At 37.7% G+C, this 72,089-nt stretch overlaps 2 protein-coding genes across 2 annotated transcripts in view; one reads left to right on the forward strand and one right to left on the reverse strand.

Moving 5' to 3' along the window:
• Positions 1–2,092, forward strand: part of LOC127621711 (B2 bradykinin receptor-like) — a 3,425-nt gene extending 1,333 nt beyond the window's left edge. Inside the window, exon 2 of the mRNA XM_052095430.1 lies at positions 967–2,092. Coding sequence (XP_051951390.1) covers positions 974–2,092 — 1,119 coding nt within the window. The 5' untranslated portion in view covers positions 967–973. The remainder of the gene's footprint in view (positions 1–966) is intronic.
• Positions 2,093–25,920: 23,828 nt separating this feature from the next.
• On the reverse strand, positions 25,921–54,602 carry kcnk10a (potassium channel, subfamily K, member 10a). Its single transcript, XM_052096242.1, has 7 exons — positions 54,317–54,602; positions 51,469–51,851; positions 39,071–39,188; positions 33,811–33,971; positions 32,862–33,054; positions 29,608–29,750; positions 25,921–29,349 (listed from the first exon to the last, which is right to left on the reverse strand). The coding sequence occupies exons 1-7, from the start codon at positions 54,369–54,371 to the stop codon at positions 28,690–28,692; spliced, it is 1,713 nt and encodes a 570-aa protein (XP_051952202.1). The 5' UTR covers positions 54,372–54,602; the 3' UTR covers positions 25,921–28,689.
• Positions 54,603–72,089: the final 17,487 nt, after the last annotated feature.

Consider the following 72,089-nt stretch of genomic DNA (forward strand, 5'->3'; position numbering starts at 1 on the left):
CAGATCACTATAATCAATAATAGAGAGAAATGTGGCATCGACTATCCTTTTTCGGGCAGAAAAAGTAAAACAAGATTTGTTCCTAAAGAAAATACCTAGCTTTAATTTCAACTTTTTTACTAGATTCTGTATATGAATCCTCATTTTGATAATAATTAACAAAAATTGAATAGGTTATTTAATTTAATTCTGTGGATTTTCACACATTATCACTCAAAATAGAGAAGTTTTGAATGATAATATAAAGAAAGCCATTTTACAGTAATATGAGCCATTTTAATGTATGGTTGTAACATACATTATCTTAAAGGGATTAGTTGACGCAAAAATAAATATTCAGTCATTGTTTACTCTATATACTATATTTAACTATATACTGTACGTCTTTCTTGTATAAACGTTTGTGCTCAGTGATGTCAAACAATGGCAGTTTATGGTGAAAAGGGTAATTCAGAATTGTAATATATTATTTCAAGAGACTCAGGATTGTTATGAAAGCATACAATAAGGTTTGGTGAGACATAAACCAAAATGTAATATATAATTTTTTGAAACTGTTGATTGACCGTTGATCTCCTATGACTGTTGATCTCATCCTCATGTTAGGGCAAAAGAGCGTCTTGGTTACATGGAACGCAACTCTGGTTCCCTTAGTGAGAACGACATGCTGCGTATTCGCAATGGGACACCGTCTGAGTGTCACCTGGTCTAAAGCCCTTATATTTACTGGCTGATGTTGCTTAAGCGATGCCCCTGGGGAGCTATGCCACAGGGGCATCACTGGGCAGAGAGTGAGACATAGAGTGTCAAATGAAAAGACCACTTAATATGAACATTACATTTAAAAAGTAGATGGCTGTGTCATTTTTTTACCCAAGTATGCATTTTAGAGTTAAAATATGTCTCAAATCTTGTATTTCATGCTAATATTGATTTACCACAAACATATATTTTAACATTTGACAGTGTGCCAATGGAACTAAATTCATCAGACTCCCTATGCAACGAAACAATTGCCTGGATATGGCTATCCTCTCTACAGCCACCGTTTCTAGCTCTTGTCAGCATCCTGGGACTGGTGGGCAACAGTCTGGTCCTCTGTGTGTTCTGCCTCCAGCGGAAGCCTTGCAGTGTAGCTGATGTGTATTTGGGTAACCTGGCGGCTGCAGACCTAATCATGGTACTTTGTCTGCCCTTCTGGACGGTCACTATCGCCCAAGGCTATCAATGGAACTTCGGTCAACTCCTCTGCAAGGTGGTGAACACAGCCATTTCTATGAACTACTACTGCAGTATTCTCTTCCTGGTGTTGGTCAGTGTGGACCGCTACCTTGCCCTGGCCAAACCCATGAAGCCCAGCAAACTGAGACGCCCTGAATGGGCGAAGCGTGTCTGCTTGGTGATTTGGGCAGTGGGCTTTCTGCTTAGTATCCCTACCCTGCTGTTCCGAAAAGTCACATTTTTGTCATATTTCGAGGTGGATGCCTGCTACCTAGATTACCCTCATCCAGCCTGGGTGCTCCAATGGAATATTACAACAAACGTGATTGGCCTCCTTGTTCCTCTGCCCATCATTACATTTTGCACCTACCACATGGTCAGGGCACTTAAAAATGGTGGCGTAGGGATCCAACCAAAAGTGCAAACAGAGAGGAAAGCCACCCAGCTGGTTCTGACAGTTCTTGCTGTGTTTCTCATCTGTTGGATGCCCTTTCAGCTGGTGCGTTTCCTAAGCACACTAGACTACTTTCAGCTCTTACCTGGGTGCCTGTGGGAACACATCTTGGAGATCAGTGTCCAACTGGCTTCTTACTTGGGGTACAGCAATAGCTCAATAAACCCTTTCTTGTACGTTATAGTAGGGAATCACTTCAGGAAGAGAGCCAGAGGGGTTTGTAGGAATCTACTGTGTCCTAGATTGAAGGACAAGACATTTGCACTCACAAATGTTACTGTTATTAGCAAGTGCAGTGACAGTCTCAAAGGATCACAAGACAGAATAACAACACTGGACCTGAGATCTGTATGTGTGAACATCCCACATGTTTCTTCTGGGGTGTCACTACGCAACAATGAAAATACACATTTTTAGTTCAATATATATATATATATCATGAATGCACAGTATGTCACTTTGGATAAATGTTAATTTAAGTATGAAAGGTTTCATATAGCACCGTCTGCAGATATTTCTCTAAGCGGTCACTGATTACTTCTTCTGAACTCTGTGTTTTGTATGACTGTGGTTATCTCAAAATTCATAATTTACTTGTGTATTTAATTTGAATACAGTATACTGTAAATTTGAGGAAAAAATATGTTCATAGGTGTGATTTAAATTCTATAGTGTGTTTAGTATGAAGTATTTTAAATGGCCTTTTTGATTTGGCTGTTGTTGGCTAATATGTCTTAAGCAAACTGAAATGTATCCCGTAAAGATTACAAATGATTTGAATAAAATTATAATCAGTAATGTAATTTTATAGATCACATTTTGAGGTAATCAAATTACTTTTAGATTAATTTGGGATTACTCATTGCATGTCTTGATAAATCTAATTATTCATTTTGAATGAAGTACCAAATGTAATAAAGCTGAAGTGAGTAATTTCTCCGTCACTAGCGTCCCCAAACGGAATTGCAAACAACTTTATCAAACACTCCCCCTGTCTGCCAATGATCAAACTAACAGATAATCCTGCCCCCAACTCATGCCATTGGTCGAGCCGATGCTATGTGGGGCAGGAGAGGCCGCTCAAAACAAACAGGTACATTTTTATAGCACCACAGAGACACAGCGGAGAATTCAAAAAAAATTTTGCTCCCGGTTAAAGCACCAGCTATTTGCATGCGTGGTCAGTGCTGAATCAGTGGCCAATTCACTAAAGGAATTAAGCAGATCAGGCATCGCTACAAACGTAGCCACATAATCTATGCTAAAAAATATTTGCATGCATAATTCTGCTTTTATGGATACAACAGACCACCATTATCTGACACACTTTGGCAGGACTGAACAGCATCACTGACTACTATGATCTAGACACCTGAATCATTTCTTTAACATGCCGAAAGTACGCCGAAAGTGGATATATGCCAGGCTATAACGCTCGTCTTCATCGTATGATCATTATTTAAAGAATTACTGCTAATATGATCGATTGAAAATGTACACAGTCATCTATTTTATATATATATATATATATCTTTCATTAGGAAATCGCATTCATAAAATATGGCCATCATATGCAACTAGCCAATGGCTTAAGCAACCACGTCATTTTGTGGCCCTTCTACGACAATTTGGCTCAATTGTCATGCTTTTCTGGACTCGTACTCTGATCTTCCACATTCAAAGTCCATCATTTGGACCAAGTTGGAATAAGCTTGTAAATGTTGTGGTGTAAAATGTATTGTGGTTTAAATTATGCATTATGATAAAAGTGTTTGGATGCCATTAGATAGCATTGTGTGAGGTATAGAGTGAAAAAAAAAGTGTTTTACTCCTGATTTGTGTGAAAGAAAATCATTGTTGTAGCACCTCTAGTGTTTATTTGATCAGAAAACTGCTGTGATATGTAGAACAAGGCACATAAAACTCTTTTTACCTCTATTTAACCTAAAATTGAATGTGGAGTGTTCTCATGTATGTAGTGCTTTCTGGTTAGGCCTATTGCACATAATTTAGACTGTGGCTCAGACAACTCTTTGAAACTTTAGGAGCATAATCAGTAAATAACGCACAAGTTATTGCCCCTGGCAGTTTTCTAATGTAATTAAAAATGTAATCATGTAATACAGAAAAAGTGTAATCTGATTTAAAAATGGTATCTAATTTAATTACAAGTACATAATTGTCTGACATCTGATTATGAAATGCAGATTATTTGTAATCTGTAACTACCCCGGCCAGCACTATAAGCAAACAGTCACATTAAAAAAAATAAATTAACCCATTAAAATAAAAAACGTATGTTTAAAGTCTTAAAAAGGATAGTTATCTCAAATGATCTCATCATACACTCACACTCATGCCATCCCAGATGTGTATGACATTATGTCATCTGCAGAACACAAACAAAGATTTTTAGAAGAATATCTCGGCTCTGTAGCCCACAACAATTGAATGGTGTCCAAAATTTGAAGCTTCAAAAAATACATAAAGGCAGCATAAAGGTAATCCATAAGACGCCAGTGGGTTATTCCATGACTTCTGAGGTGAACTAATCAATATTTGGTGGAACAGACCAAAATATAACACTTATATACATCTTGCCATTGCAGTCTCTAGTCACGATCATGATCAAACTCGAAAACCTAGTGCTTGTCACTTGCACAAAATGCTAGATGATGCTAGGAAGTGTAATCGAGCTTGAAATTATGTTTGCCAAGGAGACTGCTGATGTCAAGATTTATTGTGAAAAAGAAGTTATATTGTTGTCTGTTCTCATCCATAACCGATTGGATCGCTTCAGAAGAATGGATTAAGTCACTGGAGTCTTATGGATTACTCTTATTCTGCCGTTATGTGCTTATTGGAGCTTCAAAGTTGAGATATTGCTCAAAAAATCTTTGTTTGTATTCGGCAGATAAAGTAAAGTCATACACATCTGGGATGGCATCAGGATGAGTAAATAGCTAAACTATTCCTTAAAATGTTTAAGTATAACCCAAATGGTGCCAATGTGACAACGTGGAGTGACACTCTGAAAACTGAAAATAATGGCAGAAATGATTGTGATAAATGATATAGATGAAAACAAAGTTATAAAAGTTATAAATATAACTTAATATAACATAATGATGAAAATATAATTGACAAGGTATCACATTATATTTATATGAGCATAAAAATGACCAGAAATACTGTTTTGTAAAACTACTTTAAGTATTCTCCCACTTTCTCTTTGAGAGTATGATCTTGTGCCCTCGGGAAGAAGGTACAAGCTACAGAATAGTTTCTTATCAGGTTAATGAACAACATTTGCCAAGTACATGTAATCTGGTTAAAGCATTCACTTAAATGGTCTTTTAAATTATAGGTAATTTAAATGACCTCATTGTGTAACCTCATTGACAAAGGTAAACTTCTCTGTGGAGACCAATACAGTTTTACACCTTTAAACCAGTAGGTTGCTTGACATGCTCATCCTTGAAAAGCATAAACAAAACTTTGTGAGGTAAAAGAAAATACAGCTACACTGTACAAATACAGACTAAATTAAAGCTACACTATGTAACGTTTGACCCTCTACCGGTTGAAGCATAAAACTGCAAGTTGGAGATGTTGACATTGTTTTGGTTATTACGTGAGTTTAGCTTCTTTTGCACGGATATATATGATGGTTTGAGGCGTACCGGTGTACCCTTTCTGATAACTACAAAAAACATAAATAAAACATTCGCTACAAAGTGAAACAAAATACCTAGCTCAAGAGATATCTTTTTTAACTGGAAATGGTCGATAGTTGGCTAATTAGATAGATGAAGTAGTAGCTAGTTTGCCAACCCATAAAGTCTACATTTTCCACCGTTCTTCCTTGAAAATGAAATCAAGAACTGCAGTACCACAACCCTTAATAAAATGCCCCATTAGAGTGGATAATGCTATCAAACAAACTACTGCACTAATATTAGAGAGTTACCTGGCTAACTACTGGTCCAATACAATTTTGTATCCTGTCGAGGAAGAAAAAAGTCATCTCTGGGTGAAATACTTTCAGATTTTGAAGTTGTCGCCACCTCTAAAAAGCCAAGCCGATGTTGATTTGTGTTCTATTATGGGCTCTGCCTCTTTTCCTATTTGCTTACAGACTCTTTTCGGTTTGAGGATTCTTTATTTTTACAATGGGTGATTCCCCAGATGGCTGTCTTTTTGAACGATCCATGGTCAATGTTGCTCATTTGTTGTGGCTACAAGTTTTCAGCTTCAAGCTACTACCGCACCATATACGAGATATGTAGACAGACTTTTTGTTTTTTATTTATGGACAAGATCTTACATAGTGTAGCTTTAAATACCAAATTGCATTTACAGTCTTATGCAGCCAAACAGAGAGGTGATCCTATTTTATTGAAGTTTGTCAAGTATTTTAAGTAACTTACATAAATGGAGGCACAATGTGTCCTTTGAACTGTATTTATCTGACTCAGTCAACATCCCCCATCCATGTAAACCTCTCATCCAAAAATGAGCCAAGTCTTAACCGTATTAGGCATGAAAGTTACAGTTTCCAACCTGAGTGCTAGCCACCGGGGAGTCTGGAGCATTGTCAAGTTGTGTTTGTACTGTGAGAGTTGTTCATTGATTACAGTAGTCAATGTGATGAAAGCTTTCTAGCCCCCAGTATGAAAAAGGTCACAGAGCAATTATAGAGGTCCTTTTCCTCTGGTTTTTAAACTGAAAGGGCATCATGGTGTCCCTGCTCTACCCACCTCAGATAGAGAGTCACATCATTATTCCAATAGCATAAAGCCACCGAGCCTACTATTGTATATCACTTATTGACTTTGTCTGGAAAGTTGCAAATAATCACTTTTAAAATACTTTCAACAGGTGGTGAATTACTCTGTTGTATTAGTCATGATTTAAACACACACACACCAACACATTTTCTGTAAAGCTGTAAAGCTTTGAAACGATGTGCATTGTGAAAAGCACTAAACATATAAAATTGACTTGACATCTTATTAATGTTTTTTGTGGGTAACAGACCTACAGACCGAAATTGCACATGTTGTCAGCCACTGACTGTGTCTTGCGAGACACAAGGTTTTATTTCTGCAGGGAGGGCTTGATGCTCTTCAAAAAACAAATAATCCATGCATACACATTGAAATGTCAGAACTTTTACATCCGTCGCATTAAAAAGTGCATGCTGCTTTCGCGTATTAAGCAGCTTTCTGGTGTATTTGTATATAAGCTATTATAATTTAATATCAGCAGAAATTATTACTCAACCCCCCTACGTAGCCTCATTAATGACAGCTCAACCAATGTGGTTCGAATGATGGATGTGCAATACAGTTACTACAATTTCGGGAAACAATAGTGACTAGCTAGTTAATTTCTACTATGATGCATCTTACTATGGTGGTTAAGCAGTGAGCTACGTCGTTGTATAGGAAACGCACTCCAGCGCTGAGAAAAGTAACATGTACCATGTGACACCACCGTATACGCTAGAGGGGGGAATGCGTGACACTAGTTGTTATGCTGAAAAGCCAAAATGTTTGTTCGTCACTGAAAAGAGCTGTAGTCTCACGTCGACTGGTTAGCTGGCCCCTGCTTCCTCCTTCGCAACCAAGCAAGAGATTTCTCAAAAACACATTCAGCCTTTTCCTCTCTGAAATCCCTTAAGGGACAGCAGTTACCTGGTCAGTTGTCCAGATAATGCATTTTCAACTATGTTACACCCTATTTGAAGGAGTAAATGGCATCTGGATGTTTCAATAATCAGATTTAGCCCCTGCTGTAATGTTTTTTTTATTATTATTATTATGCTAATTGCATTTAAAGATTACCTTTAAAAGTCCCGTTCTCCCAGCAGCATAATTTACCACACTGATACCAGTGTGAAATCAAATAACTTACCATGTCTGTTGATATTAATGGATGAAAACAAGAAAGAGAGGTGAATGTAGTTAACCACCAGAGGTCAGTGCATAACAGCACATACTGTGTGGATTCTCTACACCTGCAAAATAAGCTGTAAAACGTGATCTTTTTATATTTATAAATTTACATTATATTTGTATGTTATCATGCATGTCTCAACAGACTATTATAATTTTCAGCCAATGTATATGATTCAAAATTAAATATGTAAATGGTCATACAGTGATTACAATGTTATGTTTGCATTCAAAAACAGTTAATTATGATGCAAACAGTTAGGAAACCACATTCTTATTGGAGCGATATAATAACCTCTAAAGGTTTCTATTCTTGTCATAACATTTAGACCAGGAACATTTAGTCAAAAGTCTTGATTCAAATCCATACCATATAGATGAGGCTAGACCAGGACTAGCTGTCACATGAGAAAGTTGTCACAAGGGTCACAAAGTTGTTATCTTAGTAAATATAAGGTTTTGATTCAAAAATACACGTACTTATTTTCTCTAGCATTAGTGTTGTATGTAAGTTTCAAATACCTAGTTCAAAACCATCTTAGATTAGAGTATTTCTGGTAATTCTACCCTCCAAATTCAAACTTGTAATTACAATGTCATCATATTTTTGTAATAGCTCTTGGGTAAACAAATGTACAAATATAAACAAATACATATGCTGTATGTAAACACATATAGTAAAACCACCCTGACATACCACTGTAAAACCTATTGCTTTGAGTAGGGGAACATGAAATCATTCAAATTAGTTCAAATAAATGAACCTTAATGAGTATTTGGAACTTTCACATTCTTCTGAGTTCACGAAATGAACACTAGCATTCAGCATGCTAGCATTCACTATAGCAAGTTCTGGCTAGCACTAGCTATGTTTCCTCTTATTTAAGTATTTAAGTTAAGGTTTCTTGTTAATTTTAAGTTCAGCTGAAGAGTTATAATTTAAGTGCTTTCAAAATGTATGAGTTTCTTAATCAATATTTCAAGTTTAGAGCAATTAGCATGCATGTGTAGGATAACATTTAAATCTGCAGGTTCTATTAACTTAAACTTGGGAGTTTATTAACTTATGTTATGTTAACTGATTGGATAATTTTTTCTTTTTAGTTTTGCTAACTTATTAGTGTTTACAGTGAGTACATTGTGGTAAGGGTGTTTTATATAATGAAATTGTATATCATTTATTATTTACAATTTAGAGTATGTAGGCCAAAACAATGGTTTGATTGGTATTTGTAAGGGGGTTAGATGAGCATGGAGGAGGTGAGAACGGGCTTAACAATATAAATATATAATTAAATGAAAAGACACACAAAAAAATACAGGGGAGCTGCTCATAATTCCCTCTCTCGAACTGTTGTCACCGCCCGCCTTTATCCCTCGCGTGCCCCATCAGGCTGATTGGGGACAGGGCGTGCGTCATTCCAGCCCGGCCCCACCCCCCCTCTGCTCTACAGTGTTGTTGTATGTTTAAATTTAGCTGAAAAGCCTAAAATACTACAACTGTTTAATGGCAGGTTCTATTCTGACAACTTGGCTCATAAGTTAAAAATTGCCAATTTTCTTTTGGCAATAATGTTGGAAATATTCAATAGCTTTATGTAGCCTAATCTTTAAGTGACTTTAAGACTATATGTGCCTAGAGTATACAGAAAAACAAACCTACCTACCCACCTAAGTAATTTTAGCAATATTAATACATAACATTTAAAATATGAGTGTAATAAACCCATATTACAAAAATTCAGATCATAATAGACAGCAACAAAAATTATGCAAGACACTAATATATTCTCATCTTTCACTAATTATATAACACATCAGGAATATGAGCCTGAAATTACATCACAAACCTAAAATCAACAAATTGTTACAAAAGAACTCTAAAGGGTAATTTCCTATTTCACCTAGGAACAGGGAAGACAGAATGGCATCAAAACATCTGTAATGGCTCTTTCAAGTCACTAAATACATTGATTATTTTCCAGTCAGGGCGGATAAAGCTCAGGCTGAGGAATCATTAGTTGAATTTACACAACAGTACTTTTGTCATCCGGTCACTGGAGAAACTGAGTGAGTCATTAATGTGTGTGGCCACTGTTTTTGTAAGAGGAAAAGCACACCGCATAGTAATGCATCAGGAGTCTAATCAATTGTAACCCACTTTGGAAGTGTCTCCCCATAAAAAGAACAGCAGTTGGCCAATAGAAAGCAGCAGACCACATCCATCGTCTTGAGTCATCCAAGTGGTGTGAGCTAATCTGTCAGACTCCAGTGGAGCCATTGACGTCATTGCTTTTTTCCTAGCTTACCTTCCTCTGTCTCTCCATCCTCATATTAGATTATAGCCTGTATGGTGCCATCTAGTGCTCAAAACGATTGGTTGAGATGTGGTTTTGCCATGGTATTCCATCACACTTGTTTACAGCTACACGAGTTATGAAGTTGAACTAGTAATTCATTTGGAGAGGTTTGAAGATTGGGTAACATTTTACAATAAGGTTCTATTGGTTAACAAGTAAATGCAGTAGATATCATGAACTAACAATCAAGGTTAACAATAAAACCTTGAAGTATTAACATGTACATTTGTGTTTCAGTACAGTAGATACTTTCTAAGAAATACATTATTCTAAACCTAAAGTTATTCTGGTATCACTTTATATAAGGTTCCGTTTGTTAACACCTGTTCACATGAACAAACAATGAATGATACTTTTATAGCACTTATTAAGCTTTTATGATGTTATTTTCAACAGATAGTAATATATTTTTTAAAATGATGACAAAAATGTTAAATGTATGAACTAACAATGAACAATTGTATTTTCATTAACTGCCATTAACAAAGATTAATAAAAGCAGTATAAAATATATTGTTCATTGTTAGTTAATAATGCCTAATGCATTAACTAATGTTAACAAATGGAACTTTAGTGTAAATTGTTACCATAATTCTGTAAGACTGATTTACTAGTATTTTATTACACAGTAATAACACAAGTATATTAATTTGTAAGTCCAGATGATCCCAGAAGTTTCCCCAAACTTAGTTTATTTAACCCTCCTATGTTGTTCAATAATGGTTGACACCTTTGCTGTTCCCGGTCATTTTTGACCAGATTTGACAGTTACCCTTAGGTGTACCCTTTTCTTTTTATATACAGTATTGTGCTAAAGTTGTAGGCACTTGCGAAAAATGTGGCATAGTGAGGATGTCTTTAAAAATAATGCCATAAATAGTTTTCATTTATCAATTAATGTCATACAAAGTCCAGAAAACATAAAAAAGCTAAATCAATGTTTGATGTGACAACCTTTGCCTTTGAAACAGCACCAATTCTCCTAGATACACCTGGACACAGTTTTTCTTGGTTGTTGGCAGATTCTTAGAGAATTTGCCACAGTTCTTCAATCTATTTAGTCTCAGTTGCTTCTGTCTCTTTATGTATCTCAGACTGACACGATGTTCAGTGAGGGGCTTTGTGGGAGACATGACATCTGTTGCAGGGCTCCCTGTTCTTCTATTCTAATCTTTTCTATTTGCAAATGTAATGTTTGGGAGTCTAACATTTATATTTCTTATTGACACCCTAAAGCTGAAGATATAAATAACCATCTCAAGTCAAATGCTTTTGTGAAACATCATATGTTCCTAATAATTTTGCACAGTACTGTATATATAAAAAATTGTTTAACTTCCCTCAAGTAATTATGCCCTTCTTTTAGTATTTTATGTTATTTAGATCTTATTTAGCTGTAAATTTATCAATTTCACCATAATGTGTATATGCAAATAAACAAATTAATGTAACTTCACTACAGTAAAAAATTACACTTATAAACATACAGAAAACATGTGAATGTGTCATGTATTTGGGCAGATTTTCTGCCCTCTGGTGAAAATAAAAATAACATGACTTGAAAATTCATAATGGCCATTAGATGGCTGCAGTGTTTCATGCATCCTCCTGCTGTGTAGTAATTAAAGTTTTGCATTTGGATCATGGTGTTACAAAGGAAACACATAGAATAAGCATGTTGTTACCAATAATTTATTGAAAATACCAAGATACACTAACTCAAAGTAAATCAATAATAATGTTAAGAACATGAACAGCAATAAACAGAAATGAACATTTGAACAGAATGATCAGTTTATGAACAGAATTCTGCAGTCATAGTCTCGCCCATTAATACTACTCTCTCTCTCTCTCTCTCTCTCTCTCTCTCTCTCTCTCTCTCTGTGTGTGTGTATGAGAATTGTGGCTGTGTCACAGTCTCACCCATTCATTTCTCTCTCTCTGTATGCCTTTGTAAGTGTGTGTGTATGTGTGTATGTTTTATAGTCTCACCCCTTAATTTATATGTCGGTAAAACATTACCAAACATTTTGGGGACCTGGGTAGCTCAGCGAGTAAATATGCTGACTACCACACCTGGAATCGCAAGTTCGAATCCAGGGCATGCTGAGTGACCTCAGCCATGTCTCCTAAGCAACCAAATTGGAGTAACCTCCTCGTGGTTGCTATAATGTGGTTCTCGCTCTCGATGGGGCATGAGGTGAGTTGTGCATGGATGCTGCGGAGAATAGCAAGAGCCTCCACACGCACTATTTTCAAAAATAAAAATTACCGAACAGCTCAGGAGGTTTATAAAGAGCTTATCTTACAAAATATGCAATGGGAACAATAGTTTCTGACAAAATATGAGTTACAATTGGTGTTACTTAAGTAAAATTGAAGTACACTACAAGTATTACAGTACTTTCGTAATATTATTAAATCTTAAATAATATTATTGACTTGAATAAAATTAATTTTAAATGAGGTTCCTTTTGTTAAGATTTAGTTAACAATAATAAGCTAACATGAACTAACAATGAACAATACTTTTACAGCATTTGTTAATTAAGCAATATGTGATAATGTGATATTGCTTATATACAACAGTTCAATGAACAAGAACATTAAAAAAAATTAGGAAACTCCGAGTACGGTCATAAAAACAAATTTGTGCATGGAACTACTTTCTTACGCGACGAATCAGAATCTGCCGTTGCTGGTAAATGATGCGTCCATGCCTCTGTTAGTAATTAAAAAGTTCACTTCAGAAATAGTATCATGGCTTGTGCTTTTTATACAAGTTATTGGATAAACAAGGATAGATGGCGGGATGTGTGTGTGTGTGTGTGAGAGAGAGAGAGAGAGAGAGACAGACAGAGAGAGAGAGAGAGAGAGAGAGAGAGAGAGAGAGAGATAGAGCGTGTGTAATCACAGGTTGCCACACCAATACGAGATGCTGTCAGCTTTTTCAGTGGAAAATAGACATCCAAGCGGGAGGTATTCCTCTCTATTTCGCGGTAGCCAATCCGCAAGAGTCATTCACTATAGAAACAGCGATGTCCTCCACCATTTTAAACAGTATGTATCCAATGTGGTAACTCTGATAAAAGGTAAGCACTTGAGTTCTGTAATAAATCAGTCTGTTGTGTCTCTCAGCTGTGATGACCCTTAATGCTGAAGTTGTTTGTTTAAAGCCGTTTAAAGCTATTTCCTAGTTTTGGTAATGTATTAGTAATACGAGCGATCACAGAGCGCAGTTCTGTGTAAACAATGACTAACGGATTCACTTTAGGTCACCAACTGGCTCATATTACACACAAAAAATATCTTTTGCCACCACCTGCTGGCGAACATATGTAATAAAAAATAAAAAACAGTAACTCCTAACAGATACACTTTAGTTTAGAACAGCATGAATGCAGAGTGATACACACACACAGTGAAGCGTTGGAGTGCTGATGCTGTCACACCATCAGTGCTCATGGAACATCTCTTGTCCAATCAGATTCGAGGACCGGAACTAACTGTGGTATATTCTTGGTTAATGTTAGTTTCAACAAATGCTAATACATTTTTAAAATCACAAGTTTTGAAGTTAACATAGGTTAATGCACTATGAACTAACCTGAACTAACAACATTAACTAACATTTACAAAAGATTAATAAATGCTGTAAAAATACATTGTTCATTGTTTGTTCATGATACCTAATTGTAGGATGTACAATGTAAATTAACTGAACCTTATTGTAAAGTGTTACCAAATGTTTACATAATCATTTTTTATTATGGTTATTATCGGACCTTTGTTTTCTGGCAGAAACTGCACTAAGTGGCACTCTAGTGACCATTTTGATGGAAACTATTATAATAGGACATTGCTATAAAATTAATAAGGCACAAGTGGCATCAAGAATATTAAGCCTTAGGAAAGACGTTTTATTCTCTGAATAATAGCATTTTTAGACCAAATAAAAATTGCTGTGGAGTTTGACTGATGTGTCTTTTTTTATATTTTACCTTTAGTGCATCTGCCAAGATTCCATAACCCCTCCGGACATGAGCACAGGTTTCCATGGTAACTATACACAGACATTTGGTGGACCAAATGCTTTTAAACAGCATAATTAGCTCTTATGGCAAAAATGAGGGGCTCTAATGTAAGTCTGGTATCTCTCTATATAATCCCCACTCTTTTATCCCTTAATTTTTTATGCTGCCATGAAATAACTGAAGAAAAAATTGAAACAGAGATGTACAGTGTGCATGGTCTCCCAGTACACAAACCCAAATGTGTTCACCGCAGTTCTTCACCCTCTACTTGACTTGATGTAGATTTTTCCTGAACTCTGATTCTTCCCTCAGGTACTGCACATCTAGATTCATGTAAGGTTAATAATACATATCCAATCATCTCCCACTCCTGTGTTTTGTTTGTCTGACTGTCACTGACAGTGAGCTTAAGTCACTTTGAGAAACTCATTGAACCCGCAAGCGACAGAGGCAGCTGGGAACGTAAGCCTCTGCATGCAGCACAGGAAGGGAACAAACATACTGGATGAGAATAGATGGTTCTCAGAGAAATAGCAACTCATAACCTCATAGCAGTGATGGGGACAATGCCCCTTAGTCTTCCTGTAATAGGAATCATGCATCAAAACCAGGTTGACAACAACAGCACTAATGAAACATCCTGTTTTCCCAAAACCTAATGAACACCGTGGCTGTTTCTCTGCAGAGGCAGTGCGGAACGCACAAACTGTCACATGTAACACGTTGAAAGGAAAATGTGGAAAATGTTTTTCTAGATCCAAAGTTCTTGGATCTTTATGGGGGTGTACTGTATAGTTCCACGAGAACATTTTAACATCCATAGAACCTTCCATTCCACAAAAGGCTAAATGTTTTCAAAATGTTATCATGTTATAAACGTTATTCATACATGGTAAGGGAAACATTCTTTATATGCTATTACATAATAAGAATTATTTCCATGATTTGCTATCACAACTTTTTTTAATCAAATAAACATTATAATTTATGTTTCTTGTGAAACTAATTACACAGTTTCAATGCACTGAGATAAAGTAGCCCACTTATATTTTTAGTTGGTTAGACTTTTTTTTCCTGATTGACCTAATTAAATAAATAAATAATAAAACATTCATTTAGGATATTGAGCAAGTAATACAAGTTATAATTACTATAATTGTAAATATACATAATATAAATACTATATAAATATATCATTATAAATACGTGGTTTCACTTAAAAGAGAACAGCATGTAGAGCTGAATTGAATTCAAATGATAAATAAGGAAATAAAGATATTAAAAAAAACCAAGTAAAAACTATACATTAATTATCATTTCATAATATAAAAAGTCTATAAGGCTATAACAACAAAAATATACACTAATTTTCATTTTTAATTTACATTTTCATAATCAATATAATGTAATAAAGTGTAATTTTGTATTGATAGTCAATGTCCATTTTCCTTTTTGTTTGTGGATATGGTTAGTTACTGGACTTTTGCGTTGTCATGATCACATTCATGCGCACACACATTCAGGCGCCATTTCCTGAAGAAAACTTTTATTATATGGTGAACAGATTGCAAGTCATTAGTGATTGTTTTAGTATCAGAATGATATAGTTTAGCTTGAAAGGTGAATACAAAACAGAAAATAGCTCCAAAATCAGCCTGTATTCTTTTTTTCTGTTGGATTCAGTGCTTAAATCACATGCTTATGTTCATTTAAATTCAAATGACTTCAAATGAATATCGAACGCATTCATTGTGGCTGGATAAACAAAAGTGTTGTAAATGAACAGCATTGTATATTGTAGCAATTCTGACTGTAGTCAACTGTAGTAGCTCATAGAAAAGTTGACTGAGCGGATTTCATATCGTGACGATAGGTGAAAAACTGTAGTGTAAAAAGTCTTTATCACTGCGAAACACCCTTTTGGTTCTTCTTGGCACTTTTATTTTTTAAATATTTGCATTATGATGTAAATCACAAAAAGCAAGAAAGTCGGTTTGGAAAAATATCGGTGTGAAAACTTTTGATTGAATTTAAATTTTGGGTGAACTATTCCTTTAAGCCTGTGCCTGGTTTTTGAGTACTTTTTTGAGTTTTTTGGAGTTGCCCCCAATTGCTAAACATAGCTCACTAAAACATGCATTATGTTTAAAGTCCACCTCTGCAGACAATGTTGACACTATTTACAGCAAGTGCACCAAAAAACAGAGCTTCATTCTACAGTTTTGCTTTTATCATATGTCGTTTTCTGTTTTTCTACATCTAGCTCCATCATATTAATCATATGATCTACTTAATCATACATAATACACATAATAAAGTCAAGAACATGTTGGCAGAATAGTACTGCACCTCTCTCCATCAATTACCTTCTCATCTAGACTATTTATATTCTATAGAATCAGTTGTGCTTTCTGCTGGCTCTACATCCCTCTCTGCTCTGTCATGTTTCCCGTTGCGTTCTGGCGTTTGGCTCATTGGCAACATCCTCACCCTCCGTCTGTTCATTCTGCTGACGAAAGCACTCTCCCCTTTAAAGATTTCTTCACTTTTTATCTTGTCCTTTCCCTTGTCTATTCATGTCACACTCCCTCTCTTCTGCTTTAGCGCTTGGCTAAATAATATGTAAAATGCCCTTTATTTGTTTAACCTTTGGCACATATGATAAAACTAGGGTGATCAGACTATGCTGGTCTCAGACGTGTACGTTCAAACTGGTGTGATCTACATTCATGATGCTCTTTACCATCAAAAGAGGGCCTGAAGTGGTCGGTTTCATAATGAACCAGCTGCTCAAATAGTCTTTTCAACATCACATTATCTTTATTTTTATATGTTTCAAACATTCAAACAATCATTAAATTAAAGTTTAAAGCTTTTACCGTCTGAGCACTCTGTTTTGGCGCAGTGCTGTGGCCATGTTTTCTGATGTCAAACAAAGCATAACTAGTCAGTGCACTCGAGCCGACACTGAATGCTTCAGCAGCCTAATTTACACTTAGAAAACTCCTGATGTTGCTATAACAATGCAACAAACACTTACCAATTTACTTGAAGTGAAAATCAGCCCTCCTTTCCTGTTTAATAAATGAAGCAATTACACAGTCATGCAGAACATCTCATGTTTTAAATCCATAAGGATCTCTTTCTCAATGGCGATATCAGCAGTGATGACAGCCGACTCGTCAGACAGATCTTAAGCTTTTTACTCTTGAATTACGTACATCACTTAAAGCATGATTGCGTTACTCGAGGCCAGCTAGATGGCCTCAACCAGGACATATCCTAAAGATCACACCCACCAAAAACAAATAAATCAATTTGATGAAACTGACAATATGACTTTAATTGCCCATTCATTTGGACTGTTGAGGGATTCTGAAGAGATTTTGAATGTCTGAGGGGGTGGAGCTCAAACTCACGCACTGCTTCAGGCATGCGATTTGTGAAACAGTTGTCACAATTTGCTTGTAAGCATCAAGGAATAAATTATTTTCGGTTTTCTCTATTTGTTTGTAGATTAATTAAGATTGGAAAGCGATTAAAAATATATAGGCAAAAAGGTGATTGAGAATGAAAGAATGAAAAATATTTAGTTATTTGGCATGTTAGGCCAGCAGAGAAGGCTTTGCTGACCCTGAGAATTCTCCACTGACCCATAATGCCCTGCGCTTGAATTATTCAATAATGTTTCTTTGGTCGAAGGGAACATATTGGGACATTTAAATAGTTGTTATTAAGAATTTATAGAGGTTTTAGCACCATTGTAGTATTGTTGCATATAGTTGTATCGTGTTATGTCACCATTATGTTGATGTGTCCTCTTTGGTCAAGCTGAACCCTGTCAACACTATCTCAGTACAGATGTCTGAAGTACAGATGTCTATGCATTTCGGTGGAGAAATAAATGGTAAAGGTAAATGGTCTGTGCTTATTTAGCGCTTTTTTTTTTTAAAGTGATTGGGACACTGTGCTTTACACAGTGTCCCAATCACCCATTCACACACACATATTCACACTCACACTCATACACCAATATGGCAGAGCTGCCATGCAAGGTGCAATCGTGCCATTGGGAGCAACTTGGGGTTCAGTATCTTGGACTGGACACTTTGGCTTGTGGAGTCGTGTGGCCCAGGAATTGAACCACCAACCCTGCGATTGGCAGCCGACCCGCTCTACCATCTGAGCCACAGCCGCCCCTATAAGTATATTTAATGACTGACCTAGAATAAGCTATGATCTTGTTTATTGAAGCTGTGCAATTTAATGACCTACGGTATATTGGAGTCCATGCAATTATAATTAACGTAGAAACAACAACATTTAAATAGCAAGTCTACTTAAATTAAGTCTATTTTCATCTAGTTACATTTACTTAAATAGGTCAATAATTTCATAATGATTTATTCATAAAGTTAATTCTTTATGATCGCCAAGATAACTTACATACACAAGTTTTGGCACCTTCACTCAATTCAACTGAGCAGGGGCGGACTGGACATAGGGAGATCTATGACTTTTCCCGGTGGACCGGCCGCAAAATGGGGCCAAATAGGCTGCAATAAGCAGAAACGGGCCGCCACGTTATGCCGACCGGATAGCGACTGGCTGAAGAGGGCTGCAAAATGGCGCTGTGATATGCCAAAGGGGGCCACGATGTGCTGAAAAGGACAGTGACAAGTCAGTGACAATTCAACAGTGTACATCATTCCAAAGGAAAAATAAATATTTATCATAATCATTCATTACAATTTTAACATAACTTGCTCCACCTCTGAAATGACTTTTCTGATAATGTCACCTAGGCCACACAGGTTATTGGTTAAAATGAATTACTTTTTCCTCACAGTCACCATATTCCATATTTGTGACCATCAGCGGAGAATGGGAAAATACCCGTGAAACACTATCAATAAAAACATTTTTAAAAACTGTATTCATGCTAAGTGTTACAATCCCCTGTTGTCTGCCCCGTGTTTCTCTTTTTTTTGAGCCAGTGCCTGTAGCCTCGTACGTCAGTACGCCACCGCCTCCCTCGGCTCTGGAGGCGGAGTCGAGGGAGGCGGTGACGTCAGTACGCCACCGCCTCCCTCGGCTCCGCCTCCAGAGCCTTCCACGGCTCCACCCCCTGAGCCTTCCACGGCTCCGCCGAACACGGCTCCGCCTCCTGAGCCTCCCACGGCTCCGCCTACCATGGCTCCGTCTCCAGAGCCCTCTACGGTTCTGCCTCCTGAGCCACCCATGGCTCCGCCACCAGAAACTTCCATGAAAACATTCAAAGGGTGCATGAACAGAGTGAGCAGGGCAAAACAGGCAAGACATCTACATCCAGATGTGAGCAAAACATCAACATCCAGACATCTACAAACAACGATCGACCGTGGCTGAAAAAGAGAAACACAGGGCAGACAACAGGGGATTGTAAGTCTAAGTCCCAGGAAAAGTGTGTACAGCTCTGTACAAATATTGCCAAATTTGACTTTCGCAGACATTTAAAAATATTTGATCCAAGATTTATCTCTGTAAGCTAGGGAGTTTGATGTGTGACCGACGAGTGCACATGCTTACCGGTACATTATTGTAAACATCTCTCATTCAGAAGTTACATTTTGGTTTGATTTGGTCAAAATATTACAACACGTTTGTGGTGATCCCATCTGTATGAATGTAAAAGCTGCTTTCAACTCATGAAGAATACACAGAAAGCTGATTATATGATTAATATGTTAACATTATAATCTGGTGGTGTGAATAAAGTCTGCTTCATCATCATATAATGTTTTGTTTATTGACTAACATTAGTATTTACACATTCAAAATATAAGACTGTATATTGACATTATAATCCTTTTTTTATTTATTTCAATGTGTTACAATTATCACATACCTTTATACAATCTAGAGGCTATGAATTCAACATGGTCTTCCGTGCATTTCCAGTAAATAGTGTGGTTGTAGAAAAACAGAAGCTCTAAGTAGATTTATGAAAATGTGTGTAATTCTTTGAGATAAGATAGTTTCATTATGGCACAAAAACATCTCAAGGAACAAGTTTATTTTTGTAACTGTACATGTACAATAACTGCACAACTAATTACTCTCCATTATGTCACATCAGGACAAACATGTTTAATCATATTCATAACTCATAATGAGACAAATTAGCATTCAAAGTGAAGCAGAATAACTTAAAATACAGAAATAAAGATACCAATTTACAATAAGGTTGAATTTACATTAGTTAATATGAACTAACAATGAACAATACTTTTACAGCATTTATTAATCTAGGTAAATGTTAATTTTAACATAATAATGCATTTTTCATCAAGCTTTTGCTTTACACATAGGAAATATTATTTTTCATCTCCAACCCTAGCAGATCTTTGCCTTGCCTCCACAGAATTATTCATACATTTTTCTAAGTTCTTGGTATACAGAGTTAATTGGTCAAAATCTGAAGCTTGTGTTCTGACAGCGTACTGCCCAGTAACGGTTTTGAGAGAGCCCCTCCCTGGTTTTGTAGTGAACAGGAAGTCCATGCCCCTATTTCACCATTGCAAAGCCTTTAGCTCGCACTCGGTATGGACAAAAGTTTCCAGAGTGTTTAATTCGGACATTTATTTAAATGTTGCCTCGAGCATATGGATGAACACAGAATGATGTATTGATAAGTCCCATTTCTGCTGGTCAGAGTGGATTGTGAGGGAGGTTAATACACTCGGTGACCAGTATAACAGTGTTGAGATCCTTTGAAAATTTGGTTCAACATTTTGGAATTCCCAGATCAAAGTTCTTTAGGTATTTACAGCTGTGCCATCTGCTCTGTACTATTTTTCGGAGTAGCATACACCCCCCTAAAGCGGCAGATACTCTGGAAGAGGTGATTACTGCTTTTGGAAAAGGTCATGAGGCATCAGTGTATTACTCCCTGCTAATTCAGTGTCTGGGGGACGGAATTTTAACTTCTGTCAAGAGATTATGGGAAAATGATTTAAACTTTGTATTGAAGGAGGGAGAGTGGGCTAGGATACTAAAAAACGTCAAGTCTGCATCTAGAGGGGCAAGGGTGCACCTTATGCGATTCAAGATTTTACATTGAATCTATTGGACCCCTCTAGATTGGATGGGCTTGGTCTTAAAGACACACCCACCTGCTGACGATGCCGATCAGAAGATAGGGACACAACCCATGTTATTTGGTGGTGTGTTAAGATCCAAGAATTTTGGTTGATGGTTCAGAGTTTTGTGTGTTACTCAAATTTCATTTTGCCACAGACTCTGTATTTTAGGCAATGGGGCGGTAATTGATGTAGGGGATAAATGCATGAAGAATTGGGTCCTGGCTGTTTTTTTGGCAAACAGGTCATCCTGGTCATCCTCTGTCTCTCTCTCTCACTCTCCTTGTCTCGATTAGATTAAATCTACATGAGGAGATTTTTAAAGATATAGCAGTTACTATGGCAACCCTATTACATCACGTCATACCTTTTTATTCTCTCAATATCTGATGTATTCTGGATGCGATTCTGTGAGGAGAAATGTTTTGGATCCATTTTTGCTACAAGGTTTCAATTGAGTTAAACTTGAACTCAGGCTATGTTTAAATTATTTCTGTGGAACTTAAAAATCACCCGTTTACAAAAAATGTACCATTGCCTTTTACACACCGTGATGGCAATTTCAATCCACTAAAATAAAAAAATGTGCCAAAGGTTCATTGCACTTTTTCAACAACTAAATTTCTTTACTGATGAAGAAAATCCGATTTAAAACTTTAAAATTAATAAAATTAAGTAGAAATTATCAAATTGTGAAAAGTTAAATGGATGCAAAGAATTTGTTTTAACAATTATGAAATATTTCGGGCAACAGGAAGTGGCTTAATTCCACAAATTTACTGTGATAAACCTTTTGTAATATCTAAACAAAATTAACCAATTATTAACCAGTTACTACCCCTGCAAAATATCTAAACTAGCTGCAAACTTGCCGCTCATTATTTTCAAATCCATATGAGCATTTGATTCAATGTTAATTTTTCAGAAGTTTGCAGCTCTTCGCCGGTAGTGGTGAAGCTCCAGAAAACCTTTGGCAACAATGGACACTTTGCCGCAAGTTTGCTGCAAAGCTCATTTGCATGTGAATATTATTAGTGCCAAATTTGCGGCAAATCTGCCATGAACTCTCGATTTTCGTAAATTTAAAAAGAATGTTTTCACTCTGGAACAATTAAAAGGGATTTTGTTTACGTTTCTGGTTATGTTCTGCTAAATATTTTTTTGTCACTATTATGAAGTATCATACCTTCACCATCTGTAAAATGGTGGTTCTTCTCTACTTGTTCTCAGGAGAATCTTTGGTGTTTGGTTTCAGCTCTACTACAGTCATAAAATGGGAGTAAGTACAACATCCACCAGGTTTTATAAAAGAGATGGATGAATAGAACAGAACAGTGCAATCTGTGCATGAGTCAGCGAGAACAGCCAAAGTGACATATATCTCAGCAGACCACCAGACTCATTCAGGCAGAGCTTCTCTTTTCTGCCTCTTTGACCCCAATCCATCTCAAAAGCAGCTGGGCTGGAATAGCCATGAATTTCAGTCCCATTATCAGGTTTCTTAATATTTAAATTGACGTAGGCCAAATACACACTAGAAGAATTGTTGTTTCCCTACGCACATTTTAAAATGTTATTTATATATATATATATACACACACACACACGCACACACACACACACACACACACACACACACACACACACACACACACACACATGTTGTGTTTCCATGTTTTATGGGGACTTTCCATAGACATAATGGTTTTTATACTGTACAAACTTTATATTCTATCCCCTAAACCTAACCCTACCCCTAAACCTAACCCTCACAGAAAACTTTCTGCATTTTTACATTTTCAAAAAACATCATTTAGTATGATTTATAAGCTGTTTTCCTCATGGGGACCGACAAAATGTCCCCACAAGGTCAAAAATTTCGGGTTTTACTATCCTTATGGGGACATTTGGTCCCCACAAAGTGATAAATACACGCTCACACACACACACACACACACACACACACACACACACACACACACATATGTCTGGAAACATTTTAATATATCTAATTAGACAAGACATTTTTTTATATAAATCAAGGCTTCATAAATGTATATGTTAATTAATGTACTCAAGTAATCATGCCTCATATAAATGCATTTTCATTCAAATAATGACATCAGCATTGGATCTCATTCCCTTAATAAATGTTCTTAAATGTAAGTGTTTAAACACTTTTTAATTGCAGAGTGGTGTTGAATTGTACGTGAGATGTTCTTCACACTGAAGATGTCAGCACTGAAACTGTTGACTGTGAGAAAATACAAAAGTTGAGAGGTGTAAACTCTGTCAAATATGCCATAAAACTGTAAAGAAATATTCCAGATTAAAAACAGCAATAGCTATGTCAACACCACCTTTGGCATGCTGTTGATTGCCACAGCATTATTTGAGTGTGACCACTGAAAAGTGGTATATATATATATATAGACTGTGAACCTGTGGGAAATAAAGCCCTTTGAGTTGGATCTCGCTGTCTCCCGCCATGTTGCCATGGATCCCTCACCTTTGGAGCACGTGGTCAAGACCCTCACCGTCCTCAGGCCCTCCTTGAGCTTCACACTGAGCAGGAACAGTGATCCAGGCCCAAGGGGAGCTGTCACCGATCTGGTGGTAATGGAGCAGTTAATCACTCAACCTCCGAGAGGGATGGCAGAGTGGGTCCAGTGCCACCATCCGGCGTCGCTCCAAACAGCCATCCAGCTGACACTTGACTTGACTTGTGAGGACCACATGTTGGCTATTTTGGGAGCTGACGAGCATCAGACCGCTCTCTCTCTCACTCTCTCAATCCCTTATCGCCCCCCCTTCCCCTGCCACCAGCCATACTGCTCGTTCTGTGTGTGATTTCCTGCAAGACAGGAATCTCGGTGTTCTGCCATAGTCAGCGAAGAGCCTGGATCTCAATCCCATTGAGCCCGTCTGGGACCTGTTGGATCGGAGGGTGGGGGCTAGGGCCATTCCCCCAGAAATGTCCAGGAACTTGCAAGTGCCATGGTGGACGTATGGGATAACATCTCAAAGCAAGAACTGGCAAATCTGGTGCAGTCCATGAGGAGGAGATGCACTGCAGTACTTAATGCATCTGGTGTCCACACCAGATACTGACTGTTACTTTTTATTATGACCCCCCACCCCCCCCCACCCCTTTGTTCAGGGACACATTATTCCATTTCTGTTAGTCACATGTCTGTGAAACTTGTTCAGTTAATGTTTAAGTTGTTGAATCTTTTTATGTTCATACAATTATTTAAACATTTTAAGTTTGCTGAAAATAAAAGCAATTGAAAGTGAGACGTTTATCTTTTGCTGACTTTATATATACTGAAACTACCATGAAAATCAAACATGATTTTTAAACCATGAAGTTGAAATAATGCAGATGGTTTGCTTGAATGTAAGCATATACCATCGGTGAACAACTTCGTAGCTCATGCTAAGTCTGTCGTTAAAGGTTTCTAAGTTATCAAATTTTTTTACATTTAAAATCAATTCGTCTATGGCATAAATGAATGGGATTCTTACTTACAGGACTAGACTGTTGCACAACTGGGATTTCAACCTGGCTAGTCTCTTATGTTGGCCAGCTAAATATTTAGCATTAAATGACTTTGCAAGATGCTAGCTAACAAATTAGAAATTAAAATGATACCAAGTTTGCTTAATTTTATATAAAGCACTAAAAACAGATAAAAATAACTTTCATGTGAAATTTTGCTTTCGTTACTCTTGAATGAACTTTTGCTGTTATCTTCCAAGGCTTTTTGAATTTTGTGATTGTTCTTTAAACAGTATTGATATGGCAACAGTTAAACAAATTAAGTTTCGGCATACCAGTTTCTGTGGAAACTCTTAAACCATGTGTGTTACAACTAGCCCTGCATTAGCTTATGTCCCGCACTTCCCTACTTTTTAATCCTTTTTGGAGCTTTACTGGTCACTCTCTGCTTTAATTGTATGAAAATATCAGCTTGGATGTACTTCTAAAGATCTTCTTTTGTGTGTTACATGGAGGAAAGTCATACAGAATGACATAAGGATCAGTAGATGATGACCGAATTTTCATTTTGGGATGAACTATCCATTAAAGATGCACATTTATGAAGTTAAACACAGAGACCAAAGCCTTGTAGATGTTCCCGAGGGAGATTCATTCTACATTTACTTCCATTTACAGCCTCTTCACTGTTATTGACTCAGATGTCAGGATCGGTAATGCTGAAAAGAGTTCCCATATCTCAATTTAAATGTAAGCTCCGGTCTGCAATCAAGTGGAAATTTATCTTGCAGTGACAGCACTAAAGTACTGTGTAAAGTGTGAACAATGCAGTCAATCAAATATTTACATAAAACCATTTACCCAGTTGACTAGTTGTTAATCTTTTAGATCAGTGTCTGGTATTATTTGGCTAATTTTCACAATATGAGATGAACGAAGGAATGCTAATTTGAAAGCTATTTTAAGAGGCAGTTCTTGTCAATAATGGTTGCATAATATTTGCTTGTGTGTAGGAGGGTCAGTCTGTGATCTTACACCTGCAAATACATTTGAAGGTGAATGTTACCTCAAGGTTTTTAAATAGCACGTTGAGTGTTTCTGTTTTGGTTGATGTTTTTAGTGGATTCTTGCATTTCAAGTTAACATTTTAGTGAGGAAACCATATATTTGATTTGAACACTACCTCATCACATTTATGAAAACAGCATGCAGACCTTGTTGAATTTTGTTCAACTGTGTTTATTTCCAAAAGGCACTCACTAAATTTAATGTAATGGTTGCACAAGATATACCTCGGACAGCAATTTACAACCATCTGCAGCCTGAAGTAGAGCTCAAACAAGGACATTTCAAACTCACAATAAGCATGTTTTGGTACAATCAATACCATAGCATGATAACATATTAGCACAATAGCATGCTTTTAGGGATCCATGTCTCTTAATTGTTTTGAGTGCTTTAAAAGATTTAAATATTTTTATGCTTTTTTTTTTCCATCACAAAATTGAGCCAGTCGCTGCATTCAATCTAGGCTATTGCAAATATAAGAGAGTCATTAACAATAGTTTTACAACAAGTGCTTTTGCTGTAGCTGTAAATGTTTCTATGTGTGCATTTATGTGTTGGTGGGAATGAGGTAATGATATGTCTCTCTGCATCAGGGAGATTTTGTTTTATACAGTCAGCAAGACAACAAACACAGAGAAAGCAGCATTTGGTTTCAACACAAACACGCATGTCGAATAGTCTGAGGCGAGTAGCACAAAACAACCATTATTTAGTAGTGTGTCAAAAGTCTAGTCCATAAATATTGTGGAAAGAAGAAGATGATATTCGAAAACCAAAGAAAGAAACTTTAAAAAGTGTAAAATGTAAAAAACATTGGGAGATCTGTCAATGTACAGTTGGAATTGTTTAAAAAATGTATACTGTTTTTCCTTGTCAAACTGTCGTTAACCCAAATCAGAAGTATGTTGTACATGTCTGCAAAGGTTGTCATTCATCCATGTAATTGTAGAGTGTCTAGCTAAAATAATTTAACCCCACAAGTTACTTAAAATGCTACCCTGGTCATGACGTCATTGTGACATAACATTGTGGAGAGGCTGCAATGGCGTGGAATCATCACCATCAGCCAACAAGGGACGCCATCAAGGGAGGACAACTATGAATTTAAGAGACAGCCTTGCAGACAACTAATGAAGTCAAGAGAATGAGCTCTATTTTTACATCTACGTTAGGCAGTGCTATGTGCTATGAACGAATGTCTTTTTATTTTCATAGGAGTGTCTGGGCAATGTGCAACTGGACATGGTTGGGAAGTTTGCGCTGTCTGTGGCTGTATATGCAAACAGTAGGTGCATTCACAAACATATATGGAATGTTGATGTAAATAAAGTGGCACAAAGCCTAATTTGCTATTTTTGTGAGAAATAAGCCATTCTACTTAAGAGGTTCCATGCATATAAAGAGTGTGTCATAGAGGTATACCTGATATCCACGAAGGATGTAGTTACTATGTTTCTGATTTAAGCTGGACAATTGTGAAAGTCTAATATATGTCCACGCGTCTCTCCTTTCTTCATGTTCATTGCTGAAAACTGCAGTTGCAATGGGCATTTTAATCTCAATTTTAAACTAATTTTATATAAGTAATTGTGGGAGGGCGGGGCCGGGTCGTGATTATACACACCCGGCCCCTTATCAGGCTAATTAAGCATCTGAGAGGGATAAAGGCCGATTGCGGGCGGTGGTGCGCGAGAGAGAGTCGTTTACGGACATGTCCGTCATGTGTGTGTATTGCCAAGCCGGTTCTCGCCTCCTCCTTTCCAACTACATTACACTAATCTTTTCATTTCGGTCTGAATCCTTTTCTTTCCAGTCATTAAAACGTTCAACTTGGCTACATTATGTATTATGCTCTACTAGACAATAGGTAGTGGATCCTGGATCCTCTCGATTTGTTAGGGCACCCAGCTGCAAGAACAAAAATTGGCATGTGTATTCAGCCCATTTACACAAACTACCAATGACTTATGTATGGGCTGTCTTCATATCTCGCTTTAACTTTCACCAACCATTTACACCTATACTTGGTGCATGCTTGAAGGAAAATACCAAAACTTCATTGCCATGCCCACTGACTTATAATATAATATATATTGCTTATAATGTATCATATAGTACTGCGCTTAAGATGTAGCGGTCATAAAACAGAGCCCAATGTCTAAAAATGGATAAATGGATCAATAACTTCAGTGGTTCCTAATTAAACTCTACTAGACAATCTAAGCTTTACATTACATTGTCCTTTCTACCTAATGGCTTTTCTTCCATCCCATTGTCCTAAACATTCAAATCAGGAAAACACTACCAAACAGCCTCAGATATTTAGTGAGAGTGCAGAAAGTTGTATGTCAGACATACCGTACAATTAAACATCTACAGTAGGACTACAAGCCCTGAGATTTCATAGGTTAACTTCATAAATCTGGATGGCATATTGATGTACTTTACTTGTGTTACAGGACAGTACAGCTCAGTGCAAATACATTGTGCCACCAATTTAACATATATTTTTCATCTTCAAAGAGTCCTATCATCTTTGATCTTGGGAAGTACAAGCCTCTGGGTAAGTTTATACATTTAGAATGGGTGTAAGTCTTGACAAAGATTGTTTTTGAAGCAGTTACATTTTCCGCCAAATGATCTTGAAGTACAGCACAAAGCCTGGCAGAAAGACCATCGAAATGGCAGCACTTTCAGTCACAGACCAAACAAACTGCCATTGTACCTCGCTAAAGTTTTCCAGTGTTACAACCATTATTATAATTCAGTGGCCTGAAGAAGTGAACCAGGTTTCTTCCAGTTGCTACTGTACCATATTACCGTTATCAAGTTATCAGGACACAGTGAACAGTTTAAATGAACATCAGAAATTGAGATTCTCAAATCTCAGCTCAGGGTAAGGGCTAAATAAGGCACATTCGGTATATGTTATTCTTTAAACTACTATTCCTGTGGGGATTTTCTTCTCTCTAGGGCTCCATCTGCAAATGGAAATCTTTGTCTTCTAGTTTTTTTATGGTTTCTTCTTCTTTGGTCTGTGGTGGTAGAGGCACGAATCCATTATGTTTATTGGGGCTCTCTACAAATAGAGGCAAGTTGGTCAGACTGGTGTTTACCTCCTTCTCGAGCTCCTCGTCTTCAAGAGCCTCTTCCTTCTCCTCATCCATTGTGGGATTATAACAACCTAAGGAATCTAAGGCTTTTCGACAGTCGTCTGGGATGTTCTTCCTCAACTCTTTGTTCTTATTCCGCTTGGTTAGTTTTGTGACAGAACCAAGGCGGTTGAAAATGTTCTCTTCAGAGTTCGCCTGGCTTGGGTCACTCTGTTGATGATCATTCTGCTCAACTCGTAGACGTAGGTTGTTGAGTTTTGTATCAATGCTCTCCTGGGAGGATGTCTTGAAATTGGTGGCATCCAGGCTATTGAAAGCGGCTCGACGCTCAGGGGACAACATGTCTAGAGAATGGGCACGTTGATCGAAACCTAATTGCCTGCGTTCCATGCTGCGAATAGTGGCGGCCCTCTGAAGTTTGTCGTGAACTTCCACACTGAGTCGACGCCTGGTCTCACGGAACTCTGCTCGAACGTTGGCCTTCCACTCAGCTGCGTGAGCCTTAATTTCACCCACCTTGAAAAGGATGACAACACTAAATTAACCTGGGTACTTTAGTTGTCCATGCAAATATTTGCTTGAATGTTTACCAATTTATCAAATGTGGTAGTAAAACTTTGTTGTTTTAAGGCAAAGGCAAAAGATAGTACTACACAGTTAAATGGAAATCTGGTCTAGACCATGATCTGTCCTGTGACAGACGGGTCTGTTTAAGTTTTAGTGTTGCTGCAGTTGTCTTTATAGGGTAGCATTTAATGATGACAAAGGTCTCACCTCCTCTTTTGTCTTTTTAGAAAGTACCCTCAGCCAGTCTCCAATCATGCTCAGAACTGCAGCAAAGTAAGCCAGTCCAACCAGGATCCAGAACCACACTAGGGGCCTGTACCATTTACGGTACTCTATTCTTCTATTGCCTCCTAGAAGAGATTTAAAAATTACACTTTCATTTCAGTGCTGGGAACATTTGATTTCCTTACAAGCACAATATTTTGAGTCATACATCACAACCTCTTGCCAAAGAAACCATGTAAGCTATTTTACTGAGAACAGCAATCAGGCCAGAAATCAGTTTCTGTCAATTCCTAGTGTCTAACTGCAGAAAAGTAGCAAAAATACAATAATATGCATTTATACGGACTGTGTCTAACTCAGGCAGTAAACGGAAACAAAATCTGTAATTAAATTAAATCAACAGCATAAGTAAATAATGTCTGTTCTTTTATCCATATCCTAATAAAGCAAACCAAAAGCCATTGAAACTGCTTCTTGACTGAGACAGCAACGGAGTAAATGTGATGTGGACCCATAGGGAAGACAAATCACAAATTAGATTTCTTTAATATCTCAGTTGTTTCTCCTAGACTGCAATGAGATTAAAACTGGAGAAATAGAGACTGTTTTTAATATTGAGTTTTTATTAGGCACGTCATAAAATATTGATATATTTATTATTGATTGACACATTATTTTATCGATACGTTTTTGAGGGACTGATATATTCAAATTAGTTGACATTTAAATTAGAATCCTAATTTGCATGCTTTCCAATTAATTTGGCCTGTTTAATGTTGTCTGGCATTGTGTTGGGAGACCACGAGAGGGTGATTTGACATTTACTGAAGCCAGTCTCAGGTAGGAGAAAGCACAGTCCAAATTGTGGATCTAGTTACACAAACATTACAAAGGTTTTTGTACTTCTTCAAGAATGAAAAAAGTGATGTTGATGAGTTTGCAGGTTAGTGTATGAAACTGGTGTTACTGCACAAACTGAATTATTAGAAATTATCATCCAATTGCTCTGTATGTAGCCTTGAATAGGTTTCATTCAAGCAGTCAAACCACAAAATGACATAAAGTACTTTAACTGAAAATACATTGAGTAAATTTACTCAATATATCATTCAGTGATGGCTAGACTAAATCATGTTTGTCCTTTGATAATGATTTGTGATGAATTTAATGGAAAACTTTTTTCCATCCATCCATTCATCCATCCATCTTCAACCGCTTATCCGAAGTCGGGTCGCGGGGGCAGCTGCTCCAGCAGGGGGCCCCAAACTTCCCTATCCCGAGCCACATTAACCAGCTCTGACTGGGGGACCCCGAGGCGTTCCCAGGCCAGTGTGGAGATGTAATCTCTCCACCTAGTCCTGGGTCTTCCCCGAGGTCTCCTCCCAGCTGGACATGCCTGAAACACCTCCCTAGGGAGGAGGCCAGGGGGCATCCTTACCAGATGCCCAAACCACCTCAACTGGCTCCTTTCGACGCAAAGGAGCAGAGGCTCTACTCCGAGCTCCTCACGGATGACTGAGCTCCTCACCCTATCTCTAAGGGAGAAGCCCGCCACCCTTCTGAGGAAGCCCATTTCGGCCGCCTGTACTCGCGACCTAGTTCTTTCGGTCATCACCCAGCCATCATGACCATATGGTCTATGGTCAAACTTTTTTCCATTAATTTAAAAATTAAAAAATGTAATGCAAGTTGAGCTCCTTGGCACTACAGAATGTCGGGCGGCCTCCAGAGATGGTGAGCGGTGATGGCAGTGTGTGTGTACCTTCACAGAAAATTATTGTTTTGAATTTAAGAATGAGCCATGTCATCCACCAGATGTGTCCGGTGTGTGACCATCTTTAATTTACCCTGCCACTCACACTTTACCAAAGTTATGTTGAGAAATACAGAACTGTGCAAAAGTCTTGCTTCAAGAAAATATGTTTCACAAAGGCATTTTTCTTAAGATGGTTATATATACCTTCAGCTTTAGGGTGTCAAAAGGAAATATAAATGTTAGACTCCTAAACATTACATTTGCAAATAGAAAGATTATAATAGAAGAACAGGGAGCCCTGCAACAGATGTCATGACCCCACAGATCATCGTGTCAGTCTGAAATTACATAAAGAGACAGAAGCAATTGAGACAGCCTAAATAGATAGAAGAACTGTGGCGAATTCTCCAAGAAGCTTTGAATATCCTATCTGCTAACAACCAAGAAAACTGTGTCCAGGTGTACCTAGGAAAATTGGTGCTGTTTAAAGGCAAAGGTGGTCACACCAAATATTGATTTAGCTTTTTTTATCTTTACTGGACTTTGTATGACATTAAGTGATAAATGAAAACTATTTATGGCATTATTTTTGAAGAAATCCTCACTATACAACATTTTACAACAAGTGCCTAAAACCTTTGCACAGTACTGTATGTTTGAAGAGAAAAGACTTTGTGCAATGACCAGTCCTATTAATATATGAAAAAAGACCAACACTGAGCACTTGATTAGGAACACCTGTATACCTATTTATTCATGCAATGGTCAAATCAGCCAATCGTGTGGCAGCAGCTCAATGCATAAAATCATACAGATACGGGTCAGGAGCTTCAGTTAATGTTCACATCCACCATTTGAATGGGGATATTTTTTTTTATCTCAGTGATTTTGACCTTGGCATGATAGATGGTGCCAGAAGGGCTGGTTTGAGTATTTCTGTAACTGCTGGGATTTTCATGCACAACAGTCTCTAGAGTTTACTCAGAATCGTGCCAAAAAACATCCAGTGAGCGGATGGAAAACCTTGTTGATAAGAGAGGTCAACGGAGAATGGTCAGACTGATTCAAGTTGACAGAAAGGCTACGGTAACTCAATTAACCACTTTGTACAATTGCAGCGAGCAGAATAGCATCTCAGAAAGCACAACTCATCGAACCTTGAGGCGAATGGGCTACAACAGCAGAAGACCATGTCTGGCACTTTATTAGGCACATAATGTTCCTAATAAAGTGCTCAGTCAGTGCTTGTAGATAATTATTGGGAAAATGTTCTGATTATTGTGATGTTGCGTGACAAAGGCATTGATATATTTTATTTATCTGAGACTAAATTCATACATATATTAAACATATCTGAGATGTTATATAAATCTCCATTGCTATAAAAGACAACATCTGAACAATTCATGTGTTGTCTGGAGAAGCATAGTTTTATAAATAAGACTGAATCATATTTATTTAAATGAAATTCTGTACCTACCTGCAACATAATCTCCAATGCCAACAGTAGTTAGGGTGATAACCACAAAATAAATAGCCTCTAGCCCAGTCCATTCTTCAATGTACATGAAGATAATGGCTGGTATGGTGACGAAGAGAATACAGCCAGCCAGGATGAACAGCAACGTGGAGGCCACTCGGATCTTGGTCTGGCTTATCTGATTGTGTTTGCGCTGAAAGGGGGTGAAATACAAAAGTATCAACATGAAAGATGAAGCAACATGGTAAAGAGCAATTATTAGTCACGCACACAGTATGACTTTGCTGCCAGCAGCGGCCACATGTGGTACGGGAAGACATTTCGTGACTTCTTGAAGGTGGCATGTGTTCATTAGCTCTCTGAAGAGCTCATTGATGATCTGAAGGAGACTGAGTAGCTTTAATGAAGTGTGATCTCAGCCCTTACTGCAGATGCCACTGCCACAGCATGTTGTGCCCTGCGGGTATCCAGGCCACAGTGCTGTTTATTTACAGGTCCAGCAGCTCTGTTGTGCAGGATCTGACCAACCTATCACAACCAAGTGCTGCATTATCCCTGCCTAATTGCTCCCAGGAAGTGGTGAAAAGAAATTACTTTGCAAACTGATAAACATAATAATAATAATAATAATAATTAATGTTATGTGAATGAAAACAAGGCTGTGAAGGATAGACATACAGTCAGTTCAATCGGTTGCTCTACTGTATACCTTGGTGTCAACTGATAAGTTAACACAACATTGACAAAAAAAATAAATAAAAACGCAAGACACAAAACAAAACCTGGTTCTATTCAATTATAAGTAAGATATTTGTACAACTGATTTCCCCAAAAATTGTGAACACTGTGGCTCTAGGGTGCTATCAAAACTCTTATTTGTTTGAGAATGCCTACCAGCCCCAGTGTATGTCTGTCCCTCGTAGCCTCAAATGTAATACACTCCACTTACCCTGAACATTTTCTCCACTTTTGCAATGCTCTTCACAAAAATTGTCCCCAGTTGATCACCAACACCAGCCAGCAGAAAGCCAAAGAGTGGGATGCCAAATATTGCATATAGGATACAGAAAATCTTCCCACCCTCTGTGCTTGGAGCAATATTGCCATACCCTTTAAAAAGACAAGAGATAAATTGGGATGGATTAGAGATAATATGTCAGGTTAAGCACTTTATAGGGGAGAGCAGGGCTACGTAGTTGTCACACGGTGAAGTTGTCACAAGGGCTATATCTCAGTAACTTTAAGATTTGGGGTGCAAATGTGTGTTTTCTTCAGCAGATGTATGTTGGTTTCAAACACCAAAACCTTAAATTAGAACAAGTTTTGTGAATTCTACCCTTCACGGTAAAGTTTCACTTTCATCATGATATTTTTGTTAGAATTTAGCTTTGGGTAAACAAACGAACATGTAAACCACACTGGCATACGTTAAGGCAAAGGTACTGAAAGGTTTAAATTAGGGCTGTCGATTTAACACGATAATAACGTGCGATTTAATTTTACAAAAAATAACACGTTAAAACAATTAACGCAATTAATCACAATGCTTTCCAGAGAAATTCCTGAGAAATGCAAGCTTTTAGTACCGCCTGTTTACTCCAGAGGGCAGTAAGTGAAATTTCAGCTGCGTGAGCAAAACATTAAACCTTCAGTGGACACTTTCTTTTCATTTGATATGGCGCTTTATAAACTTCATAAATATTTTGCACGCTGATAGCATGATGTACACAAACGTGGATTTTGGGATACTATTCCATGAAAAGTAAAAAAAACACAAAAAATAAAACATGTTAGTTATTTTGAATATCTTTCAACATTAACACATCTGTGGGTCATTTTGCTTCATTTTAATACACATTTTTTTATATTTTATTTTGCTATCACTGTACAATATGATTCTGTTCATTAACATTAGTAACTGCATTCCTATATTCAATGTGCATTTTTCACATAAAGAGTCAATGGGTTCATAAAAAACTGAAACATTTTGCTTTCATAGGCTTTATATGGAGTTAGGATGAAAATAAGGTGCATTTCGAACTTTTCTGAGACCTGTGCAGACAGACAGCACAATGGAGGTTAAGTCATTCACTAAATAGGGAGCAAGGGGACATCCTGTAGCTTTCTAAATCCGACCAGAAGTTCAGTTTCAGGTTGCAAATGAAATTTGGACCACTCAACGTATTTGGCAGACATGGGACAATCATAATCAGTACATAGATTCATCAATTATAATGTCTGACTTTATTTTAACATGGTTTAGCAGTGATTAGATGATGCTGGCCATTACTTTGAATCAGAACTATGTATTCAGCTTCACAGAAAATCAGCTGTAATGTCTGTAACGTCTCAAAAACATGAATAACCAACACTCCTGGAAACATAAACAATTTGATGAAACAAATTCTATAGCATGGTATTATTTAAAATGCAATATTAAAACATAGTCCCACATATGTGGACATCAATTTTTAGGAAAAAATATTTGCTATATAATCTTTTTATGTATTCATTTTTTTAGCTTGTTCATTATGTTTTACTAGTTACAAATCAAATAGGGAAATGGAAAATGCACACAGTAGTCATGCTCAGGTCTCAGAAGGTTAAAGAGAGTGGTAGATTTTGTTTTGGTGGTTATGATGGTAGAGACATGTTTCCTTATAACTACCCAATTTTCAAAGGAAACCTACAACACTGGTTTGGTGGCACGTTCCATTGTGACAACCTGCCCCACACAGTGTGACAATTTACCACACTATTTGGGGATGTTGTCACAAAAACAGTAAAAGGTATGTGGTTATACAGAAAAGTGTGACAAAAAAAAGAAATAGCCCTGGTCTTGCCTAATCTATGTGACAACTGGAAAATGTAAAGCACAGAAAATCTACAATGTAAAATCTACTAAATACAATCTGTACTAACTGGTACTCAAGACAAACGACACTCAACGAGTGCACTAATTAGTCATTCACTCGAAGATCTATTATACATGTATCTATTAATTCAGAAAATTCTGATGCTTATTAGGATATTCCCAGAAAGGGAGACTTTTTTAGGATTAGTTCCTGTAGCTCAACTGGAGTTATCAACTCAAGGTCATGGGTTTGATTCACAGGGAATGCATTAACTGATAAATTATATACATTGGAAACACTGCAAGTTGCTTCAGATAAAAGGATCTACCAAATGCCCAGATCCAAATGTAATACATTTTGATGCAGACTGCAGAGATTAGATATTCTTTGTATGAGTCATAAACCTCTTTCTTTTTACCATGCTGGCTATAAATGCAGAATAACTCATAATGTGTCAGTTAATTTTAGTGCTCTGCTGCCAGAAAAACTCTGCTGGTTTACTGTGTAGAGATGGTAAAGCACCTCATATGGAGAACTTACATGGTTCAGAATGTGTCTACCAAGCAGAGGTGGGTAGTAATGCACTACATTTACTCCCTTACATTTACTTGAGTATCTTTTTGGAATAAAATGTACTTTACTTTTTTACATTTACTTTGTTACAATGGGCAGCAATCCTGTTGTTACATTACTGGATTTAATTTTATTTCATGTGTAATTTATTGAGAGATTATTGAATGGGACTTTTACGACAGAGGAAGTTCAGCTTCGCATGCTGTCACAGACTGTCATTCATGCAGAGTCATTCACTGCTGCAGCATCAAGCTCTTCAAAGTGAAACACTTTCTTCGCTCTACACAAAGAATAAAGAATAATTTCGTCATGCAATGCCTTAATTTAACACCATGTCAAGTGGATATTTCAAGATTAAGATTGCAGCTCCAATTTAAGGCAGCACTCTGAGGTAAATCTTGGCTCTAATGGATAACACAGGATAAGACATGGTGATGGTCAAATTCAGGGTGATTCTGTAAATATGGGCTCTTGTTACGTCAAATTCTAAGTGTACATTTTTTAATCTGCTGCACTATGTGTGCTTTGTCCCGCATCCTACACGATATAAGCAGTATTTATGCTTTTTATATTAGAAAATATCACAGCTACTTCAGGCTGATTATCTGTATAAATCCATGTAAACATATAAGTTAAGTGTAAATTCCTTTTGCTCTGCCAATCGTGTAATTGCAAGATGTGCGGGTACGAGGCAATCGTATGGAAAACAGTGTGTTGCGTGACCGGACTGGGGTTGGTGCCCTACGCAGGCTGCATACTCTGCGTTTAGGGAGAGGTGTTCAACTAATGATTTAAATTCTTTTGACACTGAAAACTGTAGCTGCACTGATTTAACAAGCTATGATATAGCAAAAGTAGGCATTAATAAAACATGATATTGCTTTGGTTTATATTTCAGCATTATATATAATGTCCCTGTGGGACATTGTTCAAGTTTTCTCCATAATAATTACTAGAAATTATTCCAAACCTTTCTTCTTATTGACAAATTCATCCAGATCTGACAAGAGACCTTAAACAAAAGCCTCATCATTTACTCACCCTCATGCCAGATGTGTATGACTTTCTTTCATTTGCGGAATACCAATGAATATTTTTAGAAGAATGTCTCAGCTCTTTTGATCCATATAATGCAAGAGAATAGGTGCCAACATTTTAAAGCTAAAAAAAATCACATAAATCAGCATAAAAGTAATCCATAAGACTTCAGTGGTTAAATCAATATCTTCAGAAGCAATGTGATAGGTGTGGATAAGAAACAGATCACTTTCACATTCTTCTTCTTGTGTTTTTGGTGATTCACATTCTTCTCTGCATATCACACCCTGCTGGGCTGGGAGAAGAACCTATCATATCACTTCTGAAGATATGGATTAAACTATTGGAGTCATATGGATTACTTTTATGATTCCTTTTTGTGCTTTTTTGAGGATCACAATTTTGGCACCCACTAACAGCATTGCACTGACCTACAGAGCTGAAATAATCTTCTAAAAATTCAAATGTTTTGTTCTGCAGAAGAAAGGAAGTCATACATATCTGGGATGGCATGAGGGTGAGTAAATTATGAGAGAATTTTCATTTATGGGTGTGCTACCCCTTTAAAGTGATAGCTCAGCCATAATTTTAAATTTAGTAATCATTTTCCTACCCCATTGTTGTTCCAAACCCATATATATATTTGAAAGTAAATTGTGACCAAGGCTAACATTCTGTCTAAAATCTCCTTATTGTTTTGCATGGAAGAAAGAAAATCATAAGGGTTTGGAACAACATGATGATCGATGATGTTTAAATTTCCATTAATAATAATAATAATAATAAAAAGAAGAATTCTGTAATACAGTACATGTTAAATGTGTCTTATGTAATGGAATGTAGGGAGTTAACCTCCATTATGTAATTTGTGAAAGTAACAAGTTACTCACAACTTGAGTACTCTTTTAATTAAATACTTTCATAATCTTACTCAATTAAACATTTACATTAGCACTTTTACTTCTACTTGAGTAATATTTTTTTTTTTAAAGTGATTGTACTTTTACTTGAGTACAGTTTTTGGTTACTCTACCCAACTCTGCTACTGAGAGCATGCTCAAAGGTTTGCAACTGAGGTGTAAAAATTTTATCTCGTTTATGCCTTTGTCCATTGCCTCCTGGATGGCTGAGCCAATGTGAAATGACATTGAGAGTTGTGTCAGCATTTAGCCACTAACCTGTATTGCACAACAGCTCCAGTGAAATGTTCAGTAAGAATGCAAGTGAATAAACATTGCCTCCCTTTGAATTCCTGACGTTATGTATTTAAAAAAAAATACACATATTTGGTGTGCTATAAGCTTTACGACTTTCTCTTTTTTTCCTCAATTTCTTTTATCTCCTTGAGAAAGATCATAAATTGTAGTATGGATGTTCACAAGAAAATCGATAAATTGTTCAGAAAGCATCACTAGTTTAATTTTGTGTGACAGATGAAGCAGGTGCAGTTTCAGACATAACATTTAAATTGAGTCAAGAAAAAAAAAAATGTAATCGATTGGTGGTTATGGGGTCTGGTTTATTGACTGAAAGTGTGATTATAAATTCATAACACAAAAAAACTTTAATGTGGTTTGAAGTCTTGTACTTAACGAGTACCTGTCCGAGTTTATAACACTATAAGTAGTGTACTCATATACAGTATAAGTAATGTCTTTGATAAAGTGGGAACATGCTTAGTTTGCTTATAGGGAGGACCAGCACTGCAGTTTGTAATGTATGCTTATGGGTGCAATAGGCTACCTATTGTTGTGATGACAGTTCCAGCAAAGAAGAAAGAACTTCCTAAGTCCCAGTGACTGGAGTTGTATGATGTGTCTCCGATAGGACTCACTCCAGCATTTACTGCATCTACAGAGTGCTGGAAAGAGATAAGACTGAAGTTCGGAAAATTTGCATGAGTAGAAAACCATTCAAATGATTCATAATGCATTTCAGAGACCAATTGTTTCATCTGGTAATGAAAATCAAAATTGCTATCAAGCCAGAATGAACAGCAATGGATTTTAACTCTAAAATGCTATGAATGCAATTTCAAGAAGAAATAATCAAGTGTTTACTATGTGATCAGGGCAAAACAATTTAAACCCTTTAAAGCTATAATGTGCAATTTCTGCAGTATCAACAAAAGAATTGCAAAAATAATACAGGTTTCCATATATTTTTGAACCATCAACCATAAGTCAAACAAACAGATAGTCCCACCCCAAACTCACTCCATTGGTTGAGCCAAAATTCCAACCTGGTCTCATAGATTCATGCTTCTATATCTATATTTTAGCTAAATGATTTGTACTTCTATCAGGAAGACTCGCAGACTTTAGTGAAATTGAAGATGACATTTATTTGATGAATATAAAACAGAAAATAATGTCTCTCTTTGGTGTAGTCTGGCGGTCCAAAGTTTTAGTACTCGGAACTGTCATATCCTGCCGGAGATAAGAGGCAGGGGCGAGGAGCCTACCCCCGTGCAGGACGGGACTCAACTGGTGGTGGTGGAGGTTGCCACGTTAGCACCCTGAAACAGCAATGTGATAGATTGTAAGCAGACTTATAAAGCAATGGCTTACATGTGATTGGCTGGGAATTACCCAGCTAATGGTGCGATGATGTACAGCTGCTAGTCTTCCCGCTAGAACTACGCTGCGCTTACATGTGCTGCAAACTAGAGTTGCTACAATAATGACTTTTATTCCCTTCCACACAAATTACGAGTAAAACGACATTTTATCAGTTCATAAACACTTTTCACACAACACAATCTTTTGACATCTTAACGCTTTTACTGTTGTGCATGACTTTTAAGGCAATACATTTAAACATTTGCATTACATAATCAACTACTTTACAAGATTTATAGAACTTTATAAGAATGTTGAAGTGTGATTAAATCGAGCAGTAACTCAACTGATAGTGAACTTGCGTTGCAAATAGAAGTCGGCACATGAGTCACAAGTTTAATAGAAGCACCACAAAATGACATGGTTGCTTAAGCAATTGTGTTTTTCATGTCACGTTTGCTTTTTATGATCAGTTATGTTTATGGTAGGGAGGTTGGTTTTGTTGATTTACAACTTGATAGAGCATTAACCTTAAAAGCTCATCTGTTTGGGAGAAAATGGAACTTGCTTTTAACACTATTTCACCTGAGAACTGCCACGATATGTGGATGCTACGTAATATGATATAATTTTGCAAAAATGACGCCACAGTCACATCATTTATGCCGGAGTGTTTGGGATGCTCAAACAAACGAACAAAGGAATGATTGAATAGCACTACATCTAGACTTATTGGGGGAATCAATCCTACAAATGACTTATAGTTGAATATACATATTAAGCGTTTAATCACACCAAGACATTTGTGCAAATGTTGAACCACTGTGTGACCACAGTTATATAATATGATATATTATGTTTATTATAATTAGGGCTGCCAATTTAACTTGTTAATTCCATCCAATTAATTATATTAATAAATAACACATAAAAAAATGTCACGGGCCCAGGGACGGATTGACCACCGGGCCAATTGGGCCATTAACCAGGGGCCTCTACACCCAAAAGGCCCTGAGCTCTAAATCAATTATTTATTTATTTTGAGATATCTATTGTAAATCGACGTAAATGTCAGTCTTATGTGAAATACCATTTGTTCGGCCGAATGCATACTGGACTACAGCAGTGCGAGCACAAGCACTGGAATGCGCGCTCAGGGACTCTCTCAGGCATCTCACAGGTGCAGTACATTTATTGGAAGGACTACAGAGAACAGCCTTTGATTTACTAAACGCTTTCAAACAAAAAGATAAGGTGCAGTTTACCCTGGCTGTGTACAAAGCTTATGGTTTAAATTCATATAAGTGACAGAATTCGTGCAAAATTATGGTGGACTTTAAAATGTTTAAGTCCTGCATGCATTTAATGTTTAATCAAAGTGAAAGATGCATTAATACCCTAAATATGTGCATGGTAAACTGTTGTAATATTTGTTTAACCGTGAGAGTACATGACCGGTTATTCTGTTATTTGTCAAGAGTCAGGACTCGGGAATAAAGAATGTTTATTGCAATGGATGCGTCAAACACAATCTCAGATTACCAGGGAATAAAGTGCACAGTGAGCTATGAGCCTAAATAGCACAATACATAGATCTTTATATGATAAAATCAAAATTATCTCTCTCTCTGCATGCAACATTGTAGGCCTATTCTTAATTAGTTGAAAATGCGTAATTATGTTCCATGAGGCAATGCACACTATGGTTTCTAAACCTATTCGGGATGCTTTGATATTTAAATGATATAGCATTTAACTTGTGTAATTACTGTCTGCACACCAGAGCAAATGGGCAAAACAAATAGGCTCACCATTTATTAAGCACTGAAACTTTGCCAGGTGAAAAACAATCTGGAATCATGTGTAACAGTCACATTAAGTCCTCTTTCCAACCTGATCTTCTTCAGAATGTCGATTTGTGACACCTGAAAAAAAAATTTGATGGTCCAACAAAACGAATTGTAAAACAGGACACAGGTGTCTTGAGATGTGTTTATAAATATTAAAGTTCTTTTAAACTTAACACAGTGTCTAAGACAATGCAACGGTCCCTCACGGGATGGCGCAACGATCAAAGATGTCTATCCAGTGTGTGTTTACATAGCCTCAACACACATCAGAACAGCCCCTAACTCGCCCTATAGACTTCTTGAAAAATGGACCCGAACCTGGCCTAAAACCTGTAGGTTTGTCGGGTACCTTTGGACTCAGATCGGGTTGAAGACTTCTAAACATGTGCAGAATAACAGAATAGTGATTTTGGTATTAGAATACCGTGCAAATCCCTATTAATAACCCATGATTTTGGATCAGTTCATAATTAAAAAGCACATATAATTGGCCGTGCAGGCAATAAATAGCTCCAGACTTTTCTTCCGTTAATTTGAAAAATCCTACCAAATTTGGCAAGCGTCCTGTGCATATAAAGGTGAGCATAGTCACGTGACACGTCATGGAAGGCCTACATGGTGTACCAGCCCATGGGCCTCTCGGTTCTTAATCCGTCCTTGCCAGTGGTGGACAGTAACGAAGTAAATGTAATTCGTTACTGTACTTAAGTAGCTTTTTTGCGTATCTGTACTTTACTGAAGTATTTAAATTTGGGGAGACTTTTACTTTAACTCCACTACATTTTGAAGTCAAATATCTTACTTTTTACTCTACTACATTTTTAAAAATCAGTCGTTCCTTTTTATTTATGAGTGGATAAAAACGTAACTGGTCAAACGAGCTACCAATCACAGTACAGCGCGCATGCGTTTGTTTTGAACTTGCCTTGGCAGCACCTGCTAAGCGCGAACCAGGGGTGCGTTTCCCAAAAGCATCGTTAGCCAACTATGGTCGCAAGTTCCGTCGTTATCATCATAGTTCAACGAGTCGGTGTTTACCGAAACCATCGTTCCAACGAACATTCGCAAACAGCATCGCAGAGTTGTGTGGTTGGAACGACAGCTCTCGACCTGTGGTTAGAAGCAGAGTTTCTTGTTATTATAACATGTGGGCTTAATAAATTATTATCTTGAGCCAAATAAGCAAGATGACATTCAGTACAATCAGTATCTTCTATTTAGAAGACATACAAATGCCCTTTATATCTTTTAGTTTGTCAATAGATTTAAAGCACCGTTTTTGAAGAGTGCGCATTTGTGAACGTGCTCTAGTGCGTAAGAACGAGCCTATGATTGAATCTGGAAATAAAGCAAATAACTGAGAAAAATATGAGATAGTCCTCAGATGACATGTCTGTAATTTATAGCAAAACATCTAGCATTAATTCGATCACAAACAGATTAATTAAAAGTAGTTTTTACTCCACCACATGTGTGATATCATTAACCAACGTGGTTGAACAACCAATTTGCGACAATACGGTTTCGGGAAACAGTCGTGACTAGCAAGTTGATTTCTTCAACAGTGCATCGTACTAAGGTAGTGGAGCAGCAAGTTACATCATTGTACGGGAAACGCACCCCAGAGCCGTTAAATATGAGAGTTGCGAACATAGACGTTTGCGACAGTGATCTCGCCGCCGTGCGGTCACGTGATTCGTGTGCTCTCAATAGTTCCAAACAAATTGCGTTGCCAATGATTTTAAGCGGGGCAGAGAGCAGCAGCTATTATTGCAGCAATTATCGGTAAATATTGACACATAATGTACATTGCTTATTATGTTGACACTAAAATGACTTCCATATAATAGCATTTTTTTTCTGGGGAGTAGCAGAAACACTGCATTAATACGTTTTTGTGTTTAATTTTGGAGGGAAATTGGCTGCTCCCATAACATAGAATATAAATATATATATATATATATATATATATATATATATATATATATATATATATATATATATGTATGTATGTGTGTGTGTGTATATATATATATATATATTTAATGGCGTTGTGCAGGTTTATGTGAATGTATCACAACATTAGGATGTTAATAATTATGACCATAGACACTCGAGAAAAATATATACAGTAAATACTGTAAATGTATTATACCTTATGGGAACAGTCCCCTTCCCTCCAAAATTAAACACACAAAAAATGTATTCAATTCAAATATATATATACACACATCTGACTAATTAATGTCATTTTATTAATAGATTGGTGTGCCAAGAGTGACATTAGTCTTCATGTAGACTGAGTTAAGCAAGAGTCTTGTGACCAATTATAATAGGACATTATGGCCATAAAAAATCATAGTACTTGGATACTTAAGTACATTTGAAGGCAAATACTTTTGTACTTTTACTCAAGTGAATGTTTAAAGGCAGCACTTCTACTTTTACTTGAGTAATATTTTACCTTGAGTATCTTTACTTTAACTCAAGTACATGGTATGTGTACTTTGTCCACCACTGGTCCTTGCACGGAACACAATAAGGAATATTCCTACCATGGGAGTGGTTCAAGCTTGAAGTACCACCTGTTTTCTCCAGGGTGCAGAAAGCGAATATCCAGCTGTACAGGCAACATGCAGCTTATACAGAGATGAACCACACTTACAGTGAGTAGACAGCACAAGGTGAGAACATGTTATTTGGAGCACAAATCCGAACATAGGGATCACAAGACGTGTTTTTCTAAGTTTCAAACTACATTTAACTTGAACCGGTAACCTAAAAATGATATGTTTCTGATGCGACGCAACCAAAGTGAGATGCTCCAAAAGAGAGTTATAATAAATCTCTGACTGATTAACCAATTAAATTGCAAAATGGATTGCTGAGAACTGTAGGCAAATGACTTGCTTATGTTCAATACTATGGAAATAAACAATATATGGATTCTAAAGTCACTTTTTGTCTTATCAATGCTTTACTACTTGAGATTAATTAAATTAATGAATCTGCATACCATGTAAATAATTCAATTAAAAACGATTGATAGCCCTTACTATAATATAATCCAACCATATTTTCAGAGACATCGAACTTTCCTTTCCTTAAAGGAATAATGATCTAATTGGGCAGTTAAAATAAAACATAGTGATACATTAAGACACCTTATATATTTTAGGGATAACTGAAAGGATTCCAAACAAAACTATGAATTGTCAAATCCCATTTTGTAAAGCAAACAACTAATCATGGTCAAGACATCCTACTGGGGACTTAGCATTAATGAGCCTTTGATGATCATATGTATCATTAATGGAGAGGAACAGAGAGGGTGGATCAGAGACAGGTCACTCGGCCCTACAGGAAGCCTGGAGAGCAGATGGAAGAACTATACTGAGATCAACAGGAAGCGGCTCAGGTGTGAGGAATGAGCATGTGGGCAGCTGAAGGGCAGGTACACAAGGGCAGATTTACAGTCTGTTGGTCTAGACTAGATCTGAACACAAATGTTAAGTCCTAAAACCGAAGACAAGAATTAAAGGGACAACGTTTTCAAATGGCCAAGAGGAAGAAGAAACACACCCTATGCTTATGTTGAAACACTGTCAAATTAAAATTAGAAATTTGACTGGTTGAATTTGAAATAAAAATGCAAAACATAAAAATAAAAAAATTGCATTTTGAATTTTAGATTCCAAGTGTCGAACACTGACGATGACTAGGTGGAGGTCTTTGTCAGTTTTTGTGTACCTCTGTGCTCTTTTCACATAGTTTTTTAGTTTGTACAGTGTTGTGAAAAAGTATCTGCCCCCTTCCTGATTTCTTCTGTTTTTGTGTATATCTCATACTAAATTGTTTAAGAAATCCTAACAAAATCTAACATAAAATGAATAATATGAATAAGCACAAAATACAGTTTTGATAAAAATGATAAATGTTATTTATTGAAGCAAAAAATGTATCCAATACCAGCTGGGCCTGTGTGAAAAAGTATTTGTCCCCTTAGTTACTAAATAACCAAATCTATGAAACCGCAATAATAATGGGGTTCATCTGGAGACACCTAGGCCTGTTTACTGCCAGTCCTGTTCAATCAAATCAACACAAAAATAGAACTTTTTCAGAACTTTTTTTGAAGTTGGCTGAAAGGTCTCACCCAGTAGGACACTATGCCAAGGTCGAAAAGAAATTCCAGAAATGATGAGGGAAAAAAGGTGATTGAAATACATCAGTCTGCTAAGGGTTACAAAGCTCTTTTATAGGCTCTGGGACTCCAACGAACCACAGTGAGAGCCATCATCTCTAAATGGAGAAAACTTGGCACAGTAGTGAACATTTCCAGAAGTGTCCGACCTTCCAAAATTCCTCCAAGAGCACAGCAATGACTCATCCAGGATGTTACAGACAAGCTAAGGACAACATCCAAGCAACTGCAAGCTCAATAAAGGTCACTGTTCATGTCTCCACTATCAGAAAGATACTTGCCAAAAATGGCGTCCGTGGAAGAGTGGCGAGGCGAAAACCACTGCTAACCCAGAAAAACATTAAGGTTCAAATTATTTTTGCCAAAACACACCTTGATGATCCTCAGAACTTTTTGCAGAATGTTCTGTGGACTGATGAATTGAAAGTGGAATTGTCTAGAAGACAGGGGTCCCATTACATCTGGCGTAAATCAAACACATATAAATTCACAAAAAGAACATCATATCTACGGTCAAGCATGGTGGTGGCAGTGTGATGGTGTAGGGATGCTTTGCTGCTTCAGGGCCAGGGCGAATTACAATAATTGAAGGAAACCTGAATTCTGCTCTCTTCCAGCACAACTGAATTATGCAGCAAAACAATGATCCAAAGCATAGGAGTAAGTCCACCTCTTAATGGCTCAAATGAAGCTAAATTAAGGTTTTGTAGTGGCCTTGTCAAAGTCCTGAACTGAACCTGATTGAGATAATGTGGCAGGACCTTAACAGGTTGTTAATGCTTGAAAACCCTCCAAGGTGGCTAAACCAAAGCAGTTCTGCAAAGATGAGTGGGCCAAAATTCCACCATAGCATTGTGAAAGACTGATCTCCAGAAGCATTTGGTTGCAGTCACTGCTAAATGTGGCACAACCAGCTATTACGTTTAAAGGGGCAGTTTTCTTTTCACATGGGTGATATAGATGTTGGATAACTTTTTTGCTTCTATAAAAAAAAAAAAATTATTTGAAATTGTATTTTGTGTAACTCAGGTTGCCTTTGTTTTATGTTGTATCTCATTTAAAAACAATTTAGGAATAGAAAAAATCAGGAAGGTGGTTTCACATAAAAATGCACTAAACGGACATCTTTGACTTTGATTACCTACAGCACTCAGCCTGTGGCCTCGTGCCTGTGGCCGAATCACAGCAGTGCTAATATAAGGCCATATGGCACGATTGCAAGTGTGATATTGCTTACATACAACAGTTAAATGAACAAGTAAATGTAAAAAAATTAGGAAAAACTGAGTACGGTCACAAAAAACACATTTATGCATAGAACTACTTTCTTACGTGACAGATCAGAATCTGCCGTTGCTGGTTCAAACCAAATGATGTGTCCAAGCCTTCGTTAGTAATTCAAAAATGTTACTTTAGAACTGAAAACATGGCTTGGACTGTTTCTACCACGAGTTGTACTTCGCGTTGTAACCCGGTGCGCATGAGTCTTTTACTTTAGAAACGCAATGTCCTCTGACATTTTGTCCTCTCCAATGTGGAAACTCCAGTAAGAAGTAAACTGAGTTTGTGTAATAAGTCTGTTGTGTCTCTCAGCTGTGATGAGCCTTAATGCTGACGTTGTTTGTTAAAGCCGTTTAAAGCTATTTCCTAGCTTTATTAGTGTAGTAGTAATACGAGCTATATATATATATATATATATATATATATATATATATATTCGGATTCAATTTTATATAAAAGCTTCAAGAGTGTCCTCTAGCTGAATGAAACTTAAATAGGAGCTACATTCCAATCGAATGGCATGCAATCTAAGAATGGACAACACTATCCCTTGGGCAGATGCTCTTTGCAGATCTCAGTTCTCCCCAATAATTTGATGTTCTTGACTGTTCAGTGCAAACGAGTTTTACCTCAGCACAGACTGCCTGAAAAGGCAAATTTGCATTTCATTCAGCCAAACAGCTATAAATATATATATATATATATATATGTATATTTGTGCTTTGCTGAATACTAACTCATTTCCTTCTATTTCATCTCTGAACTTATCCGAATAAAATATAACTTGCAAAGACATGTGGGATGTGTGGTAGTTTTTTTGTCCCCTACTGGAAGGTATTGTATCACCTTTAAGGTAGTTTGAAGATGATTGCAAAGAGAAATGTCTGTTTCCCTCTTCACAATGGGTGCCCAAATGACTGCAACTGGGAGCTTTTTCCATCTCACTATGATAGATCAAATAGATTCAACTATGTATATTTCTATACTATATATGAAACCATATAGATACAGTACAGGTTGTATTTTTCTTTACTGTAAGATTGTCAACCTTATTTCTGCTAATCATCTCTCACATTACACATAAAGATATATATATATATATATATATATATATATATATATATATATATATATATATATATCCTTCTGATTAACAGTTATGTGCTTTAACCCACTACATCACCACCACCACATACATACATACATATATATATATATATTAAAAAAATCTAAATCTCTTTGGATTCTCAGATAATCCATACGCTACAAGCCTGAATCATCTATGCACCGCAGCACTGATAATCAGCATGTTTCTCACTGCGGATCTGTTTCCCAGTTTCTTTGTCTTTCAACTTCTAAAAAAAATATTCTGAGCAGCTCCAGTACAATCAGAGACTATATAGCAAAGACTGGCTACTTCTGTTAAAATGCATGGGAGAAATTGGATGTAGAACAGATGTAGAAAGGACGTCCTGCCTTACAGGTAAAAGAGCCAATCACATTTTAGATACAGACATCGCCTGTCAATCAACTTGAGCATGCGCATTAGCTGTGCAAGCCGGGAAAATGTCATTTTTAAAATATGTTCTTTGATCATAATCTTGATCAAACCTTTTTTGAGATATCAGTGTTCCCCAATCCAAGTATATAGGAGCTGCACTTTCATGAATGGAATTAACTTCCTTGGAGCATTCCAAAGATGGCCACCAGTTGACTGACTTGCTAGAAAGTCTTTGGTACAACACAGCAGAAGCTGACGGGAAGCAACTGTCATATCAGCCTCTCTAAAGCTCTTCTTGAATTAGTGAGGCTGCTGGGCTATTTTGAAATGGTGCTTTGTTACAGTGCTTTCAAATGCTGCTGGTTGTAGATTTAATTAGGGTTTACAGGTTATTGATTAAATTATGTGTTTTAAGACACCCCCTCCCCATTTCAGGGAGCATAGTGATGGGCGGGCTTCACGTTTTGCCCTGCCCATCCTCCTGACTGAGCCTCATTACTGCAAAAAGAATCACTCACTCCCCAGCAGATGCTTTTAAGACTTGATTGCTTCTTATCTGTGGAGCTGGCCGATTATCTCCACTTATCTATTAGAGAAACGTCAGTCATTCTTGGCAACAGCTCTCAAGGACATCTTGGAAGAGACATCCTTGGTATTTTTGTACCAAACCCACACCCACGTCAACAAAGACTAGTGTTAAAATCAATGTTCTGGAATCTGTTTGAAAACAGTGAGCATTTTTGCAATTCCATTTATTGATGAAGTAGTGCAGAAATTACACAGTGGAGCTTTAAGGCTTTGAACATGTATAGCCTAAATTAATCAAGTTCATATTATGTGATGTTATATACAGGGTTGGGAGGGTTACATTTGAAATTTATTTCACTACAGATTACAGAACACATGCTGTAAAATTTAATTTGTAATGTATTCCGTTAGATTACTCAAGGTCAGTAATGTATTCTAAAAACTTTGGATTACTTCTTCAGCACTGGTAGATTTTTTCACTTGTTTTGACTATAAAAACTGCCAGTACAGTAAGACAAAATACACATGTTAAAAATACATTCTCTGAAAAAACTAAATATCTTTTCCAGTGTTGTTTCTAAAACAAGATAAATCAAACTGATCTTGTTTTAAGGATTTTTAGATATTTCTACAGGAAAACAATACAAAAATGATTATCAAGAATATGATTTTTGCCCTAATATCAAAAGTCTTACTAGAAACAAAGAAATTTTGATCTAACGTGAATGTACTTGATAAAAAAAAAAACATTATTGTGCCTGGTAACGTGCATGCAAAATGGCCAGAAATAGCATTTTGGCTTAGCGTAAAGCTAACAATTTGAACAAAGTTAATTTCAATTTCTTCTGCTCCAAACTTACTCCAAACGTACTTCTCTGTCTGCTCGTATGAATGTAACACATCATAAGAAAGTGTTTCACCGCTGTTCAAATGCACTTTGGATCGGATCATTTATATGTATAAATGTTTTCCATCTGAAAGGACTAAATATTAAATGAAACAAATGACAATAAAATGCAAAGTAATCTCTTCAATAATCAAAATAAATTTTGAATGTAACTGTATTCTAATTACCAATGATTTAAATTGTGACTGTAGTGGAATACAGTTACTTAAATTTAGTATTTTAAATATGTAATCCTGTTACATATATTTTGTTAATCCCCAACACTTGTTATATATGTTATTTGTATAAAAAAAAGTTGACATATATTATTATACCATAAAAATTATACATTTACCATAGTCAATTTCAAACACACTGTTATTCATATTACATACACAACCTTTGAACATTATAGGAAAAAGCGGACTTGACCATGACATCATGTTTATTTTGAAGATTTGCAAATGTGTATTGTAGAAGTAAAAACTGTTACACTTCAAATTTGTGACTTCACATGTCTGTTTGACATCCCTTATGGAAATTTTGCACTTAGAAATGTTTAAGGCCCTGATATACTTCATAAAAAAAATCAAAGAACATGTGATGTCTTTTAGAACAATATCTGGTCAAAAAGAAGGTATTTTTGCATTGTCTCGGTAGTTCATAACAGCTCGCCTGCAAGGGCGTAGATTTTGCTGGAACATTTGGGGGTTACATGTTTCCATTGATCATGATATAAATAACATGTGTGTATGTGTTGGGGGTTGTGTTTGCTTGTTTTTATTATTGCGGGGGGTCTACACCTTTGCTTGAATGGGTGAACTTTTAGAAAAATTCTTACCGGCCGCTAAACATCTTCTTCCTGCCATTGGTCCACGTCATCAGCAGGTGTGACTTGGAGCTTCACCTACCTTGAGGCCCACAGCTATTAGCGAGCTGGCGCAAGTCTCATTTTTCAAGACCATGTCATGATATTTTGGTTTTGTTTTGTTTTGTTTAATTAGTTTACAAAAGGAATCAAATCTACTCAAATACTCTCAAGTGCCCATTCACTCAAGTGCCATCTGTAGCGAAAACCATTCACACATCTGCCTAAAGTAAGATATGCCTGTCATCATTCTTTTGTATTTATTCTTTATACACTTACCTTTGCAATAGTATGAGTGTCATCACAGACTACAATAACATTTGTACCACTGGCCCCCTGGTCTATTGCATGTGTGAGGCTCACATTTTCAGTCAGATCAATGAAGCTATATTGTTACACTAGATCTGAGAACCCACAAGGGACACCGCCTGAGCTGTACCACAGAGAAGCAACATTTTTTACCTTGATGAGCTCTTCCAGCTCGTCCGGGGTCACACAGGGATGTTTTTGTAGGAAGGCGGCTTTCTTCAAGGTGATGGTGTCTTTTTGGTTGCTCTCAAAGGGTTGCTCCAGGGCTCTGAACACAAGACCACCAGCGACCAGGTACGCTACCACCACCACAAACACAGCTACAACAGTCTTCCACTTCATGACCGTCAGCAGGGCTGAGCCATCCACCACCCCTTCCATGCTGGCCACCATACTGGAGGGTCGTGAGACCGAAAGGCGTGGTAATGAGCAGCCCATTGGGTTTTGCATGGTGGCCACACTGGCCTGCACCAAGCTTGACTGCAACATCCCTGGCTGAACCTTCTTTGGTGGCACCAGGTTGGTTTGCACTGGCACTGTTAGAAAGAGACAAGACACAATATGCGTTTAAGTCATTTATATCATGTCACATTATCCACTGCAAAAAAGTACTCATTTGAAAATGATTTCAAATTACAAGTTCAAGATCGACAAAACCAATAAGTCAGACAAGTCAGAAAACAAGTGGCATAATTTGACATTTTATTTAGCAGTTCCTACCTATCTTCTGCTGATTTAGTTTTGTGGTTGTTTTGCTCCATCGTTTCATAATTTTTCTTTATTTTCCAAAAGAAGATTAGAAATGGATGTAACCACAGTAGATGAGTGAACATACTTTTTCACAGGTAATGGACACAAATGCAGCCTCCGATCATTGCTGGTTACCCACACATACACACACACATATGCCTGCACACACACTTTTGTGCACTCTCTGACAATCCATTATAGCAGAAAGCAGTGGAACCAGGGTGGAGTAATATTAAGCTGCATTGCTGTAGAATGATCAGCCAAATTCATAAACATTGCAAAGCACAATTACATTGCAATGCAAAACAAATAATCTGGAAAACACAAATTATTTTGTGGCTATGATAAGTTAATTATTGACCCAGTCTTTCAGCCCTTATATTCAATTAACCAAAGAATACATTAATGGGAGAAAGCACATATTATCTCAACTTTCTTCTTGTCAGGCAATGGCTTTGTCATCAATATGATGTAGAAGGCTATCACACATCTGCTTATATGGGCACTGCTCTTATTGCATAAACTGAAAAAAAAAAAAGACATAAGATTTAATTTATTTTTATTTTGCAATAAGTAAATTTCAATAGTATAAAATTGAGTAAAATCTACTTAAACTCATGACATATTATTGATTAGAGTGAGTAAATTTAACAAACATTTTAGTTTAGTATTTAACTGAAAACTAAACAGTAACTTTTACTTACAAATCTGATGTACATACTTAAATCAACCAATTTTAAATTAACTTTAAATTAACTTTATATATGAACATTTCACATTTTGAACTTTCCTTATAGACACGTTTAATCATGTACAACATGACGTATGGATGCTTTCCACATGGAAGCTTATTGTATGCTATGCAGTCTATTAACAACATCACCTTACATTACTGGCATCAGAAACAAGATACACAGCTGCACACACAGACTTCTACACATGATGACGGTAACAATCAGTGTATAATATATATATATATATATATATATTGTCATGAACGGTTTATTTTGAGTAGAAAATTACTTTAGACTTCATAAAACAAGAAGCTTCCAAACAAAATTAAATAAACTTGCAATCAGTGAAACCTGCAAGCTCATTAACTATTCAAGCCCTTTGTATGCTTGAACACTAACTTCTAAAAGCTAAGTAAAATGTACTCAAATTATTGAATACATTTGACAAGGTTTTCTACTTTTGGATTGATACATAGTGAGGCATATTAATGATAACAAACAATCAAAAATAATATTTACTTATACTGTAAACTAGATTAATTAATTAGATACATTTTTCCTGCTATAGCCTATGCAAATTTACATAACCACAATGTTTTTTTTTTTGTTTGTTTTTTCTTTCAAAAATTGGCATTCCTGGAAGTTCGAAAATATATCGGTAAATAGACCTACAGCATAATCGATAAATATTTATTTATTTATATAGTCCTATATTTATATTTATTTCGTAATTCCAGGAAACGTGTTCATTCATTTATTTGTTAATTATTTAATTTAACTTTTAATCAGTCACATTTTAGTTTTGGATTTAAATGTGGATCGACAGAAAATGGCATGAGTATAATGACAGTTTATTCTGATTATGCGTAGTAAGATGAGGTAACGCGTTTGCGTGACTCCCACGTTTCATTATGCATTCCTCGTATCACTGCATAGTACTCGTAGTCGCTCGTGTTGATGCACCTCTGTAAAAGATCTCTTGTACAATTCAGCCTGCAATTGTTCATATACAGACGTAGGCTATCCAGGATTTGTGCAACTAAACTATTGCTCCAAACATCATACATGTGATGTGTTTAAAAGATCTGTCGTGATTTATATTCCGGGGGAGACCTCTCCCGCATCATCAAGCGAGGTCCTCTTTGAAACGAATGGATACGAATATTAATGAGGACGACCACCGTAAATCTAGACGTATACAGCCTACAAGTACATCCATTATTAGAAGTAGACATATATTGCACCACGAACTGATCACGTTAAACTCCACCACAATGAGACCCCGTCTCACAACAGTTCGACAACATATCATGATGCGCATCTGAATTAAGGTGCATTTGATTGTATTCATTGGGTTTCACTCTTTGGATCAATGAAGAATGCAAGCATATACAATCACTCATCATAACATATGGCTGCCAGAGCGCTTGTATGGTTCATTATGCTCATTATAACTTCTGTCTGTGTGCATTATTAACCATAACAGGTATTGTGGAAATTAAATGTAGAATTCCTACCTGGTGGGGTGTTCCATTTTCCTGGTTTCCTTGGGTTTTCAGTTGGAAATTTCATTTTGAGCTGCAGTTTAATTTATGAAGTTAAGTTTGTTAAAAAAAAATGGGAAGAAAGCGATTCAGTAGATGCAGTTTAACTGTTAAATTTCGCGGCGATTTTCCTTTGCGGCATTGTTTTTAAACGAGACAGAGAGGTAAACGAGCGCAAGCACGAATTCATCTTCATCTTCTTTTGCGGTTCACGGTTAGAGAGATGGAGATGCTGCTAGATTGGCACGATTCTGCCTCTGTCTCTTCATGCTACTTAAGTGTTCCAGATCACTCCGCCTTTTGCCAGTTGCACCATTTTCCACGCGTCAGACCCTTTGTGTGAGAAGTAAACAGTGGATGGGCAGCAGACGTTCACGCGCTGTTGGAGGGCATCGTCGGAGCGCTTCGCAAATTGATTACGTTTTCTAGAATGAGTTTCTCAGTAGCCGCAGAATGGAGACACCACTCAAAGGACTTCATCTATTGGCGTCTCTCTAGCCTCACCCGCTTATTCTGCGCTGTTGCGCCAAGTGGTGGTGATGCGTGTTTTATCAGTGAAGACTGACTCTATGTGCCATGTAAAGTTCAACCAGCACTGTTGGTTTTAAACGGTCAAGCTTGTTGTCAATGCAGATTGGAATGTCACTGTTTGAGGGCTTTCATGCCAACATAAGATTTCAATATGTGACACCTGGAGAGGAATGCTTCTGCGGCAAACCTCTGACACATCAGGTACAGCATTTCAGTGTAGAACACGAACATGAAATCATCACCTTACATAATGTTTTTGATAAGCTGGTGACACATTTCACAAGCCAAAACACAGCACGTGACATTGTATGGCTCAAATAATCAATAGTCACAAAATCATAATGAAATCCAAATGCAGTGTTCACACAATAAGACGTGCAAGCTGTATCTATTATAATATACCATGGTGCTTTCTAGGAAGTTCTGGTTGTTGTCGAATCTAAATTGTCAACATTGCACTTAATGGTAGAAGCATTGAATTATGCAAATTACAGTACATACTGTATGTTTGGTTCCTATGCATTAACCCAACCCCTAACCCTAACTTTTCTGAGGTGGTTTGCTTTGTTTCGTTTTTTTAAGATCATGTATAGTGTGCATAGATCACACACACACACACACACACACACACACACACACACACACACACACACACACACACACACACACACACACACACACACACACACACACAGTGTTTCCATGTTTTATGGGGACTATCCATAGACATAATGGTTTTTATACTGTACAAACTTTATATTCTATCCCCTAACCCTTGCCCTACCCCTAAACCTAACCCTCACAGAAACTTTTCTGCATTTTTACATTTTCCAAAAACATCATATAGTATGATTTATAAGCTGTTTTCTTCATGGTGACTGACAAAATGTCCCCACAAGGTCAAACATTTCGGGTTTAACTATTCTCATGGGGACAATTGGTACCCACAATTTGATAAATACACGCTCACACACACAAATCTGGTTTGCCATCTTGCATTCAACTTTATTGCTGCATTACACAAGAACGATTTGATTTATGAAAAAGATTTTCATAATGTGTAATCAGAATGGTCTAAAGATGATCTGCAGCTAATTTCGTGAAGATCCGATGTATGCTCATGGAGAATTTCCAAATAAGTAGGTTTACAAAGAGCCCATTTACATGCACACCAATCCTCTCTAAAATCAGCTTATTTAAAAAATCTGACAAGGCAAGAAATCCGTGTTTACATGACATTTGAAATAATCGCGTTATTCTCCACTTTTGATGTCAAACCATGAAGAGGCATGCGCTCAACACGTGCGCACATTGGATGAGCCGGTAAGAACATGGGGTAAGGTGTTTACACAGCATGCAAAATCGGCATAATGGGCAAAAACATACCCATGTTGATCGGGTTATTCATAAGCCATTTATGACCTTTACGCTGATAAAGGAATGTGGTTTATAGCGTTTACATGACTGCATGCTTTTTCGGCTTATTAAGCCTAATCTGTGTAAGAACGTGCATGTAAATACGCTCAATGAAATTCAAAATTGCACGCAAGAAATTTGGGTCATATTTGGAAGCTAACTATCTGGATGCCAAAAATATTGTGAGAGTCACATGCAGCATTCACACTCTATGTTTATTATGTTTATTTGGAGTCCCACAGAAACCCTACACCTACCCCTAACCCCTAAATCTAGCCCTAACCTTAGTAACCGCAAATGTGAGTACTTAAGCTCAAGACAATTAGCCTAAGTAATAAAAATTTTAAAGCATTTTTCGACTCAACGTGAGCCAAGGAAGCAGAGAGAAACATAATTTTGTTTCTAGGATAAAGGGGTCAATAAACGAAAATAAGTTGAACTTTTGGTGGCGATTAAGGGTTTGAGACACTGACACCAAAATGTGTCATAAAGAAGTTCAGACCCTCCCTAATCAAATTGGCAAATTTAATAACGTTTGCCATATGGTTCTATGGGCTGCCTTGAGGCACTCGCACACAGGACGAGTAGTCCCATGCCGTGTCGCGGGTAGGGCATAGTAAAGGTATCAAAAACAGGTCACATCGATGTGGTTCAGGTGGCAGACAGAACACACAAAATTAAGGTTTTTCTCTTCTTCAAGAATTAACAAAGTGAAGCTGATGAGTTTGCAGGTTGAAGAGTTTCCAGTACAGTAATTTCAGCACACTCCATGACATCCACCAGAAGAGTTTCACACACTGGACGCATCTGGCGGATGACATGGTGTGTCCAAAAATTCGAAAGTTGTTTTCTTTGAATGTATGCACACCACACATTGAAGCCCATTCAATGCTAGAGATAGCCATTTCATTACACTAACCTACAACTTCATCAACATTCATAGAAAGCAATTGTTTCGAATTTTAGAATGCGCCATGTCGTCCGCCAGACACGTCTGGTGTGCGAACCTCTTCTGGCAGATGACATGGAGCATTCTAAAATTAATGTTCACACACCAACCTGCAAACTCAATGTTACAGGATGAAGAGTTGCCAAAAGTTATCTTGAGTAGTTTAAAGTGTTCAGAGGACGTCATAGCAACTGGACGCAGAGTGGGGAAATTCATAAATCCACAAGATATTACCTTCACGCTGTGGACATACTGATATGCCTCTGTGCGAATGAAACTCCAAAAAACAACACAAAGTCATTCAAAATATCTCTAAGACACCTCTGACCATCTTTTCATGTCATTCAGCCATTGTGTTATAGTTAAGTTGAGGAGATTGTTTGAGTGTTAAACCAGGCAGTGGTGCTTGCTACTATATTTATACTCTGACTCACACACACACACACACACACACACATACGCGTTACACATATGCAGAGTGTATGTTTTATTTTATATTCTGTTTACAAGTATTTTAATCACATTTAAGCCTTTTTGAAAATTTGGGGTGACAAATACATTTTAAAAAGTACAAATGTAATTTCCTGTAATGTTATGAACTTGCATGTAAAATAATACAAGCTGTCACTGTTTAAATTACATGTCAGCCACACATTTTAACAAAAATTAATAAGCTGAAACCTAAAAAATTAAGTAGAATATCAAATATAACAATAAAACGCTTGTATCATGAAAAAGTGCAGTGTGTCATAGCTGTCTGAATGTGATTTGTCAGGTCTAGTTTAAGTCTGTCAGTGTCAGAGAAATGAACATTTACAGTGACAGCAAAACTCCTCACTAGCATTTTCACGTATTAAAGGGGTGGTGTTGACTCACACCATCAACTCATGGTGAAATTTAAATTCTGGACTCCCACACATAATCTATTTTAATCGAAGTGTGGAGTGCTGAAAAGGGGCAGGGCTGGGTTAAACATTTTAACAGACTTTACATCATTTGAACTACCTTATACCATGGTAACCATATTTCACCAAAATACCATTGTTAAAAATAACAATATGGGGTCTCCTCCAAACAGTTTAAGAAGCTTTCAAAAACGTTGTACTTTTAGTTAGTTTTTATGATAGTGGTGGTGGCTAATAACTAGTTACCATTGTTACCAAACTGCAGTAACTTCTTATGGAAATTATGGTAACCCAAAAATAAAAAATTAATCAACTTTGGTTGGAACTTTTCTTTATTGTATGGTAGTACCAGGATTTCTTAAGTCAAATATTTAAGGACAATGATCACCTTTGTTGTCAATTTCATTAGATAGGTGTAATTTTAATTTAGGCTCACATCCCAAGAAGGAGTCTCTGGGATTGTGGACAGAACCAGTGGAGGAGTCTCTGGGTGAGCGGACAGAAATGCTGGATTTTGAGTCTCAGGAGGAGTCAATGTGGGTTCAGGCGCAGGAAGAGCAGGGACTTGAGACTCAGGAGAATGAACTGGAGTGGACAGAGCTGTGGGAGGCAGAGCCACAGGAGGAGGAGTTGCAAGATGATTAGGCGGAGTCGTTGTGGTCAGGAGCACCAGCAGTGACTGAGGAATGACCTCCGTGGTCGTGAGCACTGGCAGTGACAGGGGCACAGCTGTGGGAGGCTCGAAGAGGGCTGTCTCCAGGACCACCGAGGCTGGAGAGAAAGTGGTCTCCATTGATGGGAGCTTGGAGACCACTGGAGACAAAGTGCCCCCCCCAAAAAAAACAAAACAAAAAAACAATCGTCTAGGTTTGGAGCTGGTATGAAAGCTGGCACTGCGATGGATGAGGCTTCAGAAACTAGCTCATTGCTCATGGCAGGCATGGGTGTTGGCTCTGGAAGGTCTGGAGGAAGGAGCCATGGAATCCACTACAAGAGGGTTGGTCTCCTCCATCGCTCCTACAGTGAAGGCTGATCTACTAAACAAAGCCATAAAGGAAATGGACCAGGAACTTTTGCCATAAAGCATGAGGGACATCAATGGCTCATTTAACCCAACCCAGAAGAGGTCTTTCAACACCACATCATTGAAGTCCACCTCATATGCCAATTCAAAGAACTCTATATAACGCTACATAATCTTCCAGCGAGCGTTCCTCCTGATACAGCTGGAAGAATCTTATTGCCCTACATATTGGGTCTCGCTGGTTCCATAGAAGTTCAAGTCTTCTGTCAGGAATTCAATCCACACAAGTGTAGTTGTAAAACCAGGTGCGAGACAATTGTAGAAACCACAGGTTAAACACAGTGAGATGAAGACAGATGAAATGACACAGGCATTCAATACGCTGGAGAATATGCTCAGGCAAGCAGGTAGGTTACGGTAAGTAGACTTCTCAGGGTGACGATGGAATATCAAGGGGAGTATCCAGGTATAGTCCACAGTACTTTGGAGGAACAATTAGGCAGAGAAACTGGTAACAATATAATGGTCAATAAGGGAAATCTTAAGGCCTTAAACTTAAAGGATGGAAACCACTGAATGGGCGCAGCACGGTCAAACAGTAGTCCTACATGTGAGACTTAATGGTGAACTGAGGCGAAAGTGGCCTTGATGAGTAAGCTGATTGAGTGCATGTGTGACGAATTGGAAATCGGGTGAAGAAGAGAAGAACACTGAGGGAGGTGGAGAGCTTGAGGGAGGCCTGGCACCAGCCAGCTATTTGATTTTATGTAGTATTGTTTCTGTCTACTTGAACAGGGAAAGACCAAAATCTCCAAAACGGTAGGTCAAGATTATGATCAAACCAACAATAAAATCTGATAATGGTATGATAAGCATTTATGTCGCTTCTTTCGCTGAAGTCACACAAAACGCAAAACAGTTAAGCTGATCCAGCCAATGTGTATGCTATTGCGAAGTTAACAGGTGATGTTTCTATAAAAAAAGGTGACTGGCTCTTTTAATTATAGGCAGGACTTTGATTATTACAGCTGCCATATTTGTATTTATTGAAAGGATAGCCGCTTGAGATGTAGCATCTCATTTTCGTGGGGGTCCTAAAGATACAAGATACAACATTATAAAACACATACAAACAAAACAGCATTACATAACATACACTACAATTACACAAATACACCCACAGACCTCAGTTAAGACTTTTAGTAACAAAACCTAGCTAATACATCAGTTGCATCAGCATAATGACCAGATTAAGCAGTTTATCTTCAGGTTATTTTTGATACAAATAAACAAAACAACAAAAAATTAAGCATAAATTAAAAACATACACAGGTCCTTTTTAAGATGAAAAAATAAAGATGAAGCAACCAAAAGAGGTAGTAGATCTCAAAAGAGGAAGATTATTCCAATCAGAAGGCGCTTTGTATTGAAATGAGTAGATATGAAGATCTACATGGGGCCAAAAACTGTTTGCAACATTGTCTTTGTGTTCATTTCCTTGCCACAAGTAAAAGAAACACATTTGAAAATGAACTGAACTGACTGAAATTGCCTTCTAGATTTAGGTTGCAACCAACTGAGCGATTCATACATGAAACAATGGTGAGTTCTATATGGACACCTCAAAAGAAATCTACATAGAGAATTTGATACAGCATTTAGGGTCCTAAGATAAGTGTCAAATGTGTTTTGATAAACAATGTCAGCATAATCAATAATAGGTAGTATCAACTGAGAAATTATTATTTTTCTTATTTGGAATGTAAAACAATTAATTGAATGATAGAGTGAACTCAGACAACCATATGTTCTTTTTATAATAAAATCAATACGAGGCTTAAAAGGAAAGTTCAGGGTCAATCCAGAGTCCAAGATACTTGAACGAATCAACTTTATCAAGAGGTGTACCATCATCAAAAATAATATACAAATCAAGGGGATATGAGAGACTGTCATGTACCAAACACCATGCAGCAGGACTTCTTTTTTTTTAATATAATTTTGCTGTTTTAAAAACAGTTTTATAAGCCGTTTTAAAAGTTCAATTCAGACTGTAAAGAGTTCTGGATTAGAGGTGTAAATAACAGTTTCATCAGCATAAAGATGAACAGAACAATTTGAACACATTTGAGGTAGGTCTTTAATAAAAATTGAAAAAAGAAGTGGTCCCAAGGTTGAACCTTGTGGAATACCCTGTTCAACAATAGAATAGTCAGACTGAGAACCCTGAAAGACAGCACACTGATGTCTGTTTTGAAGATTTTGAGTTAAACCAACAGAATAGAGCTTATCAAGGAGGAGGTAGCGATCAACCACATCAAAAGCCTGGGAAAGATCAAGAAAAATTGCACCTGTGAGTTGGCCTTTGTCAAAGGATGAAAACACATCAATAGTGAATTTTAGAAGAGCAGTGGTGGAGGTAATGTTAGGTCTAAAACCCAACTGGGATGGGGATAAAATATTAAACAAACTGATGTAATGTGATAATTGATTAAAGAGAAGTTTCTCAAAGTTTTTTTGCAATAATTACTCACATCGTATGGGTCTCCACCTTTGAAAAGAGGGGTAAATCTGGTACATTTCCATATGAGGGGAACAATTGAACAATTAAACAAAAACAAGTTAATAATTGCATCCCTTGTTTTAGTTTTACAGAATAAAAGAAATGCCATGCATCATCAACAAAAGGAATTTGCTGAAATCTATCCCAGTTGATATCAATTAAGTCTTGAATAAAACAATCTACATTTTTCATATTTACAATATAAAACACAGTATCCAATCTGTAAAATATTAGTAACAAATCATATTCTGAACAAAATGTTCTCTGACTTCTGCTCCTGCAGGATGCATTCTGCCTTGATGTGGGTTCAAAGGATTATCATCATCAGCACCAGCATGACCCCCCTCTTCCTCCTCAGGAAGCTGGACAATTTCCCTTACTGCAATGTTGTGGAGAATTGCAGTAACCACAACAACAGGACAGCATTTGAGGGGCTCATCTTCAGGCTGCCACTGGACTTGCTGGTGCAGTGAAAACATTGTTTCCACACTCCTATACCCCTCTCCGCTATAAAGTGTGTCCTTCCATGGGCCTGATTAAACCTTTCCACTGCAATGGTGGCTGGATGCTGCAAAGGTATCAAGAGGTATGGGCAAAGAGGATATCCACTGTCTCCCAGCAGCCAGCTTTCACGAAAGCCACCCTCTTCAGCCACCTGGCAAATTGCAGAATTGGCCCACACAAAAGAGTCACGAGTGGTTCCAGGCCATTTTGACACATTGTCAATGAGAATCCCCAGGTGATCACACACTACTTGAACATTAATGGCTGGATAGACCTTCCTGCAAATGTACAAGGTCTCATTTACCACAGGGCTTGACAATGGAATAAGGGTGCCATTGATGATGCCAATCACTCTGGGGATGTTGGCAGTATTATGGAACTGTTTATTAGCCAGCTGGGATAGTCAGCATGTTGTTCAAAAGCAGGTGTTACTGCTATCACAGCCTTGCTGACTGAAGACCACTTCCATAAAACTTCCAACAGCATAATAACGCAGTGCATCTAAGAACTGCATTGCTTGACTTAAGGCATAGTTTCTCTGTGGCCCTCTGAAAGCATTGTTTCATAATCTGCAGTATTTCAAGAATCTTGGTCCTTGGAAGCCGTCATTTTCTTATGATGACATCGTCAGATGGAGAGTCAAGCAGGGTCAAATTTGTTCTTATTTTGTATTACAATTTAACTGGTGAAGGTTTTTAACTTCTCTGTCATTGAAAATGCGCCACACAGCTTCACCAGAGCCCCATTTGCCAGACCCAGTCGGTTTCCACCTCCCATGACAAGGACGAGGGGTTGGATTTTGGGAGGCATAGTAGCCAACACTGTAGCCAAAATAAACAAAATAAAAAAGGAGAGGGTTACGTCTTTGGATCTGTGAAAAACAAAATTTTAATGCAATTTGCACTTACTGTCTGTTGTAAAACTCGGTTATAGGTGGCTGCTGGCCTGATGCTGTACTAATTTAGCCCTATTTGCCATAACCTCCTCATGATTCTGGTCTTGCTGCTCCCTCAGTGTTCTTAATTCCTCAATTCCTTAACTTCCCTGGAGTTCAGCTATTTTCAGTAGCTTATTTTTTCTTCTAAGACTGAAACAGCTTCTTACTGCAGACACAACGTCCGCTGTTTCTCCTTTGGATGTTGCTCAGCACATGAGGAGACCTCAGAGTGAGGTGAGTCAGGGAAAGGGAGCAATACCCCAGTACCAGAACCCATCGTCGATGTTGTCAGTCCAGGCTGGTGAGGGTCTGATGTTGAGTGGCCAGGCTGGAGGGGGTCTGATGTTGAGTGGCCAAGCTGGAGGGGGCCTGTAGTTGAAGGGCCAAGCTGGAAGGGGGCCTGTATTTTAAGGGCCAAGCTAGAAGGGGGCCTGTAGTTGAAGGGCCAAGCTGGAAGGGGGCCTGATGTTGAAGGGCCAAGCTGGAGGGGGCCTGTAGTTGAAGGGCCAGGCTGGAGGGGGCCTGTAGTTGAAGGGCCAGGCTGGAGGGGGCCTGTAGTTGAAGGGCCAAGCTAGAAGGGGGCCTGTAGTTGAAGGGCCAAGCTGGAAGGGGGCCTGTAGTTGAAGGGCCAAGCTGGAGGGGGCCTGATGTGAAACGCATGGCTGGAGGGGGCCTGAAGTTGAGGGGCCAGACTGGAGGGGGCCTGATGTTGAGGGACCAGGATGGAGGGGGCCCGATGTTGAGGGAATCAACTTTGAAGGCAAAGGCACAGAGCTGGTTAAAGCACATGTGTCTAAGCCTCCAGGGATCCCTTCCAATGCCTCAGGCCCCTGGATGGCAAAACTTTCTCTTCCTCTGCAGTCAGAGAGGAACAGAATGTATACCACCACCAGTCTTATTTGATTCTCTTTTATGTGCTGCAGCCCTCTGTTTTGTGACACTTACAAAGTACCTCCACTTATTCCTTACCTCTTCAGGGCTTCTCTCATATCCATAGTCAGCTGCATTTATTTTTTGGGTGATATCCACACAGATTTGGTTTTGTCAGCATTTGTAAGGCTGTATTTCAGCTTTGAGAATAGTTTTTTTTTTTCACCTCCCCCAAAAGAACTGTAAATTCAGTCTTTGAAAATTGTGGTTTCTATGTTATTTTCTGTCACGTCTCTGAAGCACATGACTGTATGGCAAGAGGACTTAAATAGGTAATGATATTGAGCAAAATAACCAACAGGTGCACTACAATAGATCAATCACAGTCTTAAAAATGTAAAAATACATTTACAAGAAATTGTGAACTTTAATTGTCATACACGTCATGCACAGGGACAGATTATGACTTGCAAAGGCCCTGGTGCCAATTATCTCCAAGGGGGTTTGTTGGTCAAAAGGGTTTCTAACGGGGGTATGAAGGCATTTCAATGCCATGCATGTCATGCATGTCGCATGGCTTCAATCTATAGCACGTGCGAGTCAATCATGCGCACAGATTAATGGCGTTGAAATGCATTCATACGGGGTATCACCAAACTAGATCGCACAGCCTTAAAACCCAGTACATCCCCTGGCAGTCAAGGGCCCCTGGACACTGGCCCCATTGGCTCAGTCGGTAATCCATCCCTGGTCATGCACCTTTTTAAACGTGTGTGTGTGTGTGTGTATGTGTATGTGTGTGTGTGTACATATAAATATAGTTCTTCTATCTATTTAGGCTGTCTCAATTGCTTCTGTTTCTTTATGTAATCTCAGACTGTCTTGATGTTCAGTGAGGGGCTTTGTGGAGGCCATGACATCTGCTACAGGGCTCCCTGATCTTCTATTGTAATCTTTTCTATTTGCAAAAGTAATGTTTGGGAGTCTAACATTTATATTTCCTTTTGACACCCTAAAGTTGAAGATATAAATAACCATCTCAAGACAAATGCTTTTATGAAACATCTGTATTGTTTACTACCATATTATTGATCATAAGTCAATCATTGTTATACAGCTCACAGCAAATCATGGGCTTGTTTAAGGATCCGTCAATGTACACCTGCGTTAGACATTTATTTTTATTTTTTTAGAAACAAGCCAGGGGGTATACATAGTACACAATACTACAGATATATTTTACAGTAATGCCAAGACATTATATTCATTACATAGTGAAATGATTTTCAATGCTTGGGGTTGTTGGAGGTACAAAGAATATTTCAATAATATTTTAAGTGTTTACAAAAAAGTGCAAATAGGGGCTTTATAGACATAAATTTACACTTATGTATAAAAAAAACTTGGCAAGAAAAATAAACAGATTAATCAGAAAATATTAACATAAGTTAACAAAACTCTGAAATCCAAATAAAACGTCTTTATAAAGCAAAGAAAAACTAGTTAGAATAGAAGTACATACAAACAAACAACATTTTCTCCAAAATACTACTGCATGGACACATTCCCAAAAAAAAGGTGAGGGGCAGATTCATCTACAGCATTACAGAAGGAGCAAAGTGGATCTATTTCAGGGAGCATGTTTCTTAAATAATGATTGACTGGGTAAAAACGGTGTAACAGTTTAAAGGACACCTCCTTAACCTTGTTGGTAATTAAATATGTATGAGGTAAAGACCATACGACCTGCATCAGACATACTTGTGTCGCGTCTCGGGTGTATTCATTATTAATAAATAATTAGTATTAATAAAAAGCCCACTGTTTTGATATTAACAGGCTCTATAATAGGAATGACACACTCAGAAACAAGCTTTGCAGAAACATATGTGGCTACCCCACCTCCTCTAGAAGCCCTATCAGCTCTATACAGAATAAAATCATACATTTTTATTTCATCATCAGAGATTTTACTATGCAGCCATGTTTCGGAAATAGTAATAATATATAGAATTTATAAAGAATAACCCAAGCTCTGAGAAGATACATTTTTGAAACAAAGCTCCTTATATTAAGATGAATAACCTTTAAACCTTTAGCTGATTCAATTGTACCTAGAGAAGTAATAAAACAGTAAAAAAAAAAATGCGTTAAGAGAAAGGAGGTAATGGGGTGAGGAGCAAGAGCAACAGGCTTAACAAACAGACAAACACCACACATATACATTCACACAAACACACACCCACAACAACAACAACAACAACAGGCATTTGCCACTAAGTGGCGGTGACGTCACCACGATGCTTGTGCCAGGCTATATGCACCTTGAGGCCACGTGAAGTGTCGAAAGCCCGCTGGCAGGAGGTCACAGGGCTAACCCAGATGCCACTGGTTGACTGACTGTGCCAGGGCAGAGCGCAGGGCAGGGTCATGATTCCGCAAACCCGGCCCCTAATCAGGCTAATTAGCCCTTGAAAGGGATAAAGGCCGACCGAAGATGGCAGTGAGACAGAGAGAGAGATTTACGGGCAGCTGTCCGACACCTGTGTTTGTTTGTCTTTTTGGTTGAGTTTTATATTAAACTATTATTTATATTGTCAAACCGGTTCTCGCCTCCTCCTTTCCATTAATCCCATTACACTGGTGCCGAAACCGGGAAGGTGGAGGGATGCGCTGTAGTAGAGTCCTCACCACTACCATCCACCCCAACGGAGCCGCTGACCGCGAAGGGAGAAGAGCCTCCCAGCCAACCGCCTGGAGCGGTCAGGGCTGCTGCCAGGGGCAGGGGGAAACCCCTAGCAGCTGCTAAACGCGGCTAGGCCATGGAGACCGCCTACCGCGGAGCGGCTCCCAGCTGTCTGCTGCCTGGTGCGGGGGAAGGTGGAAGAGCAATGAGCCCTTTCTATAACAGGCACAGTAGGAAAATTCTCCTTGCCAAGAAGTAGTGGAATCAGCTGGTTCTAAAAGGCAATCATGCCTCTACCATCAGTTTGTTCAGAAACATTAATAAAACAAAGACTGGATGACTGAATTCTATTCTCAGCATCATCAACTTTATCCTTCAGGTAGGCATTTTCAAGTGTTTGCACACGTTTTGTCAGGACATCATGTTATCTTCATTAGAGCTCACCCTGTGTTTGAGCTTTCATAAATGCACAGTGTGCCCACCTCTTCAAAGCAATTTGCCCTGTTTCAGTCATCTTTTGTTTCTATTTTGTGCTGTCTCAAAGAAAATACGAATATAATTAGATTTTCTTTTCATCATTGATGTGTCTGTAAAATTGCATGATGTGTCAGCTGGCTATCAAAAAGAAATACACAAAATGTAGATGTCCCTCATTGTTTTTCCTCCCAATAGAATCTTAACACAATATTTTCTTCGAGAACCCAAACACTGCTGTCAAGGTCCAAAGATGAAAAACATAATAATAAATAATTACGAAAATACCATAAAAGTAGTCCATACAACACATAGCTGTTGTGTGGCCCCAGCTTGGATATAGTGCACTTGTCAAATGGACTACTGTTATAATGTCTTTATACTGAACCTTTAATACTGCTTTATAGTATTTGTCCTTTTCAAGCTTGACAGCTCCTGCTCTCTATAAACTGTTATTGTATGGAATAGAGCTTTTAAAATATCTGTTTCAATCATAAAACAGTGGTCAAATATTGTATGTTTAGTTAGATACTTACATCTTACATGACACAAACACTCTTAACCTGAACTGCTTGCTGATGCATGGTGCTGGAATAATCCACAAGGTTCCTGCATAGCGACTTAAACTTGAGTCCTGCCTTCATCACGATCTCATATGATATTGACGAGTGGTGTTAGACTACTGAGAGCAGTAAATGTAACTATTTTAAACCATTATGTTATTCCTGCAACTTCATGACAGTTAGACAGCAATACAAAATGGTCTGCAGAAGAACAGCAACAAGGATATCAATTATTGAGGGGACAGTCTGGCCATATCTGATTATTGGGGGAGACTTGTTCCCCTCAAGTTATATTGTGGTTATAGCCATGCTTCAGACACTACTACAACACTGGCCAGTGGCCCATGACTCATCTCCTCCTACTGTATGTCTCTGCTGTTGGGCATGCACACGACTGTAGTTCCAGCTTTGGCCACTGGGACTTGCAGTTTAGATATTTGAGAACAGACCGATTTTAACAGACAAAAAAATCTACCTCCTGTGACCGATTTTCACATGGGATCTGCCCATACCTCAATCTGGAAAGTTATGTTAAGTTCAGTGGCTGGTCCTACTACTGCCGAGTGGTTTGGCTGCTCTTTCAGTTTCAAGATAAAAAGAAAAGTATGCTTGCAGTGGCTGCAGGCAAGCTCTCTGGAAATCTCTACTGCTCTGTTATAGCTCACTAATGCACTGCTCCTAGCCTCCCCATGGAAACATCGAGGGCTTCTAGTGATTCCCCAAATTTATTTTATTGCTTTCAAGGAATAATGCATTGGACTGTAAGAGAGTGAAGCTTAAAAGGTAGCATTTTGAAGCTCATTGCAATTTTTGGGAATGGATTGTGTGCAGGGATAGATTATGACTGGACAAGGGGCATTGTGCCACTGTAATGAAAGAAATTTACTGTTAACTTGATAGAGATTGTCCTTTAAATATCCTTTAAAAACTGAAGATGCATTTAAAATAGAATTATTCAATTAAACAATAAATACAAAATAATAAATACTGGCCCTATAGTACTCAGTTGGTTGAGGGGTTTAAGAGTGCATTAAGACTGAGGGCACCTGTTTTGAAAATATGTTGTTGTTTGTAACAGTTCAAGGACCGGCAAGGAGGAGGCGGGAGCTGTCTGAACATTCAAGGAAAAGTTTTTTTTTCATATGATTTATTTATACATTTTAAGATACTTTACAGAGACAACAAACAAACACAAAAAATACACTAAAATAATAAGCAACAATGAAAACATACACTGAAGTTAAGAAAAATATATACATATACATATATATAATTAATAATAAAAAATAAATCAATAAATTGCATTCCTACAATGTATTGACCAAGCAATACAGAATTAGTATACACATATAGGCCGGCGGCAGTGGGGGACTGGGGGTGGAGGGACGGGGCAAATCAAACACAAAGAGCAGGGTCAAGTTGGAGAGTTTGGACATATGCAAGAAGGGGCTGCCTGAGCTTGACAAAAATAGTGCTAGGTCGGCGAAGAGTGTATCTAATTTTCTCTAATTTCATAAAATAGAGAACATCTCTTACCCAGCGGGTGTGAGACGGGGAGGGAGGACTTCTTGCCAAAAGAGTTGAAAAAGCTACAAAATCTGATAAGTGAGAAGGCAAAGGGTGGTCAGGTGGGAGAACCCCAAACAAACCAGTGATTGGACAGGGTGGGATATCCACCAAGGTAATGGCTGACAGTGACACAAAGTTTGCTTCCAAAAGGGAGGCAGGGCAGGTCCAGAACATATGGATTAGAGTGGCTGAACCAGAATGACACCTGTCACACTCAGGGTCAATAGAAGGGTTTATACGAGCTAACCTGCTCTTAGACCAGTGTGCTCTATGAACCACCTTGCACTGTTTGAGCCTGTGACGTGCACTGAGGAAGGAGGAATACACCCTGTTCAAAATTACTTTCCATGTCTCCTCATTAATGTCAGTGCCAATGTCTTGGGACCAAGCGATGCGTATACTGTATTGTCAGAAGATGAAAATAGCAAATTAACAATTATATTCACTAATTTAGAGATTTACCCTTTAACACAAAGATCAACACACAGAATGTAGTCCAAATCTGAAGGGAGAGGCACATTAGGAAAGTTGGTCATTTTTTTACTCACAAAGTCTTGAATTTGTAGATATCTGAAAAAATGGCTTCTAGGAATAATAAACTTAGAGGACAAATGATCAAAAGAGGCAAAAACACTATCAATGTAGAGGTCAGCAATAGAAACCAATCCAAGGTCCAAATTTAGGGAGCACGCTATCTTAATGGAGTTAACCCTAACAACCAGGGACAGAGGGAGGAGAGACCAATGACTAAAATTCTGTGCAAGATGACCGAGCAATGGTAAAAAGTTGTGGTCAAATAAGTCTGAAAAACTTTTTGTGACATTTATGCCTAAATACCTAAGACTCTGTACAGCAGATCTGAAAGGCAGAGATTTGCTAATGCGTATTCCAAGGCCGCCTTATTGATGGACTCAAATTTAACTTGTAGCCTGAAATTAGACCAAACTCTGCCAGCAGGTCCAGCACCAAGGGGATGGAGGTGCCAGGGTCTGACACATATAACAAAAGATCATCCGCGTATAAAGACAATTTATGCTTTAGCCCTCCCCTTTGTATGCCAGCCATCACACTGGATCTTCGAGCAACTGCCAGAGGCTCAATGGCTAATGCAAACAACAGCGGGAAGAGTGGGCAGCCCTGTCTAGTCCCACGACCAAGGTTGAAATACTTAGAATAGTTATTATTTGTTCGTATACAGGCCATTGGGGACGTGTATAGAAGCCTAATCCAAGCTATAAACTGGTTGGGAAAAACAAATCTCCTCGGTGTGAAGAACAAATACCCCACTCGACTCTATCAAAAGCCTTCTCAGCATCCATGGAAATAACTAATTCTGGAACTTAATTAGAAGAGGAAGCATAGAGGATATTCAAGAGGCGTCTAATATTGTGACAAGAGTGTCTATTTTTAATAAACCCTGTCTGGTCTGGTGAAATTATGGTTGGAAGAAACGACTCCAAACGTCTCGCCAGAATCTTAGCTAATAATTTCACATCTGTACAAAGTAAGGAGATGGGGTGATAATTACTGCATTGAGAAGGATCTTTATCTTTCTTGAGAATAAGGGAAATGGTAGCCTGGCGCAGAGATTGAGGAAGGATACCTGAACTGTAAGACTCATTAAACATGTTTAGCATGAGGTGATAATTTATCAGAAAACGTTTTAAAAAATGATACCGGAAAGCCATCAGGCCCTGGAGATTTACCATTCTGCATCAGACTAAGAGCAGTCTTAATTTCATCAAATGTAAGTGGAACTATCAAATTAGAGGAGATATCAAATTCAATGCAAGGCACATTTAGTGGGCTAAAAAAATTGTCAATTTGAGCCTCTTAAGCAATGCTTTTAGAGGTGTATAAAGAGATGTAAAAGTCTTTTAATTGGTCATTAATAGACATAGGATTAACTGAAGACCCAGTGGCAGTGGAAATTTGAATAATAAGGTGTGAGGCAGCAGACTGCCGCAACTGGTGAGCAAGTAATTTACTCGATTTATCGCTGAATTCATAATAATTACAACGAGTCTTATGCAACGCTTCACTTGCTTCATTCGTAGCTAGCAGATCAAACTCCTCTTTTGTCATAAGAAACTTAGCGAAGTGGTCTGCTTGTATCGAGATGGCACAGATGGATTGAAGGTCTGCCGAATCACTTGATATATTAGCCCTTCTTTCATTCACCACTATTCTCTTGTAAGCAGAGTATGAAATAATTTATCATCATAACTAAGCCTTACAAGTCTCCCAAATTGTCTTAGCTGAAACATCTGGAGAAGTATTTGTGGAGATGAAAAGTTCAATACAATCATTAATAACCTCTATAAAATCAGGATCATTGAGTAGTAAAGAATTAAAATGCCAAGTAGACCGAGATATCGAAATGCCTGGTATAGCAAGGTCAAAAGTAACTGCTGTATGATCTGAAATTACAACAGTGTTATAAATACATGAACTGACCAATGAAAGCAGTTAATTATCAACCAGAATGTTGTCAATATAAGAGAAAGAGGGATGAACAGGGGAAAAGAAAGATCATTGTTTTGTGTTTGGACTGAAAAAAATCAAAATGGAGCAATATCCGAAATAGCATATTGCTCCATAAAAAGCTAAATAATCCTACCAGATTTAGACTGTGCACAAGGCCTAGAGGAGGAACAGTCTAGAAGAGGGTCTAAACAGCAGTTAAAATCCCCACCCAGAATTAGTTGGCTGGAATGCAGAACAGGGAGGGAAAACAACATTAAAAAAAAAGCCT

Source organism: Xyrauchen texanus, chromosome 28 (genome assembly GCF_025860055.1).
Source record: "Xyrauchen texanus isolate HMW12.3.18 chromosome 28, RBS_HiC_50CHRs, whole genome shotgun sequence".
NCBI classification, from domain to species: domain Eukaryota; kingdom Metazoa; phylum Chordata; class Actinopteri; order Cypriniformes; family Catostomidae; genus Xyrauchen; species Xyrauchen texanus.

Bases quoted from the DNA above. Each gene is read 5' to 3' on its own strand.
- kcnk10a (XM_052096242.1), bottom strand. From the start codon at position 54,371: ATGAAATTTCCAACTGAAAACCCAAGGAAACCAGGAAAATGGAACACC. The intron at 33,055-33,810 runs GTAAGTGGAGTG...ACCCCCTTTCAG, and splicing joins AAGTGGAGAAAATGTTCAGG to CGCAAACACAATCAGATAAG. The intron at 29,751-32,861 runs GTAGGTACAGAA...AATCTCTTCTAG, and splicing joins CATTGGAGATTATGTTGCAG to GAGGCAATAGAAGAATAGAG.